Genomic DNA, 72,089 nt, shown 5'->3' on the forward strand with positions numbered 1-72,089 from the left:
AACTTTTTTGATGACTTTTAGCAAAATTCCCCAAATTCCGGGCTTAACTTCCCATGGAAAATTTCTGACCCTTTGCAACCCTAGTTGTGAGCAGCCAATAACCCAGAAAACAGAATATACAACCTAATGGTGTTGCGATAGCATGTGATTGTGCAGGTTGGTCACATGTAACACAGAGAGAGCACAGTGCTGAGTGCCCCTAAAAAATAAATAAATAGAAGCTTAAGTATTAAAACCTTTAATAATAGGTATAACAAAGAATATCACAACCCTCCAAATATAACACCAGGAAATACACTTTTCTAGATTCCTTGAAAGTCTAGAAATACACTTATCAAATAACACATTATCATTATTACTGTTAAGAGTAAATACTTATATTACAATTGCACATGCATTTCACCAGTTCAACCTCTATCCATGACTACCGCTCCTATTACATAAACATGTCTACATGCAAACAGCTCTACATGTTTATAATACATCTGTAAAGGAATAATATTTGTAATGAGAAAAACAGAACATCACATGAAACTATAAAGTAGCTTCTTAACTGGTCCGGTAACCTTGGCAACCAAATCAGCTACTTGATGAGGTTCTGAGACATGATGTATAGAGAAAGACTAGAGTCTACACCCCCTTCACCTTCCAAAGCCCCTCCCCCATCCGTGAATGACGCCATTGCCGCACGTTTTTGGAAAACCTACACCAGACAATTCCTTTGTTTCTGTGTTAATGATAAATTGTTAGTTGTTCCAATTAAATTCCGTGCATGAAGCCATTGCAGAGGGTTTGTTTGAAACCTACAATGAAAAATGCAGTTGTTTCCATGTTAACAATAATTAGAACACCCATTAATCTCTCTGGACTAGTATTGATTTTTCCCCATAACTTGCTGCTTCCCTAGCGAATTGCACTCCCAACTACCCTCTAAGAGGGTTACTCAAAAGTGAGAGGTAGGGCCGGGGGGGGGAGGGAGTATTGGGACATTTTTCCGTGCGCAGGGCAGCGTTCAACAATTTGAAGGACCACCTCCTAGTCTCTCCATGGCATAGCCTCGGGACATGCCAACATGTGCCAACATTTTTATGTTAAGGCTGTCATGATAGATTGCTGGTACGGCCACATGTCCAGCCACGGCGGCCACATGTCCAGCCATGGCGGCCGCATGTCCAGCCATGGCAGTCGCATGTCCAGTCATGGCAGTCGCATTAGTAGGATTCTCCTTCATATGATAGCTTGGTTGTGAACTGCGCTTGGAATTATTCGGGCAACGAGGCCGTGAATAAGGCTTCTGTCCTGAATGAACTAGCAAATGTTTCTTTAAGCAAGTTTTCCGGATAAAACTCCTTCCACATTCATTACAAGTGAAAGGACGCTCTCCAGTATGCCCACGCATGTGGACGACTAAATGGCTCGACTTAGTAAAACGTTTGTCACACTCTTTGCATTGGTAGGGTTTCTCCCCAGTGTGAAAGCGCTGGTGTACCTGCAGATTCCCTGCTGACTGAAAGGTCTTCCCACACACAGAGCACATGTAGGGTCTCTCCCCTGTGTGGATCCTTATGTGCACATTGAGATTACCTTTCTGAGTGAAACATTTTCCACAGTAGGAGCAGGGGAAGGGACGATAATTCAAATGAGTACGAACGTGATCCTTAAGGCGTCGGTTTGTTACAAAGGACTTTCCACATTGGTGACAATGGTGAGTTTTCGGAAGCTGCAATCCTTTCTTCTTCTTTGGAAGGTGCGACGATGGCCTCAGATCCGACCTCTTGTGGGCTTCCACGTGGTGCACGAGGCTGGGCAAGTTGCTGAACGTAATTCCACATGTGTGACAGTCAAGAGTTTGGGGGATTCCGTGAATTTTTTCGTGAGCATGCAGTTGATCCATTTCGGAAAAGGCCATTGCGCAATGACGGCACTGGAATGGTTGTTGCTGTGGCGTCTTAAAACTCTTCCCGCTCTGTGGACAGATGTACATGACTTCGTTGTGTGGACACTGGTGTCTCAATTTCTCCCGCAGAGAACCAAACTCTCTCCAGCACTTGGGACAGCTAAAGGCAGTGCCCACACATTGCATCCTCTTATGATTTGACAGACTTGTAAAGAATTTGAATCTATTCCCGCAGTTGGAGCACTTGTATGGATTGTCCCCACAGTGAATTTGCTGGTGTTGGACAAGTTGAGACTGATAATTAAAGCACTTCCCACACTGGGGACACTGGTGGAAAATGTTCATGTGTGATGAACTGGCAGTAGATGGGGCACACTCATTTGAAGCTGAAGAAAGAGGAGTCAACACCTGAAATGATACCCCTGCAACAGTGTCTGTGGAAAAATGAATACAAATATTGAACTCATGAGGAAGTTTCCCCTACCATTGCCCCACAATGGTCAACTGAGGCTTTCCAAAGGGTAAATGTACTCAACTAAAAGTTAGTGAGGTCTCACCTGTATCACCACCTTGCATGACACTGGTAGGAGAAAGACCAGAACCAGCCCTGTGAACAGCACAAAACAGAAATGCAAATGGTTGACTATTACTGGGTCAAGTAGTAAGTTTGTTTGATAGACTGTCCAAATGCAAATGATTATTTACCAACTGTACTGTTTGAAATAACAAAAATACATTTATTCTCATACCTTTTCTGTTTTGGGTCGTCCTCTACATCAATGTCATCTTCATTCCCTTCATCACAGGTTTCATCGCAGCCTATAATATCTCTTGTGCTCCCCATTTCCACTAAATGTGATGCCAACTCCATCCTTTGGCAGTCTCTGCTTTGTATCCCAGTCCTCATCCCCACACCAGTGTCCAGATTGGTACGGTTTAACTGGTCAGGGAAGGCATCAGATTCAATATCTGATTCCTGAGGAATGTCAGAGGAGGAAACTGCACAGACAAAAACAAATACATTAAAAACACACTTTTTTATCTAGGTGACTGTTCTGAACACAGAGGCAAAACTTCTCAAATCCATAAATTACATTTTAATCCGTCACTTTATTTGACTAATCCTTCCAACTTTAAATCCCTTTCAAATGACCAAGGAAGGTAAGGAACATGGTGAGAGGAACTTCCTGCACATAAATCATATTATTCTCCTCAGATGCAGTTATTATATCAATAAACCTTATCTGACCATGTTGTGCTAAAATGATGCATAAAAAAATTATAATTTTCTATGAACTTACTGTTTGTGTACAATGTTCTGCATTGTTTGTAATTCTGGAGCAGAAACTGGAGATCTTCTGAGTGAGAGAAAGATTGCAGGCATTCATCCAGGCCAGAGGAGCCAGCACTCAGCAACAATGCAGTCTAGGGAAAAGAGGGACACAAAATGCCAAAATAGATTCCAGGCCAACTACAGTTATTCATTTGAATGCCGTTGTCTCAAGACAATCTTACGAAAGTGATTTCTGCACCTGCTTAAAGTCTGGTAGTGTAAGCAGCTCTTCCAGCCGAGTGAGAAAGTCACAGACCAGTTCCTGAAGCACTTGGTCAAAATCAGGTCTGAATTCTTCAGGAAACACCACCTGAAAAGATGGTGAGTCAGTGAGATAATGCAAAAGGGAAAATAATTAGATCAATGAATTATTGTTTGAGAGACCCTGCATGATCCTAGCCTGGGTACCAAGCCTGTTTCTGCTGTCTTGGCACTCAGGCTAGCACAATCCAGTACCCAAAGAACAGAAATCAGTGTTGTGGCATGTAAGGCTGCATGTTGTGGCACTTTTGACCAATCACACCAGATTTTTTCACATCAGATCTGATTGGTCAAAATATCAATTACTGAAAAAAAAATCTGAATTGGGCTGTCTGTGTAAACACAGCACAGACAAATTAATGTTAGTGAATGACTAGTTATGATTTATAGTAGCGTAGGCCTATTCACTATTCAAATGCTATCTTTTTGACTAACAATCTTACCGAATCTCAACTCAACTATATTCTCCACAAACATCATAACTAACTTGAGTTAGGCCAGAGAAAATGTTCAAGTAAAGGCCCGCACAGACTGCATGATTTTAGCCGCCTTATGACACGATTTTGCCATCCAGACAAAATGTCCACGTTGTGGGTAAATTCTTAGGTCGTAAACGATTGTCGGACGTCTTGGCTTGATCAATGTGACAGGGTCTGCCGATTAAAGGAAAACTCCACTCTTTTGGTATTTGTTTCATTAGTCCATTGTTGATGTAGCCCCAAAATGTTTTGTATGTCAGCAATCGAGTTAAGATGTATAACTTTCAAAATACAGCTGCGTTTTGCATCATCATACGATGCTGCGTTTTGGTATTTGTGTATTTCGAAAGTTCTATATCTTAAAAACTCGATTGCTGACATGTGCCCTCCAAGCTCACCACTAAGCTAAGGACCCTGGGATTAAACACCTCCCTCTGCAACTGGATCCTGAACCTCCTGACGGGCCGCCCCCCCAGGTGGTGAGGGTAGGCAACAACACATCCGCCATGCTGACCCTCTACACGGGGGCCCCTCAGGGGTGCGTGCTTAGTCCCCACCTGTACTCCCTGTTCACCCACGACTGTGTGGCCGCTCACAACTCCAACACCATCATTAAGTTTGCCGATAACATAACGGTGGTAGGCCTGATCACTGACGATGATGAGACAGCCTACAGGGCGCTACAGAGAGCAGTGCGTACGGCAGAGCTCCCTGCCATCCAGGACCTCTATACCAGGCAGTGTCAGAGGAAGGCCCTAAAAATGGTCAAAGACACCAACCACCCAAGTCATAGACTGTTGTCTCTGCTTCCACACGGCAAGCGGTACTGATGCACCAAGTCTGTAACCAACAGGACCCTGAACAGCTTCTACCCCCAAGCCATAAGACTGTTAAATAGTTAATCAATAGCTACACAGAGTATCTGCATTGAACTCTTAAATCATCACAGCATGCTGCTTTTACTATCTATTATCTATCCTGTAGCAGTTAGGAAGGCACAGCTACACTGTGCCTACTCTACCACTTACACTGTTTCTCTCTCCTTCCACAGACTCCCTGGAAGGGGAGTTACAGACTCTGCCAGTGAGGCCATACCACCGCAAGAGACTACAGGTGGCCGCCATCTTCAACCACCCTCTTGCCTGAACTGCTTGTGGACTAGAACGCAAGAGACACTAAAAGCTAAAGCATCTGAAACTTTTACTCTTTTGTTGTGTGTTTACTCATTGCCGCTTGTGTAGTCGGGCACACCCCACTCTTCCCGACATATGATGGAGAATGCAGACATCTGAGTAAAAACACAACTTATTGCATTTTCTTTCAACTTTTTTTTGTGCAAGAGCGGAACCCTGTCTAATCCTGGAGTTGGAAACTTGGAAAACATGCTGGGATAACTCATAAATTTTCCTGGAGTCAGCCAACAGATCTCTGATACCATGGTAGAAGGCACGGCCGGCTCGTACAACAGATTACCCACCTCAAAGGTACCCTGGAAGATCAGAGGCCTGTTGGAACAGCTTAGGGGTCCAGTCCCTCTTCGCTCACCCGCCAGTAAGGCAAGAGAGACACTCACTAAGATAACTGACGCTGATGACCCAGAGGCTTTTCTCTTGATGTTTGAGAGTGGCAGAGAGAGAGAGTTATGGGACCGGATGACATGGCCGCTCTTGTAGCCCGTACCTCACAGGAGAGGCCCAACAAGGCTATCAGGATCTGGGGACAGTAGGGGTCATTAACTATGACCGTTTGAAGGAGGAGATCCTGAGCAGATTAAGGCTCAACCCCTTTGCAATGCGCCCAACGGTTCAGAACCTGGGAATAACAAGCTGGCCAGGTACCCCGGGCCCAATTATACCACCGAAGGCGGCTTGGGAAAAAATTGTCTGAAGCCATAAGGCCTGGACCAGTTCATGAGAGGCCTTCCCTATGATCTGCACAAAGCAGCCACCCAACAATGCTCTCAGACTTACCAGGACATGATTTAGCTGGTGGAAAAGTTGGGGGCTTCAAAAGATGCACTTAAGTCAAACTAACAGGAATACCTTCACCTATGAAGAAACAACCTGACAACCTTTTTCCTCAAGAAAATATGAGCCTCCCAAAACTGCCGCTTACTTCCCAGCCAGAGAGGAGCGACATAATGTTGTCTGGTGCGGAAAATGTGAGACCAAGGGTACCCTACTCGACTAACAGTGATTGCCACTTGTGGGACCTGAGGGAGGAGGGAAGTGAGGTACCTGCTCGCTAGTATCTAGTGCAGGTGGGCTCACATAACCTATTCTGACAGAGCAGTCACGCTGACACGGCCAGAATAGATTCCTGTAGGGGTCTTCGAAACCACAACACCCTACCCCTCACCTGCATCCATGGGGACACACCAAAGACATCCCACATCCGGTTCAACACTGATTGTGGGGCATGGACGGTCATTGCAGGGGTGATGACAGAATTGACAACCCCTCTGCTCCCGAGTCGAAACTGCCTGGGATTTGAGTCTTTGAGGCTGCTGGGGTAAGCAAAAATTAATTTCGCACTACCTCTGCTCTTCACCACACCCATAGACCCAAGCCTTTGCTGCCTGTTCTGAAGGGTCAACATGCTAAAAAACATTCTCGCCAGCAGAGATCAGTAAAGGTGCTGCTGGGTGATGCCGCACAACCAGACCAGCCTGAGGACAACGGAGATACCGCTGATGTGGAAGGTGAGCCTCCCCTACATATCAATGACTTCTCAGTTCTGTTGCAGGGCCGTTTTGGTGATGCCCAGAGACCAAAACCTTGCAAATGCCCTTTGGTGACTCCTTACATTGCCCTTCATCAAGGGCTACTCTATCGGTTAAAGAAGTAGGCGAAGAACTTATATCCTCCTAGTGCCCAAAGTGTATGTTCCAGTTGTTCTCCAACTGGCCAACTCTCACATCTTGGGCACTCATCTGGGTGAGGAAAAGACAAGGGAACAAATCCTACAGAAGTTTTACTGGCCCGGGAATCTACATGTCTGTCTCACGGTACTGTCAGAGGTTTCCCACCTGTCAGCAGACATCCCCAGTAGGGCGTACCCCGCTACCCATCATTGAGACCCCATTTGATAGACTAAGGATAGACCTAGTTGGACCTCTCCCAAAGTCTGGGAAAGGATACCGATATATCCTGGTGGTGGTAGACTATGCCACCCAGAGGCAATTACCCTATGAACCATCACTACCAAGGCCATAGCCAAGGAGTTGGTACATATGTTCGCAAGGGTGGGCCTTCCTAGAGTTCAATCCTGGTGACCGAGTGCGCCTTCTTCCCACCACAGAAAGCAAGTTCCTCGCCCGGTGGCAGCAGCCCTACTCAGTCATGGAGAAACTAGACCCAGTGACGTACGGGATAAACCAGCCAGATCGCCGTAAACGAGAGCAAGTATATCACATCAACCTTCTGAAGAAGTGGGAGGAGGATGATGTTACTTTGGCCTTTGTCTCCAGAGCTTCCTCGGGAAATACCCAGAGATGTCATAAACATGGGCCAAGACCTTACTCCCCAACAACTCCAAGAGGTAAGACACTTTGTTGATCAGTACACAGATACATTTTCCTCTTTGCCAGGGCGGACAGATGTGCTAGAGCAGGATATCCTTACGCTACCTGGGAAGACTGTACATGTCAAGCCGTATAGGGTCCTTGAAGCTCATCGCAAAGCCGTCTGCGCCGAGGTCAAAAATGTGTGCGAGTTGGATGCCATAGAGGAGTCAAAAAGTCAGAGGGCCAGCCCTATCGTCCTGGTATCCAAGCAACTGACCTCATCCAACCACCAAGACTCAGGTGAGAGCCTTCATGGGACTGGCCAGTTACTACCGGCGGTTTATTCTGTGGATCTTCAAACCTCGCTCTGTTCAGGACCAGTCCTGAGGTCACCAGACTACTCCAAGCCTTTCGTCGTCCAAACAGACGCCTCTGAAACTGGACAAGGAGCCGTCCAGTCCCAGGTCTGGGATGGTTAAGAACATTATGCTTTATTTATCAGTCAAAAGCTCCTACCCAGGGAACAGAAGTATGCTACCGTAGAAAAATAATATCTGGAAAATAATGTCTGGCTATAAAATAGGCTGCCTGCTCCCGATCCTACCATTTCATGGGAAGGCAGTTCACCCTGGAGACAGACCATGCACCCTTGCAGTGGATGGCCAAGGACACCAATGACCGGGTGACTCACTGGTTCCTCGAGCTCCAACCATACAACTTTGTGGTTTGACACAGACCAGGGTCTGCTCATGGGAACGCTGATGCCCTCTCCCGGCTCCATTTTCTCTTCTCTTCCACCAATTCCTTTCATGGCTCGGAGTTAAAGGGAGGGCTGTGTGGCACCATGAGAGGCATGGGCATAGGTTTGGCTGAAGGACTCTCAGTGCAGCAACATGGACAGAGCCACCCACCTTAGCACAGGAGAGAGGTGCGCTCACTTCAGCCCCATGGACAATGGCACTCAGTTCAGCACTGTGCAAGGCTGCACTACCTTCAGCACCAGGCCAGCCGATGACAGCCACAGCGCTGCTCACCCAACACACCTGTGCAGGATTACTAATCAGCACACCTGCAAGGAATTCCCTAATCAACTGACTGGCACAAGAGTGCAGGCTGGACCTAACTCAAGTGAGCAGTTAGGAAGACACAGCATGCCTACTCTCCCCTTCCACAGACCTCTTAGAAGGAGTGTTACGTACTCTGCCAGTGAAGCCACACCGCCGCAAGAGACTACAGGTGGCTGCCGTCTTCAAACACCATCTGGACTGAACGGTTTGTGGACTACAATGCCAGAGACACAAAAACCTAATGTAAAAGCATCTGAACCGTGAACTCGTGTTTACACTCATTGCCGCTTGTGTAGTCGGGCACAACCCACTCTTCCCGACAGTACCCCGTGTATATAGCCAAGTTATTGTTACTCATTGTAATTATTTCTAATTTATATTATTTCTCTTTTCTCTACATTGTTGGAAAGGGACACATTATCAGAACCTTGCATAATGCACATTCACTAATAATGACTAACTTAACGTAGCAGGCATTAGGCTACAGAAAATTAACACAGGTTAAATCAAGCTTTAATTATACAGCACATTTCAGCCATGGAATGCAATAATGTTCTTCACAAAAAAAATAAAAATAATAATTCAATATTTACTACACAACACGAGGATGAATAACAAACTGAACAACTAAAAAGCACCCTAAGTAAAAGCAAAGCTAAAAAGGTGTGTTTTAAGATCTTTTTTAAAAATTCACAGTTTCGGCCCTCCTCAGGTTCTCTGGCAGGCTATTCCAGAGGCTGGGGGCATAGTAACTAAAGGCTGCCTCTCCATGACTCCTGGTTCTAGGCTTTGGGATAGTTAAAAGGCCAGTGCACCAGAGGACCTGAGGGACCTACTATACTGGACACATAACCCACCTCTCCAGTCTGTTCAGAAGGACATCATGGTCAACAGTGTTGAATGCAGTACTTAGATGCACAAGATGCTCTCTCAGAATATCACAATGCACCTGTAACTTTTACTACTTACGCTCCTCCTTTTTGCAATTTCTCTTTAATTTATTAGTTTCCTCTTTCAAATGCAAATAGCAAGTTGAAACCGCTTGTCAAGGAGGAAGACGTGATCTCTCATCTTTGTTGTTGTGAGTGACAGGGAGAGTGGCTTGGTGTGTGTAAACAAGAGGAAGAGGTGAAGTGATCAGTTTCACGCAAGCTAAAATCTGTCCAAAATAAGCCCAATGCGTTTCAAATGGGCTTATAGTGGACCTAAGCTTGCTTTCGGGACAACAACCCCAATTGTTAGGGCGAAGACATGCATCTCATCATTACATACAGATCTCTGGTGTAAAATGGGAAGGCGCACACATCACAGAAGGAGTGAAGGAGACGAGACCAAAAAGACATGAAAACAAGTGGACATAAACACTCAAAAATGAAAAAATAAAAACACTTAATTCTTGCGATACAGTTACTTGGAATATCGTACAAAACATAATTTCAAATTATTTTGATATAGTCGCCCAGCCCTACAATGGACTAATAAAACAAATACCAAAAGATAGTTTTTGGGTGGAATTTTCCTTTAAATACCTCTACTTTTCCTAAGCTCCGAAAAAGTTATGGCAGTATTAATAAGAAATCGACCAGCAATGACGCCATTCATAACATATATATATATATATATTTTTTTAAATCACACTTTGTAGAATGAAAGCTTGGTGCAAGTAATTGGCTCTGTAGTTATAAATAACCATCACACCTTGAATGTCAAAATTGCAATGCTTTTATTGAGTAATGCCAATGATTATGCTACGGGGCTTATATTCGGCATTAGCGTTTCCATGTTGTGATGAGCCTCTTCAATTCGAGAGTTTAGCTTTTTATTACAAGGACCGCTCAATCAGAGGTAGGAGGAGCATTGTCTGTCAATCAACATAGCAACAGCTTGTTGTTTTTCTTTTGACACCAATGCTTGATACGCCCAGTTGACGTAGCCTAAGTCGACTGACATAGCCTCGCAAGCCAATCGCAGAATATGACGACAGAACTGAGTTAAACCGTACAACCCAGCCAGGTTGATGTCAAGATTTTAATTTGGTCACGTTGCACAGTGTGACATGTAATAATCGTAAAAGACTGAATCTGACGTAGTGTGGGAAGGCCTTGTAGGTTCAAGACAAGCTTGGCATTAACAGCTACTTACTTGGACGAAGTGTTCACGCTCAACCGGGTCTATAATCAAGCTTTGGGTGAGCTTGGAAAAGTTAGCTTCAGGTGATTCCATGCCTGCATCATTGGACTGTAAAACAAAGTAAAAAAATAAATAAATAAACAATCATTTTTAGACTTTCAGACAAATGGCGCACAACCATCCATACCAACAATCTTAAATCTCTTGTTTTTAAATGTTACTGAATTATCAGGGTGTTAATTATCTCATAAGTGTCCAGCAGAACAAAATCTCCAATCTTGGCATTGTATTCATACTTCGATTCACCAACCTGTGCATGTTGAGAAGACTTTATTCTATAAAGGAGGGTCCGGAGGCTGACAGGGTTTACCTGCAAGAAAAGTGATCAAGTCTGATACTTCGCATAAAACTATTTTCTACATTTTACCTATACACTAAGAAAGTCCCCCTGCTTCCTGGATAAAGTTGCATACTGTTTTTTAATGGGCTTCAAGATTATATCATCAAATTCATGAAAACACAGTCATTTGAGATATGTGAAATTCTACCTGATGCCTTATGGTTTTTGATTACAAAAACAATTGAAAACCTTCATAAAAAGGCATCAGGTAGAAGTAAATTAATCCACGAATACAACTAGAATATAATATCTTAAATGCCCATGTTTTCATGATTTGTTAAAGCCCATTCAAAAACAGTATGTGACAGGATGCAGGAAGTAGGTGGGACTGTCCCAGCACATTGAAGTGATTCTGTATGGCATAAAATGTGGCATTTCTTACTCTTGCTCTCAGACCCAAAATAAGGAGGGTCCTCTGTCTGTCAGTCATAAGTTCTGGGACAGTTTGTGTTACCACGGTCACAAACTCCTCTAATTTTCCATAGTGCTTGATGGCCCTCTGTTGCGCAACCTGCCACATAAATGCAGACATCAGCCGTAGAGGTGGAACCAAAAGGCGCAGAGAGGAGAGCGGAATGGGGGAATCTATAATGTGAAAAGTACAGTGAAGTGTGTTAGATGGCTAGCTAAATCAATTCCATTTTGTAAAAACATTAACATAGCAGAACTAACCAAATTAGCTAGTTTTGCACATCTTAACTACAGATAGTTATTCATTGAGTGATAAGAAATGTTACGGTTGATATAACATTGCCAGCAGATAGCTAACTTAACGTTAATAGCTTAACTTGCACTTACGTATTAGCTATAAGGCTAGCTTGCACAGAACGTGCGCAAATGGACACACAATAACATAATACAAAACTGTACGTTAGTCAGTCAATAATATAACAGATCGCCGTAGCGGCACTGCTAGATAGATCATGGGGTTTTGCTAAAAACGGCAAAGTAGGCCTAGCTAGCTACCCAGCTACTTCCTTGAGATCAGGGTCGTGTTCATTAGACACCGAAGGAGAAAAAAACGGACAGGGACAGCCTGAACTTATCCAATAGGAAACGCTCGTTTTCGTTTTGCCTCGCAAAACGGTTAGTAAAGTGCACACGAATGAGGACAACCCTGCCTGATCATGGCTAGTTGGCCACCTAGCTAGAAAACACAACCTAGACAGATTAACAAGAAAAAACACAATATTGTTTTATATAATAAGTTACCACGAATACATACCCATTATGGCCCATGTGCCAATCAGTATCTTAGCTACCTTTGCTAGTGAGCGCCGCATGAGACGGCAGAAAGTAAACCTAGCTAGCCAACGTTACTGCCAACGAACAAAGAGGATGTGAAACCTTTGCCACCAGTAGGCCTATTACTCCAGCGTCCAAAATTGTCTTCAAAATAAAAGTCCTAATTACGGGTTCACAGCAATGATGTACTGTACACAGTCTACAAACGTTAAGAGTACCTTCCTAATATTGAGTTGCACCCCCTGTCCTCAGAACAGCCTCAATTCGTCGGGGCATGGACTCTACAATTCTGGCCTAGGTTGACTCCAATTCTTCCCACAGTTGTGTCAAGTCGGCTGGATGTCCTTTGGGTGGTGGACCATTCTTTATACACACGGGAAACTGTTGAGCGTGAAAAACCCAGCAGAGTTGCAGTTCATAACACAAACCGGTGCGCCTGGCATCTACTACCATACCCCGTTCAAAGGCACGTAAATATTGTGTCTTGCCCATTCACCCACTGAACGGCACACATACACAATCCATGTCTCAATTATTTCAACACCTAAAAATCCTTATTTAACCTGTCTCCTCCCGTTCATCTACACTGATTGAAGTGGATTTAATGCTGCAATATGTCATATTTTTAGGCAACCAAATTTACATAGAAATGTGAGTTATAGATCTGTCATTCTCATTGAAAGTCTAAGAAGCGGTATGGACGGATGTATTGTGATGGAAGGTGGGGTGTGTGTTTTTGTGTTTGGAAAAGTGTGGAGTGAAGTGAGTGACACTAGCAACACTAGCTGCAGTAACCTATGGGGAGGGGGTCGCACTCGGATAATCAGAGAGGAGGGATATTATTGTGGCCCTGGTGGCACAAAATAAATCGAATCAAATGTTATTTGTCACATGCGCAGAATACGCCGTGAAGTGCTCACTTACAAGCCCTTAACCAGCAATGCAGTTCAAGAAATAGACTTAAGAAAATATTTACTAAATAAACTAAAGTTAAAAAAAAAAAAAAAATCATCAAAAAGTAACACAAGAAAATGACAACAAAAATGAGGCTATATACAGGGGGTACCGATGCCGAGTCAATGTGGGGGGGTGTCATGAGAATTTTCAATCCCAATGATAATAACTAACAATCAATAAGCTTTGACCAATCCCCGAGGTTTGTAAGACCCTGGGTTTAATAATAATTAGACAAAGACTCAGTTTATGCAAAAGGTTCGTACAGTTTATTCACGAGAGCGCTCTGAAATCCATAATACAAAGACATCCATTATATAACTCACTCCCTATTTACGCACACCCATACACACGAACAGTAGTTCAGGATTGGAATGCATGCCTGCCCTCCCGACATCTCATGTTTCATAACCAATGGAGCAGACAGTCTTCCCACTGTCTGATGTCCGGAAGCTGAACGACCAAAATCTTTTCCCCATTTATTCTTACTCCTTCAGGCTTATCGACCGCGCAAATGGCAGTCCGACAAGTCCCAATATCACTCAACATTTTTATTTTCTTTCCCATTATTGTCAATGTCAAATAGGATTTCTGTTCCTGTTGTAATGCCAAATCAATAGTAGCCAATTCGAAAACTTCACAATCAGTGTTTACAACAGAATCCTGAACCTCCTCCTCCTCCTCAATAGAGTCTATTCCCCCGCTCCCCATAATTAGTCATGCCTCATCTTCCACTTCCTCCTCTGAGTCTAGCTGTGGGCGCCTGACCTTTTTCTCTTTTCCCCATGCTGCTCATAGTGAACTGCATATCTCTTCACCTCTCCTAGCTCTGCTAGCCCCCACCCTACTAAGTTATGTTTGATGGTACGGCTTATCTCGGGACGCATTCCTCTGAGGAAAGCAATTTTTAATTGTTGATGATACGGGGCATTGAGTCCCTCCACTGCCAGGGGTTCTATTAACCCACTATTTAGAGTTAAACACGTCCTTTAATCTCTCTAGGTATTGATTTACAGTCTCACTGTCTCCCTGTTTGCACTCATGGATTTTAGAAAAATCAACATGTCTATGGTATTAAGATTATTACATAGTTCATTAAGTTTATCTCGATACTCTCAATGATCCTGGATCACCACAGATGTCATATATCCCTGTCCTGTTGGCTTAGAATATGTCCTAAATTCTTAACCTAAGTCTACCATTATTAAACTTATTCTTGCTAACTTTATAACCTTATTCAACAACAACCTATAATAATACTATTATATCAATATCACAGTCTTGTTGTGTTAAATTTCTTACACTGCATACAACAACAGCTGACTGCCTAAGGGAAAATAAAACGTAGCTAGGTAATTTATAAAAAGAATACTACGGGTCAAAAGATGAAATAAAATTTCAAATGACATAATCAGATCAAAATCACTACTCTGAAAAACTCCACAAAGAAAAATTATTGTACTCTTATGGACATAGGAAAATAGACTTAAGGAAGCCTACCCTTAGTCAAAGGCTTCATCCTTTCTTTCTTCTCATTGGTTCAAATTACAAATATGTCAAAGAACTATAAACTCCATCATAATTATCAATTGCACAAATTACCTTAAAATCAGTATCACAAATTACCTTAAATTCATTATCCAAATGGCCCTCCCATGAGGCTGATCAGACCACAAAGGAAAGCCATGATAGAGGTCAAAAATCATACCACCCCTTCAAAGAAGTGTTTCTTACTATATTAGACAAATTAAAGGAAAACCGTCAAACATTTTCTACATGTTGTATCCCAGGTTCCCAGAATATTCCCTTATCAAAAGAATTCACGTGTAATTAAAACTCCATTAAAATTCCATATGTGTGTGTACCCCTTTAAGATATCGTGGCTCTAGGAAAAATGGAAATCTCCTCAAACCCAATGGAAATAGAACACACCAATCCTAACATAGTATTTTTAAAAATACACTATTTGTTGCATGTGGGTATTTGCAACCCCTAGGTTAAAAACAAACAAAACATTTCCAGGCCCTTTCAACCTGGTAGGTCACGGCCTCTATCTCACTCGCTCCCTCCAAGATTATAGCTCCAGAAAACATTCCAAAGAGAGACAATGAAACACTCCTTTTCCCAGAAAAAAACCCACAACCACTTGGTCAGCATTCATTATACTACACCGATTCAGAAACCCAAACGTTGACTACAAACAAAACCTAATAATAATGATAATTCCATTGTACTCCCTCCAATCATTAGTTTTAAACTTCCTCAATGGTTATATGTCCTTAATTGAACATGCGCTACCCTTGGATACAATACTGAACTTCAAATCTATGAAATTCCCCTAATTAACATATTACTTGACTAATTTGGCTGTTACAATTACCTGTCCGCTTATTAATAGAATTCATTAGATTTAGGTACGGTCTCTTCTATGATTCAGTTATTTAAATACACCTCCATTCTCAATGTTATTTCCGCAGACCATTTAGGCAACAGACAACGTATTACATCGAAATCGCCTCGCTATTATTTAGAATGAATTAGTCTTTCAATTTAACCTAAACAATCTATTAAAACGTTCAGTTTATATCTTAAACAAACACTAACAACCGTATCTTTCCAGGCAAAACATACCAATAATTGAATTACAATCAGAAACCTAGATTTTAGTCAATTGGTGCATAGGCTGGGATACGAACCCGAGTGGTAGGCAAGAATTCTACCACTGAACCACTAACACTATTGAAATGATGGAGACTCCTCGCAAATAACCCCATTTATAATTGTCTATAGTCATAAAATCAGGCACATATTACCGAGACAATTCCCAGAAAATAGCCCTAATTTAAAGGTCCAAGCATTTCTCTGGCGATGATTCTCATCACTCTCGTTGTCTCTCTCTCTCTCTCTCTCTCTCTCTCTCTCTCTCTCTCTCTCTCTCTCTCTCTTTCTATCTTTATATATGTCCCCTTATTTTCCCTTTTCCTTTCCTCTCTTGACTTTTGTAACTCTCTATCTCCTACTCAGAATTTAGGAATAATTACTATTGTGATTTTTGATAAGTTATTAGGTCTTACACGCACATCATTTTTCCCCTGCTGATATCCTTCTTGAAACTTTCTCTCACCCTTTCTCTACACTTGCCTTCTTGCCTTCTTTTTCGGGCTTCAGACAGCCACACCCTGGCTGTATCTAACCCTCGACCTGCTGTTTCCCTTGACTATCTACACACGTCTTATGTATCTGCTTTATCATTAATTCTAATTTTTCTACATCTTAACGTCTCTCATTCATACTTCTTTCTCCATTTTGGGCATTAGATTTACCTTTCATCCCCGGTTAATTACTACCCATGTTATTCAATTGCCTTTCGTTGTTATTATGCTTCTTCTCACGATCTACAGTGGGGCAAAAAAGTATTTAGTCAGCCACCAATTGTGCAACTTCTCCCACTTAAAAAGATGAGAGAGGCCTGTAATTTTCATCATAGGTACACTTCAACTATGACAGACAAAATGAGAAAAAAAATCCAGAAAATCACATTGTAGGATTTTTTATGAATTTATTTGCAAATTATGGTGGAAAATAAGTATTTGGTCACCTACAAACAAGCAAGATTTCTGGCTCTCACAGACCTGTAACTTCTTCTTTAAGAGGCTCCTCTGTCCTCCACTCGTTACCTGTATTAATGGCACCTGTTTGAACTTGTTATCAGTATAAAAGACACCTGTCCACAACCTCAAACAGTCACACTCCAAACTCCACTATGGCCAATACCAAAGAGCTGTCAAAGGACACCAGAAACAAAATTGTAGACCTGCACCAGGCTGGGAAGACTGAATCTGCAATAGGTAAGCAGCTTGGTTTGAAGAAATCAACTGTGGGAGCAATTATTAGGAAATGGAAGACATACAAGACCACTGATAATCTCCCTCAATCTGGGGCTCCACGCAAGATCTCACCCCGTGGGGTCAAAATGATCACAAGAATGGTGAGCAAAAATCCCAGAACCACACGGGGGGACCTAGTGAATGACCTGCAGAGAGCTTGGACCAAAGTAACAAAGCCTACCATCAGTAACACACTACGCCGCCAGGGACTCAAATCCTGCAGTGCCAGACGTGTCCCCCTGCTTAAGCCAGTACATGTCCAGGCCCGTCTGAAGTTTGCTAGAGAGCATTTGGATGATCCAGAAGAAGATTGGGAGAATGTCATATGGTCAGGTGAAACCAAAATAGAACTTTTTGGTGAAAACTCACATTTGTGGCCTGCTAGAGGTCATTTTGCAGGGCTCTGGTAGTGCTCCTCCTGCTCAAAGGCGGAGGTAGCGGTCCTGCTGCTGGGTTGTTGCCCTCCTACGGCCTCCTCCACGTCTCCTGATGTACTGGCCTGTCTCCTGGTAGCGCCTCCATGCTCTGGACACTACGCTGACAGACACAGCAAACCTTCTTGCCACAGCTCGCATTGATGTGCCATCCTGGATGAGCTGCACTACCTGAGCCACTTGTGTGGGTTGTAGACTCCGTCTCATGCTACCACTAGAGTGAGAGCACCGCCAGCATTCAAAAGTGACCAAAACATCAGCCAGGAAGCATAGGAACTGAGAAGTGGTCTGTGGTCACCACCTGCAGAATCACTCCTTTATTGGGGGTGTCTGGCTAATTGCCTATAATTTCCACCTTTTGTCTATTCCATTTGCACAACAGCATGTGAAATTTATTGTCAATCAGTGTTGCTTCCTAAGTGGACAGTTTGATTTCACAGAAGTGTGATTGACTTGGAGTTACATTGTGTTGTTTAAGTGTTCCCTTTATTTTTTTGAGCAGTGTATATCGACGGAATTAATCAAACAAAAGGACCATTTGTGATGTTTATGGGACATATTGGAGTGCCAACAAAAGAAGTTTGTCAAAGCTAAAGCATGAATTATATTTTTATTTCTGCGTTTTGTGTCGTGCCTGCAGTGTTGAAATATGCTACTCTCTTTGTTTACTGTTGTGCTATCATCAGATAATAGCATCTTATGCTTTCGCCGAAAAGCCTTTTTGAAATCTGACATGTTGGCTGGATTCACAACGAGTGTAGCTTTAATTTTGTATCTTACATGTGTGATTTAATGAAAGTTAGATTTTTATATCGATTTATTTGAATATGGCGCTCTGTATTTTCCCTGGCTATTGGCCAGGTGGGACGATTGCGCCCCACCTACCCCAGAGAGGTTAATCATTCATTATACATGCTACATAAACTAATAATCACTAATTGTTACGTTTCAGGGTGGAATACTTTAATCATTACCTTTAAGCATATAATTCCCTTATCAGGGGGTACAGGTTAATCGAGGTAATTTGTAAAGTGACTGTGCATAGATAATGAACAGCTAGTAGCAGCAGTGTAAAAACAAAGTAGGGGGTGGGCAATGTAAATAGTCCAGGTGGCCATTTGATTCTTTGTTCAGAAATCTTATAGCTTGAGGGTAGAAGCTGTTAAGGAGCCTTTTGGTCCTAGACTTGGCGCTCCGGTACCGCTTGCCGTGCGGTCGGAGAGAGAACAGTCTATGACTTGGGTGACTGGAGTCTTTGAGAATTCTATGGGCCTTCCTCTGACACCGCCGAGTATATAGGTCCTGGATGTCAGGAAGCTTGGCCCCAGTGATGTACTGGGCCGTACGCACTACCCTCTGTAGCGCCTTACGGTCAGATGCAGAGCAGTTGCCATACCAGGCGGTGATGCAACCGTTCAGGATGCTCTCGATGGTGCAGCTGTAGAACTTTTTGGTTGTTTTCTCTTTGTCATTATGGGGTATTGTGTGTAGATTGATGAGGGAAAAAAGTAATTGAATACATTTTAGAATAAGGCTGTAATGTAACAAAATGTGGAAAAAGGGAAAGGGTATGAATATTTCCCAAATGCACTGTATATTACACTTACATCATTTCCATGTGGGCAAGAATATTGGAAATTTAATCAAAGCTTATTGGATGATAACTTGTTTTTAACAAGGAGAGAATAATTTTTAACTGACGTTTTCCTTCATGATATAGGTTCAGCAGATCCCCTTATTGTATAGGACACTTTTAAATGTGCCTTTAGAGGCCATGCATTTCAGTACTCATCTCTAAAACAAAAGCAATTTAGGTCGAAAGAGTCCATATTAACAAAGGAAAAGGAATGACTAACAGTACAGATAGATAGCAATAAAAACTGTACGGTAGAGGCTCAGAGTAAGTTAGAGGAAAAACAAAAGGAAATGGAGGAACTTATTCAAGAAAGACCAAGTGAAATATATTATAAAAATAAAGCGAACTGGATGGAATATGTGGAAAAATGCACCAAATAATTTTTTAATCTTCAACATAGAAATGCTACCCGGAAGAATTTACTGAAACTTGTTACAAATGATGGAGTCACCCATGATTCACCAAATAATATTTTGAAAGAGGAAGTAAAGTACTTTAAGCATATGTTTTTGTTTCAGTCTCCTCCATCTGCACTAAACAGCTAATTATATGGTTGTTTTATCTATTAATAATGTACAATTAACAGCTGTACAGAGAAACTCATTGGAAGGCCAAATTACAGAGGAGGAACTTCTTGATGCAATTTATGCCTTTAATTCAGGGGAAACTCCAAGGCTGCATGGCATACCAGTGGAGGTATACCAATTCTTTTTTTATATAATCAGAGGGCCATTATTAGCATGTTTTAACCACTCCTATATAAATGGTAGATTATCAGACACTCAACAAGAAGGTCTGATTTCATTATTACTGATAAAGGATCCAAGTGGTAAATATAAAGATCCATACCATTTAAATAATTGGAGGCCTCTTACACTTCAGTCTCGTGATGCAAAAATTCTAGCAAAATGCATTTCACATAGAATTCAGAAGGTATTGTCAAATATTATTCATCCTAAGAAGACAGGTTTTTTACATGGACGACACATTGGAGATAATATAAGACAAGTACTGGAAACAATAGAACACTATGAAAAATCTGAGAAACCAGGTCTGGTATTCATAGCTGACTTTGAAAAGGCTTTTGATAATGTACGACTGGAGTTTATATATACATGCCTGGAATAATTCCATTTTGTAGAATCTCTTGTAAAATGGGTTAAAGTTATGCATAGTAATCCTAGGTGTAAAATAGTTAATAATGGCTACTTCTCAGAAAGATTTTAACGGTCAAGAGGAGTAAAACAAGGTTGTCCACTATCGGCATATCTATTTATTATTGCCATCGAAATGTTAGCTGTTAAAATCAGATCCAACAATAACATCAAGGTGTTACAAAACAAGGTGTTACAAAATATCAAGGTGTTACAAAACAAGGTGCTTAAAAACAAAGGTGTGATTGCTGATGATTCATGTTTTCTTTTAAATCCACAATTTGGATCCCTCTGTCCTTCCGGCGAACTTGTCCTATCTGGCAACATATATTATGGTTAAACTCAAATATGCTGATTGATTAAAAAAACATTTAAAAAAAATGTATAATCTTTGTAAAATGTATCATAAATAGGACTGGTGGAGTTATGTCACACATGCAGCTAACAAAAATATATGGAAATGTCTGCTCTACCCAAAATTACAACCAACTAATTGCAGCATTACCACAAAAATGGAAGAGGCAAGTGGAAGGGGGGAAAAGTACGGAATTTGTCTGCTTGCCATGCATTAACGACCAAAATTGGCTAAAGAAAATTGTGATAAATAAAAAAGTATACCAGTTTCATTTAAGGACCAAAAAATGTACAGCTGTGCTATAAAGATTGCAAAATAATTGGGAAGAGATTTTTGATGTACCGATTCCAAGGCACATGGTTTATGAACTGATACGCAAAACAATGTCAGATTCAAAACTTATAATTTTTCTATTTGAAATATTATACAACATTTTTGCAACCAATAGAATGTTGTATATATTGGGGATACAACCATCCCAGCTCTGCAGATTTTGTTTTGGTACAGTCCATATGTAGCTTGTTTTTGGTCGCAGGTCTAGGAATGGTTGAAGAAGTGCAACATTTACCTGGAGCTAACTCTGCAGATAGCACTACTGGGTGATTTGAAAAGTAATGGTCAATCAATCAATAATATAATAATATTTTTAGCAAAATGTTGTCTTTTTAATTTACAATGTGTAGAAAATATGAGAATAGAATGTTTCAGAACTTTTGTGAAACATCACAGTTAAAAAATAGATGGCAAATAGAAATAAAAAATGTTGAATGGTGGGATTAAAAACAACAAGATAACTAGTGTAAAATATACTGTGTTTGTAAAATGTATATAGGTTCAGAACTTTTGTGCAGTTAAAAATACAGTTTACACAGTAAAAAATATATGGCAAAATAGAATAAAAATCTGACTAATGAGCTTCAGAGATAGATGGGAGGGGTTGATGGTAGCTGAAGGATGGGATTAAAAACAAACTATTGTAAAATACATTGTGTCCGTAAAATGTATACAGTATGTAAAAGCTGGAAGTAAAAGCCTAAATGTTGTTGTCCATTAATTTACTCCAATAAGGAGAGAGGTGGTAGGGTTAGGGGAAATAATAAAGGAAAATATATTTTAAAATATATATTTATATATTTACAAAAAATATATCAGGGATTAGAAATTATTGCTTCCTGTTCTTAAATTTAGTTTTTGCGACTTTTTCTTTTGGTTTTGTACACCAGCTTCAAACAGCTGAAAATACAATATTTTTGATTATGGAAAATATATTTCACAGTGGTTTACATGGTACAATTATTCTCTACACTATACTTGCTTGTTTTGTCACAAACTGAAATTAGGCAAACTATTATAACGTTTGCAACTTGGAAATGGCGAAGAGATTTCTGCATAGTGCATCTTTAACATCAATCACGGATCATAGCTTTCACCTGGATTCACAAGGTCAGTCTATGTCATTGAAAGAGCAGGTGTTCATAATGTTTTGGACACTCAGTGTATATTAACCCTGGATTGCTGTCGCTATGTATTGGCCAATGAGGCTTTGAAGCTTCTGCATTCCTCCATAGGAATTAATGGAATTCTACAATATTTCAATTAAACGTTTCAAGGACAAAATTACATTTTGTATTTCGTTGTTGTAGTGGGGACGATAACATTTGAATTAAAAAAAAATATATACACTACCGGTGGTTGAGAGAATGCCGAGAGTGTGCAAAGCTGTCATCAAAAAATCTTCTTCTCATGAACCATAAATCAGATTGACTCCAGATTTTGTATATATACACAATGAATTCGCCTTTATTGAATTTGAGAATGATTAGTTGCTGTATTCAACGGCGGCCACGCTACACCACTAGATGGCACCATACCACACCAGGTCTATAAACACTGACCTGATGGACATTGGGCCATGAAATGTGTTATGTAAACCTTATGCACATTATCTATACTCCAAAAGGTTGGATTTGAAATTTAAAAAAATACTGTGCAGACTGTCAGCTTTAATTTGGTACTTTCATTCATATTGGGGGAATCGTTTAGAAATTACAGCACTTTTTCTACATAGTCCCTTCATTTTAGTGGAGTATTGGGACAAAGGTATTGGGACAAATTCACTTACATGTGTATTAAAGTATTAAAATGTTAAGTATTTGTTCCCATATTCATAGCACGCAATGACTACATCAAGCTTGTGACTCTGTTGGATACATTTGCTTTTTGTTTTGGTTGTGTTTGAGATAATTTTGTGCCCAAGACAAATTAATGGTAAATAATGTATTGTGTCATTTTGGAATCACTTTTATTGTAAATAAGAATAGAATATGTTTCTATACACTTCTACATTAATGGGGATGGCACCATGTTTACAGATGATCCTGAGTGAATCGTGAATAATGATAAGTGATTAAGTTACAGATGCACAAATATCATACCCCCAAGACATACTAACCTCTCACCATTACAGTAACAAGTGAGGTTGGTGTCTTTTTTTTGGGGGGGGGGGGTGTATGATATTTGTGCGTATGTAAGTTATCCACAACTGTATGCAACTGTGTGTACCTGCGTGCACCTGTGTTGGTCATAATGATGCCTTTGATATTCATATTAAAACAAGTCTGAAGTAAATTTCTCCATGTCCTTGATTTCCAATCACTTTGTGCCAATATAGAGCACTGCAGTCACACTAATTTAAATGAAGGAATTACCCTTTTCATTTACTGTAAGTAAATTCAGATTTTTAACCACAATTCTATTGAACTGGAAGAGGGTGAATGTTTTCATAAACCCTTGTCTTATGAGCAGCCAATAACCCAGAAAACAGAACATACATTTATGTGACCACTCCCAGACGGACAACCTGTTCTGTCTCAATGTGAAACAATGAAGACTGGCAGGAGCTTATGGCAACTCACCATAAGCTATTTGAAATTAACATTGAGTCACCATTAGTTACTTTTCACAGTGGTGGAGACACAGCTGCTATGAGAAGAAACTATTCATCATTGTCTACTTTAGTTTCAACCAGTTACACTGGTCCAGATAAATGTGTCAACGACCATAAGCTCCTGCCAATCTCCATTGTAACGGCTGTGAGAAGAAACGAATGGTGAATGGACTCAAGGGCGTTGCCACAGCAAGTGTTTGTGCGGGTCACAAGTAATACAGGTTGAAACGGATAATATAAATCAATACCAGCTCTCAAATTCATACCTTGACCATCGATGAGATCAAAATTATAGTTTTAACCATGTTTTGAGACAATACAGTGCTGTTGTTTTTATGATTACATTGTTTACAAAAGATGGAGAACAACAAGCTTATATTTTGGATTCTGATGCGGTACAGACGTTGAATTAAGGCAGGGCTCTCCAACCCTATTTCCGGAGAGCTACCCTCCTGTAGGTTTTCGCTCCAATCCCAGTTGTAACTAACCTGATTCAGCTTATCAACCAGCTAATTATTAGAATCAGGTGTGCTAGATTAGGGTTGGAGTGAACACCTACAGGACGATAGCTCTCCAGGAACAGGGTTGGAGACCCCTGAACTAAGGTCATGAGGCATTTATACTGTAAGTTATATTCTGCGAGAAGCAATGGCTATATATCATGAATTAAAAAGTCAAAAAATGTATGTACCAATCACATATTCCCCCTTTAATAATATATATATCCACCATATATTACAAAGAATGACACAAATAACACAAATATCATGTATTATCAGTATTAATTGCACATTCATTTCACAAACTCACCCTCTATCCACACTTCTGCTCCTATGACAAACATTTCTACATGGAAACAGCCCTTCATGTCTATAATACATCTTTAGCAGTAAAGGATATAAACTAATTGAGAGAAAAATGGAACATAAGCTTGTTTACTGATCCAGCCACCTTCAATGTATACAAACAGCAGCATCCTCCTCCCTGGCCAGGATCCTGAATCTTGGTGCAACAATGGCCACAGCATTACTTTCTTTTCTTCACGTTGGGCCGAACCTCTGCATAGTTCTTGTTGACCTGAGAGAAGCGGATTATTTGCACCTCGTTGTTCTTGGCCTTGAAGTCCTGCCACAGGTATTCCGGAGACAGAATCTTAGTGGGCTTGTTGTAAAGGAGATATCTGTTCAGGTGGCTTTCCTCCTGCCATGCCGCCTCGATGGAGTTGGCGGCATCGGCCTCAAGCTGCTCACGGCAGTACTTTGCCAGCTTGTGCACGTCCCTAACATAGCCAGCGATGGTGGCGCCTCCATAGTAGTAGTCTCCTTCCCCCGCGGGGATGTAGGCTCGCGAGGCAGGGCGGCGTTCGTAAGGGTAGTGCTCGTGGGTCTGCTCATAGTAACCTGGGTGAATAGTGGCCACCAGCCTGCTCAATGTTTCTGCCCCCCACCGTCCGTGGAACTTCGTGTCCACATCCAAGCAGAAGATGTAGTCCGCCTCCTTACCTATCTGGTTCTCGATGGTGGTCTGGATCATCTCCATCCTCCTGGAGGAGATCTCCTGCCAGCGGTTGGAGCCAGGGACTGGGATGATGGTTACATTTCTACCGGGAGCGAGGACCACCGCTGGCACGTCTTCCCTCCGGTCAGTGAAGATGTAGTAGTGCACTTTGAAGTCCACCATAAAATGCTTCTCGGCAGTCTCTAGGAAGTCACGCAGGAAGCGCACATACCTAAAATACAAGGAGAACCAAGTAGGTTTCAGTTGCCCGTCTCATATGGCAAGAGGATAACTCAATTTTCTGTAATTATGACATAATGTGCAGTCGTGGCCAAAAGTTTTGAGAATGACACAAATATACATTTTCACATAGTCTGCTGCCTCAGTTTGTATGATGGCAATTTGCATATACTCCAGAATGTTATGAAGAGTGATTAGATGAATTGCAAAGTCCCTCTTTGCCATGCAAATGAACTGAATCCCCCAAAAACATTTCCACTGCATTTCAGCCCTGCCACAAAAGGACCAGCTGACATCATGTCAGTGATTCTCTCGTTAACACAGGTGTGAGTGTTGACGAGGATAAGGCTGGAGATCACTCTGTCATGCTGATTGAGTTCGAATAACAGACTGGAAGTTTCAAAACGAGGGTGGTGCTTGGAATCATTGTTCTTCCTCTGTCAATCATGGTTACCTGAAAAGAAACACGTGCCGTCATCATTGCTTTGCACAAAAAAGAATTCACAGGCAAGGATATTGCTGCCAGTAAGATTGCACCTAAATCCACCATTTATCGGATCATCAAGAACTTCAAGGAGAGCGGTTCAATTGTTGTGAAGAAGGCTTCAGGGCGCACAAGAAAGTTCAGCAAGCGCCAGGACCGTCTCCTAAAGTTGATTCAGCTGTGGGATCGGGGCACCACCAGTACAGAGCTTGCTCAGGAATGGCAGCAGGCAGGTGTGAGTGCATCTGCACGCACAGCGAGGCAAAGACTTTTGGAGGATGGCCTGGTGTCAAGAAGGGCAGCAAAGAAGCCACTTCTCTCCAGGAAAAACATCAGGGACAGACATATTCTGCAAAAGGTACAGGGATTGGACTGCTGAGGACTGGGGTAAAGTCATTTTCTCTGATTTCCGATTGTTTGGGGCATCCAGAAAAAAGCTTGTCCGGGAAAGACAAGGTGAGCGCTACCATCAGTCCTGTGTCATGCCAACAGTAAAGCATCCTGAGACCATTCATGTGTGGGGTTGCTTCTCAGCCAAGGGAGTGGGCTCACTCACAATTTTGCCTAAGAACACAGCCATGAATAAAGAATGGTACCAACACATCCTCCGAGAGCAACTTCTCCCAACCATCCAGGAACAGTTTGGTAACGAACAATGCCTTTTCCAGCATGATGGAGCACCTTGCCATAAGGCAAAAGTGATAACTAAGTGGCTCGGGGAACATAACATCGATATTTTGGGTCCATGGCCAGGAAACTCCCCAGACCTTAATCCCATTGAGAACTTGTGGTCAATCCTCAAGAGGCGGGTGGACAAACAAAACCCCACAAATTCTGACAAACTCCAAGCATTGATTATGCAAGAATGGGCTGCCATCAGTCAGGATGTGGCCCAGAAGTTAATTGACAGCATGCCAGGGCGGATTGCAGAGGTCTTGAAAAAGAAGGGTCAACACTGCAAATATTGACTCTTTGCATCAACTTCATGTAATTGTCAATAAAGCCTTTGACAGTTATGAAATGCTTGTAATTATACTTCAGTATTCCATAGTAACATCTGACAAAAATATCTAAAGAAACTGAAGCAGCAAACTTTGTGGAAATTAATATTTGTGTCATTCTCAAAACTTTTGGCCACGACTGTATAATCTAAATCAAGATATTTTCCAACTTTGAGGTAGGCCTGCTGAGACTGAGACTCACTAGTTTGGGAAAAGGGTGTAGTGGAGACTAAGGCACTCAAAGGTTGGCAGTCAAAGTGTGGAACTTACAGTGATGAACATTTAAGAACAAAATGTGTGGGTTGTACATTTTTTAAACATTTCTTCTCAGCTAACCAGAGAAAGTGCAAACTAAGTTTGAACCTATTTTTACCGGTCACTCTTGTACATGTTCATGTGACATGTATTTTTATGTACCCAGGAGGTAGAGAAAGGTAAAGAGAAGCAATGGTCTAGCAGGGGCCATGCTCTATGTGTAAGTTACTGTGAGTGTGAGTGAGTGACACAGGGAACAGGGAGGAGGGAGGGAGAGACGAGAGCAACCAACCAAGCCGACTGGCGCTATAGTAGACTAATAGCTGCCATAGCTAGGTTATTTATCATCCAATATGATTACGTTGTACCTGTTTTGACAGCATCAAGCTGAGATCTACACCTCAGATGACTTAAAAAAATACGGCCGCAGGAAGATGTTTTTCAATTTATCAGGGGGTGTTGCAGCACCCTCAGCACCCCTACTGCCCGTGGCTATGCCTAAGCAACATTAACATATAAAAACAGTTCTGTAGCAATGTGGTTTGTGCAATAGGCTATAGACCCAATACATTATCATCACTGCATATTGGCTATGCTTGAATTGCCCTGCCAATGCTGTTCTTCTCAGACCATTTTGAAATTATATTTAAAAATTATAGGTACATGATCACACTGGTAATATATAATTTGTTGTATTACTTGTGAGGCACAGCTGAGTGAGCATAATCATTTGCTTTTTATTTATTTATTTTACTGGATTGATAGTCTGCATCTGATGGGGCCATTCTGAGGGGAGGGAGGGAGGGAGAGAGCAGTGGTGAGGCTGTCTCTCTTCCGACTCATCGTCCCTCCGCTCTCCCTCGCTCCGCTGACAAAAAGGGGACATTCTTCCAGCTGATGGCGAAACTCAAGTTGCACTGCATTATTTCTGCCTCATGCACCAATTCATGTTGTTACTCATGGTAGCCTAGTGGTTAAGTAGTTGAAAGGTTGCTTGCTTGTTGATACAGCAAAGTTGATACTGTGAAATTTCGAAACCTGTAAAGTCATGACTAGAGAGAGTCATGACTTTACAGGTTTCGAAATTTCACAGTATCAACTTTGCTGTGTGCTTGAGGCTTCTTTATACAGCCTAAGGCTCGAGGAAACCATAAAGACACGGTGATATGAGGTATCTGATTGGCCAGCGGTAGACCTATACGTGCACTTGATTTTCTCTCTGGGCCTGCCGGATATGCGGAGTTCTACCTTCAGACACATGAAATGTTTTTTTTTTTACAGAAATGTTTGATGACCGACCACGAATGTTATTCTACATTTGAGGCTCAGTGCTACCAGACATCCTGGTAGGGACGGCTGACGTGTGTGAGACTACTTACTTGCCAACAGCAAAGACGGTTGTGGCAATGCTGAGGTGCATAGGCTTGTAAATGCTGTCAACAATCAAGGGATTAAAGGTGCCTTCCCAGACAATTGGTGCCAACCAAGGGGTAACAGTTACCACATTGGTGCGCCTAAAAAAACAAAAGATATGTTAAAAGCTTGTGAACGCCCAGAGATATTCAATGCATCATAAGCAACTCTTTCATAGTGACTACATTTCCTGTACTTCCAAATGCACCTTCTCCTACTGATACTATGTCTACTACTAACAATAATACATTCATAATAACTTACCCCATTAACACACTGGGCTGCTTATACAGGAGTCTGAAAAGACCATGCAAAAAATGACATTGTAAAATAGCGTACTGCTTTCAAAATGGCTGCAGTTGGTGAGTTTTGCAAAGAGATGGTATCGGGTGAGATGATTATATTAGAGTAGACCAAAGAAGAGTCTCACCCCTGTGGGGACAGCATGTCCCGGGTCCTACAACTACAGTTTTCCCGCCTGAAATTGACAGGGTCCTGCTGACACAACCTTCAGAGGGGGTTCAATGTTAAAACTGTGTTAATACTGAATGATGGCATCAGGAGAGGTTGTGGAGGGTTAGGGATTCACAAAAAAAGTATACAAAAATAAGTTGTTTGTTTATTATGTCAGTAACACAAATTGTCTTACCCCAAAACTTCTACAATTCTGACATCCATATTTTTCATCTCACTATTGAAGATAAAAAGTAACATTTTCGGTGACTTAACTAGTATGTCAAATCAAACAGAAAAGAAGAGTAAAATGTAATTATATACATATTTACAATGGTAATGTAATCAGAAAATGTGATCTCAAATTAGATCTTAATCTGTGGTCCTGACTCTCATTGTCATGGGCCCACTGGGCTTTTTTAGAAGGCTACATTTCAGCAATCACCTATAAAATAGATGATGGCATAGTGTCTTTCTGATGGGATTATACACGGGATGGGATTTCTATCAAGATTGGATTATATCATTGACAAAGTTACAAACAAATGAACACTAAAGAAGTTCCGATCTTACCCAAATGATGAGTAACAATATGTTAAAACCAGGGCTCTAAATAGGAGATAGAAAGAGGATTGATTAACACCATGTACATCAGCTATGATATCGACAATGCCCAAAAACATATATGTAAAAAGAAGTGGTATGCAGAGAAGCGTACATTTTGGTTAAATGCCATTATCAGCTCTGTGTTGACACACATACAGAAGAACAATGGTGCGTAATCAGAGTACATACACAACAAGTGGACGTAATTCAACAATGTGAGCAGAGCTAATAACAGAAGTATATTATAATTAAATATCATGATTATCAAAAGTGGACATCACAAAATTCATAGATTTACAAAATGAATGATAATATCATAATCGTGGAAACCATCAGTATGACAACACTCATACATTGTATTCTGATGTTGTTCTGATGTATTCAGAATGAGAACACTTGTATTCTGATGTTATTCTAAGATGAAGTTTCTCCAAAGATCAGATATCACTAATTTGACTTAATAAAAAAGTGTGATTCCAAGAACTGGCAGAGTGATGGAAGGACGGATTTTTGTAAAAAAACGCATTGTTCCTCCCAAAGTTTGCAATTCTATTAAATCAAACTTTGAGTGTTTGAAGTAATGCACGACTGTATCCCAAAGCCAGTAGAATCTGTGGCTTTTACTGTTTCACCAGCAAAAATGTAGAACTACACAGTGCCAGTGGACCATGTAAATATGGGTGTGACCAAAGCTCATGTATAAGGTAAGAAAAGCACCATATATCTATAGAACAACAAACACACTATGGAACAGGTTAAGCACCTTTTTTCTGTTGGAACAGGTTAAGCACATTTTTGTACATTTATTGAAAATGAAATACATAAATATCAATTTACACAAGTATTTACACCCCTGAGTCAAAACTTTGTAGAAGCACCTTTGGCAGCGATTACAGCTGAGAGTCTTTCTGGGTAAGTCTCTAAGATACATTTTTTTCTAAATTCTTCAAACTCTGTCAAGTTCGTTTCTGATCATTGCTAGACAACCATTTTCAGATCTTGCCATAGATTTTCAAATAGATTTAAGTCAAAACTGTAACTCAGCCACTCAGGAACAGTCATGGTTTCTTGGTAAGCAACTCCAGTGTTGTTTTGGGCTTGTGTTTTAGGCTATTGTCCTGCTGAAAGGTATATTCATCTCCCAGTGTCTGGTGGAAAGCAGACAAACAGGTTTTTCTCTAGGATTTTGACTGTGCTTAGCTCCATTCTGTTTCTTTATCCTGAAAAACTCCTCAGTCCTTAACGATTACAAGCATACACATAACATGATGCAGCCACCAGTATGCTTGAAAATAAGGAGAGGGGTACTGAGTAATGTGTTATATTGGACTTGCCCCAAATATAACACTTTGTATTTTTGCAGTATTACTTTAGTGCCTTGATGCAAACTGGATGCATGTTTTGGAATATTCGTATTCTGTACAGGCTTCCTTCTTTTGACTCTGTCCATTAGATGAGTTTGGGGCGTAATTACAATGTTGTTTTCTCTTATCATAGCCATTAAACTCTGTTTTGATGTCACCATTGGCCTCATGGTGAAATCCCTGAGCGGTTTCCTTCCTCTCCGGCAACTGAGTGGGATGCCTGTATCTTTGCAGTGACTGGGTGTATTGATACACCATCCAAAGTGTAATTAAAAATGTCACCATGCTCAAAGGGCTATTCACTGTCTGAATTTTTATTTAATTTTACCCATCAACCAATAGGTGCCCTTTGCGAGGCATTGGAAAACCTCCCTGGTCTTTGTGGTTGAATCTGTTGTTGAAATTCACTGCTCGACTGAGGGACCTTACAGATAATTTTATGCGTATGGTATAGAGATGAGGTAGTCTTTCAAAAATCATGTTAAACACTATTATTGCACACAGAATGAGTCCATGCAATTCATGTCATTTGTTAAGCACATTTTTACTCCTGCACTTATTTAGGCTTCCATTATAATTTTGGGGCAGCAGGTAGCCTAGTGGTTAGAGTGTTGGGCCAGTAACTGAAAGGTTGCTAGATCGAATCCCCAAGCTGACAAGGTAAACATCTGTCGTTCTGCCCCTGAACAAGGCACTGTTACTAGGCTGTCATTGTAAATAAGAATTTGTTCTTAACTGACTTGCCTAGTTATTATAATGTTTTTAAATAACAGGGTTGAATACTTATTGACTCAAGACATTTCAGCTTTTCCTTGTTAATTATACTGAACAAAAATAAAAATGCAGCAAGAAACAATTTCTAAGATTTTGCTGAGTTACAGTTCATGTAAGGAAATCAGTCAATTTAAATAAATAAATTAGGCACTAATCTAGGGATTTCACATGACTGGGAATACAGATATGCATCTGTTGGTCACAGATACCTTAAAATAATGTAGGGGCGTGGATCCGAAACCCAGTCAGTATCTGGTGTAACCATCATTTGCCTGATGCAGCGTGACATCTCCTTCGCATAGAGATGATCAGGCTGTTGATTGTGACCTGTGGAATGTTGTCCCACTCCCATCGAATGGCTGTGCGAAGTTGCTGGATATTGTCGGGAACTGGAACACACTTTCGTGTGTACTCACTAACAGGGATGTAAACAAATTTGTGCACAAAATTTGAGAGAAATAAAACATTTTGTGCGTATGGAACATTTCTGGGATCTTTTATTTCAGCTCATGAAACATGGGCCCAACAGTTTACATGTTGAGTTTATATTTTAGTTCAGTGTAATTAACACTTAAACAATATATATATATATCAATTTTGACATTATGGGGTATTGTATGTAGGCCAGTGATAGAAAATCTAAATGTTATACATTTTCAACTCAGGCTGTAACACAACAAAATGTGGAATAGGTCAAGGGGTGTGAATACTTTCTGAAAGCACTATAATTCCTGTTCTAGAGCAGAACAACTTGTTTAGGTTCCACCTCCGAAGAATGATGCAGGCTACTTATACATATTCAAGAATTGGGGGAAGAAAGAACGCATGTGTTATTTTATAAACACGTTTTTCTACATAGCTGCTGCTGCTTACACTCCCTTTATATTTCTCTCTTAAAACCTCATGTAAATTAGAGGACATTTTTGTGTACAGAGTGCTCTGTGAATCGTGCAACATCAATTACTGTGCACTCCTTGAAAGCTTGTCAGGCTTCACATGCTGCTCTCGCTCTCAACTGAGATGCAGTATGTGAAATAATTTGCATAAAGAGCAACACGTCACACTTTCTGGTCTATCCAGACAAAGGATCGATTTTCTCTGGCTGTGAACCTCACAGCTCCGTTTGCAATACCGCACATGAAACAGGGGAGATTAGCTATTGCAGCAAAGCAGTTTTTTCTCGCTGTGATGTTCTCAGCATGAAAAAATACAACATAATTTCATAGAATTTAAACAAGATAACTTTCACTAGGTCACGGAGGGGCAAATTTGCATCTCTGAGTCGCTCAGACGCGGGGCAGAAAATTATCAATAGGCAGTTATATGAAATTGTGCCAATTTTGTATTGTCACTAAGGGCTCTATTTTAACAAACATAACCCAAATGTAAATATTATCACTAGCGGTAACACTAAAGGTTCGGGGGGTGTCTGGGTTTTGATGAATAAACAAGTTGTGACAAAATTATCTCCAAGGCTCATGACAAAATGTGTAGAATAGCATTGTAAAACTGGACATTTTTCTCTCTGCCCCATGGGAAAATGTGTAGAATAGCATTATAAAACTGGACATTTTTCTCTCTGCCCCATGGGAAAATGTGTAGAATAGCATTATAAAACTGGACATTTTTCTCTCTGCCCCATGGGAAAATGTGTAGAATAGCATTATAAAACTGGACATTTTTCTCTCTGCCCCATGGGAAAATGTGTTGGAAAGCAGGAAGTTACCTGGGGCTGTGATGATACCTGCATCTTAGTCAGTTTTCCATGGTAAACACGGATCAGATCGAACGCTTTGGTCTTTAAAAACCTGCTGTCGGCTATCTAAAATAGTATGTGCTATGGCTTACAAAATAAATAAATGTGACTCTGGATGACACAATAATGATTTTCGTTTCCAACATTAGGGATATTAAAGATTAGGAAGTGATTCGAATGTTAGTCCATTATAACCTAGTTTGTTAAATAACCTGCCCCATATTTGCTAAATATGTTGAACATGTTTGCCGTCCACATTTTTCAAACTGCATTGCTTCAATACGGAAATGCATGGTTCCATAGGCTATGGAATTCGCACTGATATAGATAGGGGCAAGGCCTACTGTTAATTGCCGTCGACATGCCAATTTCCAAACGTAGTCAATAAACAAGATGAAAATCACTAGGCTGATTGACAGTGTATAATTCTAATCAAATTCTAATAAAAATGAAACATCTTGTTCTAAAAAGGATCGGGTTAGAAGCATAATATCATAATTCGCATCTCTCCTTCAATGAGCATAAGGCAATGTGTGCACACCGCTGGCAGCTGGCACACGTTGGCTTTAACGTGGATATATTCCTTTATGGCATTTGCATTTCGAAAATGCACTGCATGTTCGACCCAAACGTTATAATAAAATGTGCCCACCATCGTCGTTGATATGGCCAGTCTATAGTAATAACTTGACGTCCCGTAACTGACTTCATACAGTTACTGACACCTTATATTCAATGTGCATTGCACATAGACCTAATGAGTCCAAAATCTTCACAGAAGCCACATGGACAAAACTAATTAAAAAAGTGAATGTCTTTTGACTGCTCGTGTTATTTTAATAAAACATTGGTTATAGACTACTAACTAAGCTACTTTGCCCCCTCAGCTTGCAAAATCGATGCCATAACCAATTACGTTACCGCTAAAACCATCTTTATGGTGAGTCTTAAATATCATCAATAGCGCTGCTTGAAATTGGCCCGTTGGCGCACCTTGTTAAGCGCACACCTCAAATATTTCCACGCTTCCCAATCAGCAAACCAGTTGATCTAAAACTGGTAAATTACCAACCCTGGAGCCAGCGATGGAAAATAGCAGAGCGCTAGTTTAAACGAAATTGGCAAAGAGCATGCATTTGACACTAGCGCCTCCTTAATGCCAGACGAAAAATAAAGCACTAAGTATGATTATATGTATTTTACAGGTATAAGAAAGGTTTAATATTATAGTAAGTCATTTAAATCTGATTGTTACTATATTTAGAAAGCATTTCAATCATTTCAAGCCCAATTCCCCCACTTTTGTTGAATAGGAAAGAAATCATATGATTTTTCATATCTTCATATCTTTATCATACTGTGTACTTGAGCTTGTGTCCTCAAAAGGGACTACACCTCAGAAAATGATAAAAACATTTTTACTAGAAAGATGAGATTTAAATCTTTCTGGCAGTGTAAGCATTACGAGGTACTCGCAAAATTCATAGATTGATATAATGAATGATAATATCGTCATCGTGGAAACCATCAGTATGACGACACTCATACATTGTATTCTGATGTTGTTCTGATGTATTCAGAATGAGAACACTTGCATTCTGATGTTATTCTATGATGAAGTTTCTCCAAAGATCAGATATCACTAATTTGACTTAATAAAACACGTTAGACGCAACATACCCCAAAAGTAGGATTCCAACTAGTGGCAGAGTGATGGAAGGATGGATTTTTGTAAAAAAACGCATTGTTCCTCCCAAAGTTTGCAATTCTATTAAATCAAACTTTGAGTGTTTGAAGTAATGCACGACTGTATCCCAAAGCCAGTAGAATCTGTGCCTTTTACTGTTTCACCAGCAAAAATGTAGAACTACACAGTGCCAGTGGACCATGTACATATGGGTGTGACCAAAGCTCATGTATAAGGTAAGAAAAGCACCATATATCTATAGAACAACAAACACACTATGGAACAGGTTAAGCACCTTTTTTTATGTTGAAGGGCGTTGAATGGCAGGGATAACATAAGCTGTTCCACTTTTTTTTGTTAAAGTGACACTCCAGTCTCCTTTTCACCTGATTTGTCACCTGATTTACATAACAAAATGTATTTTGTTCTATATTGCTTCTATATTGTTCCTCAAGCAAGGGTCGAGGCCGATGACGTAGCTGGAGGAAGTCTTTAAACAACTTTGACTTAAAGGAATGAACTGGAGGGTAATACCACCCATATTTCAACAAACAGTGCCTTCAGAAAGTATTAATACCCCTTGACTTATTCCACATTTTGTTGTGTTACAGCCTGAATTCAAATTGTTTTAAATTAATAAAAATCTCACATCTACACACAATACTCCATAACGACAAAGTGAAAATATGTTTTTAGACATTTTTGTAAGTGTATTGAAAATAAAATGCAGAAATATCTCATTTACATAAGTATTCACACCCCTGAGTCAATACTTTGTAGAATCAGCTCTAGTGTAGATTTGGCCTTGTGTTTTAGGCTATTGTCCTGTTGAAAGGTGAATTCATGATAAAGATATGAAGATATGAAAAATCATATGATTTCTTTGTGTGTGGTGGAAAGCAGACTGTACCAGGTTTCCCCCTAGGATTTTGACTGTGCTTCGCTACATTCTGTTTCTTTTTTATCCTGAAAAACTCCCCAGTCCTTAACGATTACAAGCATACACATAACATGATATAGCCACCAGTATGCTTGAAAATAAGGAGATGGGTACTGAGTAATGTGTTATATTGGACCTGCCCCAAATATAACACTTTGTATTTTTGCAGTATTACTTTAGTGCCTTGTTGCAAACAGGATGCATGTTTTGGAATATTCGTATTCTGTACAGGCTTCCTTCTTTTGACTCTGTCCATTAGATGAGTTTTGTGGAGTAACTGCAATGTTGTTTTCTCTTATCATAGCCATTAAACTCTGTTTTGATGTCACCATTGGATTCGTTGGGCAAAATCCTAAGGTTTTCTTCCTCTCCGGCAACTGAGTGGGACGCCTGTATCTTTTTAGTGATTGATACACCATCCAAAGTGTAATTAATAACTTCACCATGCTCAAAGAGCTATACACTGTCTGCATTTTAGTTAATTTTTAACCATCTAATAATAGGTGCCCTTCTTTATGAGGCACCGGTAAACCTTGCTGGTCTTTGTGGTTGAATCTGTTGTTGAAATTCACTGCTCGACGGAGAGACCTTACAGATAATTGTATGTGTGGGGTATAGAAATTAGGTAATCTTTTAAAAACGTTATATACTTTTATTGCACACAGAGTGAGTCCATGCAACTTGTGACTTGTTAAGCAAATTTTTACTCCTGAACTTATTTAGGCTTGCCATAACAAAGGGGTTGAATACTTATTGACTCAAGACATTTCAGCTTTTTATTGTTAAGTATCCTGAACAAATATATAAATGCAACATGCAACAATTTCAAAATTTTTGCTGAGTTAAGGAAATCAGTCAATTGAAATGAATAAATTAGGCCCGAATCTAGGGATTTCATATGACTGGGAATACAGATATGCTGGTCACAGATACCTTAAAAAAAAGTAGGGGCGTAGATCAGAAAACCAGTCAGTATCTGGTGTGACCACCATTTGCCTCATGCACCGCGTGTCACGAATCCCGCTTCCTGAGTCTGTTTTTGCCTGTGTTCTGTCCTGGAGTGTTTTTTTCGGTGTCCTGGAACGCACCCTGTCTGGTTGCCGGGCGACGTAGCTGGTTGGGAGATCTCTGATTTACCGCACCTGTTTCCAATTCGCTATCTGCACACCTGGTCCTGATCATCACCCCTCCACTTCATAAGCACTGACCTGACATCCATTCCCTGCCGGATCGTTAGCCAGGAACAGTATGTTGTGCCAGTGTATCAGCCTCCAGTTTGATAGAGTTTGTTTTGTACGTCTTGCTTGCCTTGAGCTCACCTCCGTTTTTTCTGTCTACAGTCATTCACCCGGAACACTCATCTCATCCCTACCTGGTCGTCGGTGACTTCAGTTACTTCATTGGATCTGCCTATTCAATCCCATCAACTCACCTCCGCTGCCCGCTCCGTCACTTGGATTTTTCTATCACTACATTCAAACTTGTAAATAAATACTCACCTTCGTCTTACTCTCCTTGTCCTGGTCTGCTTCTGGGTTCAACTTTAGAAAACCGTGACACCGCGACACATCTCCTTCGCATAAAGTGTGCAAGGAGTTGATTGTGGCCTGTGGAATGTTGTCCCTCTCTTCAATGGCTGTGCGATGTTTATGGATATTGGAACACGGTATTGTACACGTCAATCCAGAGTATTCCAAACATGCTCAATGGATGACATATCTGGGGAGCATGCAGGCCATGGAAAAACAAGGACATTTGTGTACAGATCCTTGTGTTGTGTGACAAAACATTTTAGTGGCCATTTTATGTCCCCAGCACAAGGTGCACCTGTATAATGATCACGCTCTTTAATCAGCTTTTTGATATGCCACACCTATCACTTGGTTTAGTGTATCATGCAGCCTTCAGGTTCATTACAAATCAAAAACGTTTAACACATCATTGTGATCTCTACAGCGCTGTTGGCTGGCCGTCATTGACCTTGCGTAGGCTTAAACACTGGTATACACTGATTTATAAGGCCATATTGTGTGTTATTTTTTAGTCAGGTCGGTAAATAAATATAAATTACGGTCCCATTCTCATTTGCTTCTAACAGTACCAAAAATTAGAACAAGTCATGGTAGAAATAGTTTTAGCTACTTAGCACCATTGTCCTGGAATTCTCTCCTGAACATTTAAAAATTTGATGATCTAGTTTCGTTTGTGGAGTTTAAACACTTGATCGATGTATATATCATAGAGTAATTGTTTTTAGGCCAGCTGTTTTTAGTCAAGACTGTCGTGTTTTTAATGTAAAATGTTTTTGTTGTATTGTATGTGTGTTTATAGTTTTGATTAATGATGTGTTAGTGTATGTAAGTTGTTTTGTCTGAAACGTTGTTCCCCCTGCTGCTATTGGACCAGGTCTCGCTTGGAAAAGAGATGTTATCTCAATGAGAAAAACCTGTATAAATAAAGGTTAAAAACATTGTTATTATTCTTTTTTTTAAATGTGGATGGATTATCTTTTCAACGGAGAAATGCTCACCAACAGGGATGTAAACAAATTTGTGCATCAAATTTCAGAGAAATAAGCTTTTGTGCATATGGAAGATATCTGGGATCTTTTATTTCAGCTCATGAAACCAACACTTGTTGCATTTATATTTTTGTTCATTGTACATTACCTATAATACAATGAGCTCAAGGAGAAATACAAACACCTAACACAAATGTAAAAATCACTTCAGTCTGACAAAGATCCAATGAGTTATTTCTTACGAGTTTTCAAACGTAGTCTCATGTTGCTCATCCGAGTAAATCCTTTCCCACACTTAATAAAAACTTTAAGTGTATGATGGATAATAAATGTAGCATCATGTACATAATAATATACATATATCATACACATGCTGTATTATTAGTTAATTTAGAAATGATTGAGTCATCACAGACAATTACTGAGTGATCATTTATTACAATCAGACCTGGGTTCAAATATGTATTTCGATATCTGGTATTTAAAATACATTTTTCAGTGTATTTGCGTATTTTCAAAAACAAAACAAGTACTTATATTTGAGTATTTGAATGGCTATTTGTAAAAAAAAAAAACTAATAGTAAGAGTATTTTCAAACACTTATTTTAAATACTATTTTCAAATACCTGGGTTAAATGCATGGGAGTGGATTTGAGTCAGTGTATTTTAGTATTTTCAAATACATTAAAATATTCAACTACTTGTCTTCTGAAATAAAAGATAACTGAATATTGGACAATGTAGGTGAAAGTTGAGATATTTGAAATTGTATTTGAACCCAGGTCTGACTACAATGGAAAACAAAGTGTACCCAATTGCACTTCAGCCCAGCATGAACCAGAAGGGAATCAGGTACCTGACTGAGGGACTGAAAATAAAAATAAACATTCCTCAGACAAGGACACTTGAACGGGTGACTATGCAGGAGAAAAGGGAGGACTCCGTTCCAACATGCATCAAGAGCTTGCCCCAAAACACATGAACGATTATTAAAAGGACAACTTGATAGTTGCGTTAAAACATTTTCTTCTTCTTCATTATTTCAGGTACAGAACAGCTACACAACATGCTTACATCATGTTAACCCTACTGTGCTCACAGAGTACAGTACGGTTGGCAGTGCACTAAGTAAAACCTCAGTGTCATTGTGAAGTCTGTGCCCAAAGTTCCTTAACAACCGATCACCTTACCAAGGGGAAAATAACAGAATGGCTACTTAGTCAATAAATGGTGACAACTTTCTCAGGGCGATGTACAATATAATTATATAATATAATGCCAAGAATGTGCAAAGCTGTCATCAAGGCAAAGGGTGGCTACTTTGAAGAATCTCAAATATAACATATTTCCAGTTGTTTAACACTTTTTTGGTAACTACATGATTCCATATCTGTTACTTCATTGTTTTGATGACTTCACTATTATTCTACAATGTAGAACATTTTTAAAATAAAGAAAAACCCTGGAATGAGCAGGTGTGTCCAAACTTTTGACTGGTACTATATATATATATATTACCGTTCAAAAGTTTGGGGCCACTTAGAAATATCCTAGTTTTTGAAAGAAAAGCTATTTTTTGTCCATTAAAATAACATCAAATTGATCAGAAATACAGTGTTGACATTGTTAATGTTGTAAATGACTATTGTAGCTGGAAACGGCAGATTTTTAATGGAATATCTACATAGGCAACAGAGGCCCATTATCAGCAACTATCACTCCTGTGTTCCAATGGCACGTTGTGTTAGCTAATCCAAGTTTATCATTTTAAAAAGCTAGTTGATCATTAGAAAACCATTTTGCAATTATGTTAGCACAGCTGAAAACTGTTGGGTTGATTAAAGAAGCAATAAAACTGTCCTTCTTTAGACTAGTTGAGTATCTGGCGTATCAGCATTTGTGGATTCGATTACAGGCTCAAAATGGCCAGAAACAAAGAACTTTCTTCTGAAACTCGTCAGTCTATTCTTGTTCTGAGAAATGAAGGCTATTCCATGCGAGAAATTGCCAAGAAACTGAATATCTCGTACAACGCTGTGTACTACCCCCTTCACAGAACAGCGCAAACTGTCTCCTCAAATTAAAGCTGACAGTCTGCACTTTAACCTCATAGTCATTGTATCACTTCAAATCGAAAGTGCTGGAGCCCCTATTTCACATGTGTATGCACACCTTTAGGAAGAGCGTGTGAGTATCCCTGGAAGTTGACACAAGCATATTGATACAACTATCCAGTAGCACTAAACTATCTAGAATGTTCAAATGTCTAACAATGAAAGTTAAAATAAAGACTCCTTCATACAAATATCTGCCTTCACATAAATAATTTTTTCAGGGTAAGTGCTATCTGGAATACTTGGGATATCCCTACCCTAAACCTTAACCCCTACATAACCCTTACCTTAACCATTTTAAATTTAAACTTCAATTGGGACATCTCAAGGATCCTGGATTGTATGGACCATTTCTCCAGGCCAGGGTTTTCAACAATGGACACATCAATTTACAAAAAATACAAGATTGTGGTTGAGTCCATATTTAAATGAAAAACAACCAAGAACTTAAAAAAGGCTTTGAGAGAGTCAAACAGAGTTTGAAAATGAACATCTATGAAGAAATGTTGTGTTCGAAAACAAGACAACTACCTGAACTATGGCCTATGAGTTTTATTTATGGATTCTCAAATTAAACCGCTTCCCACATAGACACGGATGAGGTTTCTCTCTAGAATGAATAAGCATGTCATCTTAGAGCGCTTTTGAAATGAAGCGTTTTTCACAATGAGAGCAGGGGAATGGGAGCTCGCCTGTGTGAGTCCTTCGCTGCAACATGAGTATCCAATACATTCTAAACATCTTCCCACAAAGTTGACATCTGTGGGGAGATTTACCCATGTGTGTTCATGAGTGTACCAACAAGGCCCCTGAGGAATAAAATGTATTTCCACAAATGCTACATACAGTAAGTATGATTTCTCCCCTGTATGCATGCTGAGGTGGTGTGTTAGTAATTGCTGTTGGATAAATCTCCTCCCACATATAGAACAGGTGAATGGTCTCTCCCCAGTATGAGTAAGTATATGGGAAGTTAAAGGTCCCAGATGTCATAAACCCCCTGCCAAAATGTGAGCAAAGATATGGTCTTTCTCCTGTGTGGACACATTGGTGCAGTATTAGAGTACTCTTTGATTTTTGAATTTCTTCTCACACTGGTCACAATGAAACAGCTTTTCCTCTGTGTGAACACGTTTATGTTCTTTCATGTTCCCTTTGGTGGAACATTGTTTGCAGATGTACTTCTTCGTTGTCTTGGCTGAGGAGTTCTTTACTGTTTCATTGGATGGCAGTGAGTTCTCAGCTCCTCCAGAGTTCAGAGCAACTCAATATTAGGAACGGGTCCTTCATGTTTTATACACACAGTGTAAGTGAATTTGTCCCAATACTTTTGGTCCCCTAAATGGGGGTACTATAATGTCTAAAAGGTTCACCTGATATGGATGTAAATACCCTCAAATTAAAGCTGACAGTCTGCACTTTAACCTCATAGTCACTGTATCACTTCAAAAGTGCTGGAGTACAGAGCTAAAACAACGCAAAATGTGTCACTGTCCCAATACTTTTGGAACTCACCGTAAATTCCATGGAGGAATTAAATGCCACTGGGAGAAAGGCAAAGCTGATAGATGTCCACAAATCACTGGACCCTACACACCACTAGCCAGCTTTGTTAGTACAATAATGGCGCGTTTATTGAATCTGTGTTTACCACCAAATCACCTACAGTGCATTCAGAAAGTATTCAGACCCCTCTACTTTTTACACATTTTGTTACATTACAGTCTTATTCTAAAATGGATACACATTTTAACTCAGCAATCTACACACAATACCCCATAATGACAGAGCAAAAACAGATAAGGAAAAATTATTTAATCCATTTTAGAATAAGGCCATAACGTAACAAAATGTGGAAAAAGTCAAGGGGTCTGAATACTTTCCGAAGGCACTGTATATAGTGAAGTTAACGAGTGGAAAAAGGCTAAATAGAATTGAGCAATTGTTCAATTACTTTGAATTAATCTACATATATTTTGGGTCTATAGGAAACAACACAAGAGAGTTGGTGCCAGGTGTGTAAACTATAAATATGAGGCAAAAGTACACAATGTCACTTTTTATTTGAGGGTATTGTTTAAGATGTCCTGCTATATTAGAAATGTGGTTTATAATAGTGTTTTTGCCCATTGTTAGTTTTCCAACTGGGTAGCATTGAACTCAGGGAATTATTTCAGGGTAAAATCTAATCTGTTCGCATATAACCAGACATAACTTTAACATTTTACAGAATGGTTACAATATTTAGAACACAAATTTTGCCAATCATCTGTGAAGTAAGTTACACCGCCTGGTATTATGACAAATTAGAAGATCTACAAACATGTCATAATCACCTGAAAATGTAGCAGAGAACTATATAGAGTAGAATCTCCAAATAACATTTCAACAGCTTAGTGTTGGTTTATCAATACATTTGTCGACCTTTTCTCTCTTTTTCATGCATTCGTTGATGTATTCTCATGTTTCCCCTTTCAGAGAATCTTTTGCCACACTTTACACATGGGTAAGGTTTCTCCCCAGTATGAATTCGCATGTGTTTCACTAGTCTGGTGGAAGTGGAGAAGCCTTTGGGGCACTGTGTACAGGGGTATGGGCGTTCGCCTGTATGACTTCGCTGATGCACTTTCAGTTTACTTGCTAGACTAAAAGTATTCCCACATTGTTCACAATGATACGGTCGTTCCCCTGTGTGGATCCTTGAGTGTACCATCAGTTCCCCTGAGCAAGCAAAGGTCTTTCCACAAATGCTACACAAGTATGGTTTCTCTCCACTGTGCATCCTGATGTGTCTTGTTAGTACTTGCCGTTGAATAAATCTCTTCCCACATATTGTACACCCATAAGGTCGCTCCCCAGTATGAATGCGTATATGAGATTTTAAGATATCCGATGTCCTAAACCCCCTGCCACAATGTGAGCAATCATAAGGCCTTTCTCCTGAGTGAACTCGTTGGTGCTGTTTTAGACTACCCTTCGCTTTGAATCTTTTATCACACTGGTTGCAATGGAACGGCTGCATGTCTGTGTGAACACCCTTATGTCGTTTCAGGTCCGATGGGCTTCTGAAACCCTTTCCACATTTAAAGCAGATGTACTTCTTGGTTGTCTTGATTGAAGGTCTCTGTATTGTTTGACTGGATGGCAGTGAGTTCTCAGCTCCTCCAGAGTCCAGGCTCCTGCTGTCCTCCTCTGTTAGATGTTCCTTCCTGATGTGCTGCTGAAGGTTCACCTCTCTCCTGTGGGAGAATGGGCACTGGGGGCAGGAGAAGACCTGGGAGGGCATGTCACTATCCGGTTCTGCAGGTAAAAAGCACATGGAAGTACACTGAACAAAAATATAAACGCAACATGTAAAGTGTTGGTACCATCTTTCATGAGCTGAAATAAAAGATCCCAGACATTTTCCGTACACACAAAACATTTATTTCTCTCAAATGTTGTGCACAAATTTGTTTACATCCCTGTTAGTGAGCAATTATCCTTTGCCAAGATAATCCATCCACCTGACAGGGGTGGCATATCAAGAAGCTGATTAAATAGCATGATCATTACACAGGTGTACCTTGTGCTGGGGACAATAAATGGCCACTCTAAAATGTGCAGTTTTGTCACACAACACAATGCCTCAGATGTCTCAAGTTGAGGGAGCGTGCAATTCGCATGCTGACTGCAGGAATGTCCACCAGAGCTGTGGCCAGAGAATTGAATGTTCACTTCGCTACCATTAGCCACCTCCAATGTCATTTTAGAGAATTTGGCAGTACGTCCAACCGGCCTCACAACCGCAGACCACATGTATGGCATCGTGTGGGCGAGTTGTTTGCTGATGTCAACGTTGTGAACAGAGGTCCCACGGTGGCGGTGGGGTTATGGTATGGGCAGGCATATGCTATGGACAATGAACACAATTCCATTTTATCAATGGCAATTTTAATATCTGTGACCAACAGATGCATATCTGTATTCACAGTCATGTGAAATCCATAGATAAGGGCCTAATGAATTTCCTGAGGCCAATTGTGAGGCCCATTTATTTTAAAGGTATCTGTGACAAACAGATCCATATCTGTATTCCTAGTCATGTGAAATCCATAGATTTAGGATTTATTTAAATTGACTGATTTCCTGTAACTCAGTACAATCAATGAAATTATTGCATGTTGCCTTTATATTTTTGTTCAGTATATAAATCAGTGCTGCTATTGTAAGCATTTTTCCCCCAAAAAAATCTCATTACAATTTCATTAAATAAAAAATAAATGTAACCTTTGTTTAACTAAATAACAACAAATTCTTATTTACGATGACAGCCTAGGAACAGTGGGCAGAACAGGGGCAGGACGACAGACCTTGTCATCTCGGGATTTGATCTAGCAACCTTTCTGTTACTGGCCCAATGCTCTAACCACTAGGCTACCTGCTGCCCCAAATGAAAGAGTGGTCAAATTTAAAATGAAATAGTGGTCGAGTAGAGTGGTCGAGTAGAGTTAATACAAGCTCTATGAAAAGCCCTGTTAAGTAATTAATGCATGCAATACGTTCCTAAATGTTTTAAGTCAAACACAGATCTTATCTCGAGTCATATTGTCGCAAGAGAAGTTGGATTGCAGTGTGAGATATTTTAGGAAATGTTTACACGTTTACTTCACAGGCCTCTCCGTCGTGTTTGTACTAAAATTGTAAGACAGACAACTTCTTTCAAGGTAAAAAAACAAAAATCATTAAGATTGTTACATTTTTGTAAAATTATCCCATTAACGAATTTGGAGTCTCTATGAAGACATTCCAAAGTCAAAATGGGTTTGACAGACATCCCTCTAACCACTACCTTGATAACTACTAGAAGAACAAACCCTAATTCACACATTGAACCATTCACCAATGTATTCAGAATGCTTTAGTATATTTCCTGCAATCAAAATCCCAAAGAAATCACTATTGTTTTCAAAAGTCCTATGTGCTGTTTAGCTTTCTTTTTGTTAAGTTGTATGTTTACTATGCTTTTCCTTGAAGACACACTCCAAGTAGGATTGTGCCAAGCACACAATATGAATGCGTAAATGTGATTTTAAGATCTGTGATGTTCTAACCCCCTGACACAAGGTGAGCAAAAGTAAGGCCCTTCTCCTGTTTGAACTCGTTAGTGGGGGCAGGAGAACACCAGGAAGGGCATGTTAATTTCACAGCGAGGTAAAATGAGTAGGGCTACTGTCACAGGCGGGATCTGAACCCGGGTCTCCCACAGGAGAAACCAACACCTTGACAGTGAGACCAAGAGGATACTCTCTGTAAGGCCGAGGGTGAGGCAGGGCTACCTCATCACGAGACCATGAGCCCGACTCATGTCTGCTACATGTACAGTAGTGCTTCAGCTGAACAAGCAATATAAAGATATACTGAATATTGGTCATCCATGTTGGATTGTGGCCTTCTGTCCTATAGACAGAATGTCACAACAGTGTTTTCCTTATTTTTTTAAAGTCAGGGGCCCCCTAGTGGTCAGGGGCCCTACGCGTAGTGCGTGGTCTGCATATAGGGCAAGCCGGCCCTGGACCACGGTCAACTGTTACAATATACTGTCAAACTGTCATAACCCTGACTAGCTAGCAAATTATTATTGTAAATGTACTCCAAAACTATTGTGGTGACTGATTACACAGCATCTTCTCAGATGGTTCTCTATTTCAGCTGGTGACTGACAATTATAATAGGTATTTTCAGCATGCAGTGGACAGACCACAGTCAACTCATCCATAATAAATACACCCCCAAAGAACAACTAAACAAATAACAGCTCAAGCAGATGGGTTTTTCTAGGAGGTCCACTCATTGTTAAATCCCAACTTCCCAACAATGTGGTAGTAACATTTTGAAACATGTAGGCTTCCAGGAATTGTGGTAGCAACAGTAACCACTACCCCACCAGTTACAGAAGCAGACCTGGTTTCAACTTCAAATAGCCTACTATTTGAAAAATTTCCATAATGGACCCAATAGAGTAGTCACAAAACTGCAAACCCCGCCCATCTGGCACTCCAGGTAGGCTAAAGCAAACGCTAAACAGATTTCAAAGATTTCAAGTAGTATTTGAACACAGGTCTGAAGGGAATATATTATGAAATACTGAATTGTGTAACTTGTTAAAATCTACAATCTTAATTGCCCATTGGTTACCAAGAATTAGAGCTAAAAATGAATCCATGTCATATGAATTAATATCTTACTTAATTCAACCATTAAATCCTTGGCTTTAGGGTACCAATATTTCCCCCCCAAACAAACAGACTTAACTTTTGGGGAATAGTCAAGTACTTAACTATGATTGCAATGTAGAAATTCTAATAAGAGCAAACAGTGAAAATGATGTTTCATGCCACGAGAGGTACCGGATCCGGGAAAACATGTTCCTGTTCCGGCAGGATCCGGCTCAAATAAAGCTCTGCTGGTGGAGTAGCTATAGCCACAATGGAAACAGCAGCTAAAAATATCCTGACTAGTCTAATGGAAAAAGCACTGTCGCTTAACTTAATATTGTTCCAACTAGTAATAACAGCCAGTTATCAATAACACAGTTTGGCAATCGCCATGAACAGTGCACAGAGGTATGTAATGTACTCTGCTCCGAATGTCCTTACCGTCGACGGCCACTGGACGAGCGTGTAGTGATGATCGGGGTTTCTGCTGTCCAGAACTGGATTCACCAGCCTCTTCAATTCGTTCAACGTCCTCATCAGTTCCATTGTAACTGATTTCTGGTCGCCACTCTTCTCCACCCTCCTGTTCTTTCTTCCTAGTGTCATGACCTCGAGCCTCCACTGAAGTTTGTTTCGAGTTTACCAAGGAAGTGAGGGACAGAGCGGACAGGATGGTGTCAGAGTCGTAGAACAAATTATCTGGAAAAGAGGGAGAATCCAAACCAATTTTATTTACTAATACCTTGGAGATGAATACAGTTTGTGCAACATTGAAGGTGAAGATATCTTTAACTTCTTATGGCTGCAGGGGCAGTATTGAGTAGCTTGGATGAAAGGTGCACAGAGGTGCCCAGAGTAAACGGCCTGCTCCTCAGTCATAGTTGCTAATATATGCATATTATTATTACTATTGGATAGAAAACACTCTGAAGTTTCTAAAACTGTTTGAATTATGTCTGTGAGTATAACAGAACTCATATGGCAGGCAAAAACCTGAGAAAAAATCCAAACAGGAAGTTCTGAGGCTGGTCGATTTTCAACCAAGATCCCATTGAAATCACAGCGAGATATGGATGAGTTTGCACTAGATGTCAACAGTCTGTAGAACCTTGTCTGATGCCTCTACTGTGAAGGGGGGCCGAATGAGAGGGGAATTAGTCAGGTCTGCCATGACCTGACCATTCTTTGACCATGCGAGTTCACATGAGAGGGAGCTCTGTTCCATCGCTCATCTGAAGTAAATGTAATTCTCCGGTTGGAACGTTATTCAAGATTTATGTTAAAAACATTCTAAAGATTGATTCAATACATCGTTTGACATGTTTATACGGACTGTTACGGAACTTTTGGACATTTAGTCAGGTTTTAGTGAACGCGCTTCCCTGACGTTGGATTTGTTTACCAAACACGCAACAAAAATAGCTATTTGGACAAAAATGATGGACATACCGACAAAAAACGAACATTTCTTGTGGAAGTGGGAGTCCTGGGAGTGCATTCTGATGAAGATCAGCAAAGGTAAGTGAAGATTTATAATGCTTTTTAGAAGTTTTGTTGACTGCACAATTTGGCGGGTAACAGTATGGCTTGCTTTTGTGGCTGAACGCTGTTTTCAGATGATTGAATATTGTGTTTTGCTGTAAAGCTTTTTGAAATCTGACACAGCGGTTGCATTAAGAACAAGTGTATCTTTAATTCTATGTAAAACATGTATCTTTCATCAAAGTTTATGATGAGTATTTCTGTTATTTGACGTGGCTCTCTGCAATTTCTCCGAATATTTTGGAGGCATTTCTGAACATGGCGCTAATGTAAACTGAGATTTTTGGATATAAATATGAACTTAATCGAACAAGACATATATGTATTGTGTAACATGAAGTCCTATGAGTGTCATCTGATGAAGACATTCAAAGGTTAGTGATTAATTATATCTCTATTTGTGCTTTTTGTGACTCCTCTCTTTGGCTGGAAAAATGGCAGAATTTTTCTGTGAGTTGGTGGTGACCTAACAATCGTTTGTGGTGCTTTTGCTGAAAAGTCTATTTGAAATCGGACACTTTGGTGGGATTAACAACAAGATTACCTTTAAAATGGTATAAGATACATGTATGTTTGAGGAATTTTAATTATGAGATTTCTGTTGTTTGAATTTGGCGCCGTGCACTTTCACTGGCTGTTGTCATATCATCCCGTTAACGGGATTGCAGCCATAAGAAGTTAACAAAACAAAGCACATTTCATTGGTGGAAAATGCAATCAAATCTAATGAAGGTCAAAGAATTTACCCCAGCAGAAATAGATAACCTGAAGGCTACCTACCTCTGTTTAGGTGTCCAAGGTGTCTTTGATGCTGTAGCAGTGTCTTCAAGTGCTCAGGGTCAGAGACAGACTGAACATACTCCTCCAGGTCAGAGAAGGCAAGGCTGAGACAAGATGCTGTCTGAGGGTGAGAAAGGAAAACTTACGGAGAGTGCAGTGCAATCCCAAATCAACCCCTAGCTCCTACCCACTGGAAACTTGATGTTCAGTCCATTTATTAAAGGGGGTTCATTCATTCATTCACAACTGTAAACGCAACATTTTTTTTACATTTGAATTGATAGGATGAAGATGCAGTCATATCAGTACCTGTGTAAAGCTGGGCACCGGCAGCAGCTCCTCCAATCTGGAGAAGAACTCCCACACCAGAATCTGCAGTGCTGTGTCATACTTAGTACCGTACTGCACTGGGAACACCTCCTTTAATTAAAATGTAGAGAGCCATTACACAGTTAGGTGAATGGTCTTGCCTACAACACATGTTACCGTCAAAATACATTAGTTTAATAAAATACTTGTTTTATCCATTTGCACTAATATTGTTGATATTTGTCACAGTACCCAACTTGACACACAACACACGCTTGGGAGCATTACATTTAATTTCAGATGCATGCCTGCCTGCTTGCTCTTCAGGCATTTCCAACACTTTTGCTTGATTATGACACAGAACTACCCAACTGTGAAAAGTTAAGATGTTCGATATTATCTCACCTGAAAAAAGTGTTCCCTCTTCGCTGGGTCTTCCAGCAAGGTTTGGACCAGCTCCACAAAGTTTGACTTTGATGCCTCCACTTTCTTGTTTTTTCTCTGAACATGTAATTACACCCCAAAAAAGTAAGTTAAGAACTAAAATTTCAAAAAATAAATGTTGTGATAGAGATTTAACAATCCACATACTCTGTGGTGTATTGCACACAACTTACCGCTTTGTGCTTTACTGTGCATGACTGGATTCTATCCAAGTGGCGGTGGATGGTTTGATGGTCCACCATGTCCTCTTTACCACAGCACAACTCAAGAACCAGCTGAAATAGCAGGCACACTTTAATATGGAGGAATGGCAACATTACACATTCAGAGTCAGAGTGTTTAATATACAGGGTTGCAGGTGTGATTGCAGGGTTCAGAGAAAATCTTAGGCTCCGAGCTCCAACATGCAGGACTAAGTGAAATAAAATAATGAAAATGATCATAAAAAACTATAGAAATAGAACTATATACATAATAACAACCGTAGCAGTGATGAATAAATAAAATGTCCATTGGGGTGGAGGCAGAGTAAAGACTAGAGGGGAAAGGGGGAATGACCATAGGGGTGCAGCTGGCAGACTAAATTACCATTGAGGGGGTGTGGGGACCAAGCAAAATAAAAAACTATAACAATTATAATAAAAAAGTAAAATTATACATATTAACACCTAACAGTGATGAATGTACACTGAACAAAAATATAAACACAACATGTAGTGTTGGTCCCATGTTTCATGAGCTGAGATAAAAGAACCCAGAAATGTTACTTACACACAAAAAACGTATTTCTCTCATATTTTGTGCACAAATTTGTTTACGTCCCATTAGTGAGCATTTCTCCTTTACCATGACAATCCATCCACCTGACTGGTGTGGCATATCAAGAAGCTGATTAAACAGCATGATCATTACATGCTGTTTAATCTTGTGATGGGGACAATAAAAGGCCACTCTAAAATGTGCAGTTTTGTCACACAACAAAACACCACAGATGTCTCAACTTTTGAGGGAACGCGCAATTGGCATGCTTACTCCAGAAATTGCCAACAAAGCTGTTGCCAGAGAATTGAATGTTCATTTCTCTACCATAAGCCACCTCCAACGTTGATTTAGAGAATTTGGCAGTACGTCAAACTGGCCTCACAACCATAGATCATGTGTAACCACGCCAGTCCAGGACCTCCACATCTGGCTTCTTCACCTGTGGGATCGTCTGAGACCAACCCCCCGTAGAGCTGATGAAACTGAGGAGTATTTCTGTCTGTAATAAAGCCTTTTTGTGTGGAAAAACTCATTCTGATTGGCCTGGCTCCCCAGTGGGTGGGCCTGGCACCCAAGTGGGTGGGCCTTTGCCCTCCCAGGGTCACCCATGCCTGCGGCCCTGCCCATTCATGTGAAATCCATAGATTATGGTGTCATGAATTTATTTAAATTGACTGAAATATATGAAATCGTTGCATGTTGCGCATATATTTTTGTTCAGTATAATTGGGGTGAGAGCAGAGTAAAAGTAATTTGAGGGGTTGGGGGGGGGGGTGAAATATCCATAGGGGGAACAGCAGGTAAGTTAAGTGACCATTGAGTGGGTGGGGAGAAATGTTCATAGGGGAAGTAGTGGGGGGGGAGCAGATAGCTGACAATTTAAAGACAGAGGGGACACAAACTAAGAAGTCTTAAGACAATGACAACAGAAGTTGATCATGAAAATGTGACAAGAACAATCTTCTGTCCACATTCCTGGCCTTCAAGATCCAGGCGCTTATGAGGAATTAAGGTCTGAATCTCACCCCACATTTGCCACTTTTACATCCTCCCCTCCCAACCCTCAACATTTCCACCTCTCTCACCCTTGCTCTCAGTCCCAGGATGAGTTGGGTCCTCTGCCTGGAGCTCAGCAGCTCTGGAACCATCTCTGTCACCAAAGTCACAAACTCCTCCAGCTTCCCATACTGCATCACATTACGCTGCTCAGCCACTTGCCACATGGATGCTGACATCAAGCGTATTGGAGGAACCAGGAGACACAAGGAGGATAGAGGGAGATTGAGACCTGTCATGAAAACAAAAGGGAGGAATTTGTTAACATAACTTAAGCCATCAAATTAATACAGACCCTTGCAACTAGACAGACATTTTATGAGACTCCTGGTTTCCACAAATCCAGGACGAAGACCGTATAGCCAAGCTAAGGTTGGTCGAAAATTCTCTGTGCTACACCACAACAGTACCTATCCTGTAACTCCCAGTAATGGATACCAAAACATCTTTGGTTAAATTACATTATCTGGTGTAACAATCTGTAGCTAAGTTGAACTAAGCTCATGAGGCATGTATAAGTTATATTCTTCAAGAATAAATGGGTATACTTAGACAATTAATTTAAAATGACTGAAAATGGATGAAGGGGCGATTCCGCTGTAAACTTTGGACATCAGACCGCAGCACTGGAGAGCGCAGTACAATACAGCACAGTAGAATAGAGTTTAGTACAGTTTAGTATAGTATATTTAAGTACAGTACAATATACTGTACTCTACTTTTCTTTACTATATTGTACTGTAATGTAGTCTTCTCACTGTACAGTACACTGTATTGTACTGTGCTCTACTCACTGTACTCTACTTACTGTACAGTACTCAGTATTGTACTCTGCACTGTACTATCCATTTGTTCCAATCCAGTCCGTCAGTGTACGTTAACATCAAGGTCAGGGTGGACTGACCAAATATCAACTACTTTTCAACATCCATGGACGTTTAGTGTTGGTCGGTGCTCAGTGGGATAGGATGCTTATTACAGTAAATGGAAAGAGAGGGTGCTCATGGGTAGGTGTCAGTAAGAGCTGGGAGAGGTGACATTAACTGGAGAGTGAGAAAATGAGAGGTGTTGTCCAGAGTCATGACTGTTCTAAGACAACAACAAAAAATAAAATAAAAAACTGTTAACTGAACATAACAGTACACCAGTGGGAGGTCAGTAGCAGGTGACCCAACTGTGCTTTGTGACCATTATGATTTCCCATTGTAGCCAATTCAGTTGCAGTAATTCTGTTACTGATTTTGGGGTAATTTCATACCAATTTGGTAATAGAATTACAAGTTTTAATCACTTAATAATTCCTTAACACATTGTATATCTGTAAAATCCCTATAACTAATTGGTAAGTCTACCATTACTTGTTACTTCAGTGAACTTTCATTAGGGGTCTTTACGTCAACATTCTTGTGGTTTGATGTATTTCTAATGGTTTCCTGCTAGGCTACATGTTTTCTAAGACCCCTTCAGTTTATCCAGAAATCTAAGTATTTACTTTATATTTAAGATAGAAAATTGTTGAAAAATGTATCCATCATGCCTTCATTTCCAAAAAATATAGACTCTTAGCTTTCATTTGACACTGAAATTGATATGCTCCTTATTAACGTAACATGTTGGTGCGCATGGGTCCATTTCGATGGAAATGCCCTGTAGCAATCGCAGACCTTTTATGTCGCAACACTTTCAGGTGTTGACTCCACTATGGCTTTTACCCAGTAAGGGAACTCCCCCCTCAATTGTACAAAATAACATGGCAACTTATTGGCACCGAGCGGACCATATACACAATGGGATTGTGTGGGATTTCACATTACATCCGGCGCTGTTTCGTCCAAAGTTGATGGCAAATGCCATATTGCAAATGAGCTGTGTAACACTCCAAAATTCCTATAGTGGGCGAGTTTGTTCTATCTAAATTTTTCATAGGCCTTTTGTAACGCAAGTCAAGACCCAAGAGTAAAATTTTGAGATTTTGAAAGTTTTGGCAAAAACTTATCACCCACTTAAAAAAGTGCTTTCTGGACCGTTTTTTGAAATTCTTTCGAGTTTTATGTCAATTACCCATGTGTAAGAACTGTATGAAAATACTTTTGTCAAATTTTAATAACATAATTTTTTTGAAATTTTTATTTGGACTTAAGGAATTTGTTTTGTGCATTTGGAATGTGATTTCATAGGAAGTCAAAAGTCAAAAGTCAAAAATGTCAAAAAATTGGAAAAAACGTATCACCCCCTTTAAAAAAGTGCTTTCTGGACCGTTTTTCGAAATTCTTTCGAGTTTTATGTCAATTACACATGTGTAAGAACTGTATGAAAATACTTTAGTCACATTTATTATCATAATTTTTTATAAATGTTTACTTGTACTTAAGGAATATGTTTTGTGCATTTGGAATGTGATTTCATAGGAAGTCAAAAGTCAAAAATGTCAAAAATTTGGAAAAAACGTATCACCCCCTTCATAGTCGAAAATAACATTTTTTTTTAAAGGCCAAAATGAAGCATTTAAAACTGTATTGAAAATCGTGCGTGGTAACCCAAAACATGAAACAGAATATTTTTTGACTTTTTTGGAAAAACTCCATAAATCACTCAGGCCATTGACTCGAGAAGAAAAAACATAAAATATTTTCCAGAAAAAAAAAACAATATTTTTTGACTTTTTTTGGAAACCTCCTTAAATCACTCAGGCCGGACCCCCATTGACTCGAGAAGAAAAAACAAAACAAAAATTCCAGAAGAAAAAACAGAATATTTTCTGACTTTTTTTGAAAACCTCCATAAATCACTCAGGCCAGCACACATTGATTTTTGGCCGTAGAATAGTGCTCCCAGAGCGGGTATGGAAGTCTGGATGCCCCCTAAAAGCAATTTCAACCATGGCACCTGGTAACCCAAAAAAAATACCAGGTGCACGAAAAGTTTAGACTTAGAATATTTTTTGAGTTTTTTGGAAAAACTCCATAAATCACTCAGGCCATTGACTCGAGAAGAAAAAACATAAAATATTTTCCAGAAAAAAAACAAATTTTTTGACTTTTTTTGAAAACCTCCATAAATCACTCAGGCCAGCACCCATTGATTTTTGCCCGTAGTATAGTGCTCCCAGAGCGGGTATGGAAGTCTGGATCCCCCCTAAAAGCATTTAAGGCTCTGTGTGTCTTTAAGCACCATACTTTTTCATTCCATCCTTGCTGTGTGTGTCTGTGTGTGTGTGTGTGAGCTTTTCTTTGACATCTGTTTAGAGAAATGACTGATTTACACTTCATGAGGGTTGCCTAATCACACACTTAAAGTTTTGGAAAGATCTGACTTTTTTAACCCTTTGAAACAGCACCTATGACCCCCTTTTAAGGCACTTCCGGTTGGCACAGGAAGCTATAAGTAAACACCTATCCTGATCGGGGTATGCTTTTACAGAATCCTGAGTTTTAAGTCTATACGTTAAGAACTGACTGATTTACACAGGGTTGAATGCACTATATATCACAAACTGCTGGTTGGGTATGGCAAAACACTTTTAGGGTGATTTTATCACTTCCGGTTGCTCCAGGAAGCTTAGAATCAACACAGGTAGACCTCATAGTGGCTTGATGGATTGTCATTGAAGACAGGTTCATAAGACATTCATAACCCACATAGGGTTTATTTAAAGAATGCACGTTACATTTGCATATGATTCAACAGTGAAAAACATCACATCATATTGCAAACATAACACACTGTTGAATCATATTGCAAACACACACTGTTATATTTGCAATATGATGTGTTGAATCATATTGCAAACATAACACACAGTGTTACATTTGCAATATGATGTGTTGAATCATATTGCAAACATAACACACAGTGTTACATTTGCAATATGATGTGTTGAATCATATTGCAAACATAACACACAGTGTTACATTTGCAATATGATGTGTTGAATCATATTGCAAACATAACACACAGTGTTACATTTGCAATATGATGTGTTGAATCATATTGCAAATGTAACGTGCATTCTTTAAATACTTTAGAAATACAAAATTGAACGTCCTGATGACCTCAGGATGGCCGGGCAGTGTTAGTGGTTCCTCTCCATCGCTCGTTGCGTGGAAATTTCATCATGTCGATTTTGGTGATGGTACCCCCCCGTTGAAACATATTGCAAATGCACAAAAGTCAACTAGCAAGTCAGTGTCCATCAGTCAATTGGATATTGTCAGACACCAAACTGATACCATCTGACACTAAACTCACTTTTTCCAACTCCTTTAGAAGCCAACTATAACATATTTCAGAGCAGGCCCAAAATTCACAGCGCCTTCCATTTAAACCATAATAAAACAAATAATACGTAGTTATGTTCTAGCTGCGGGTCCAGTTCTCACATTATGTTTAGCCCTATGTGAGGCGACCTCGAATCCCAAGTTTCGGCTCGATAGGTCATTCGGTGCCCGAGCAATACCTTAATTGGTGCTGAAAATCCACTTTTTTCATTGCCTTGCTACGGGGTCCTTGAATGAGAAATCAAACAGGCTCGTTGGGGTCTGACTCTATGGGCCGAGCCGGTTTCAATGCACCTAGTCTTGAGACTCTGGGACTTTTCTAAATGTTGTCAGTTTCGTTGAGCTGAAAATGAATTGAAAACATAGCAAATACACGAGGCTGTTTATTGGTCTGAGAACCTTCTAGAGCCACATAACTCACCATGCACAATCAACCTGAGGTCTAGAACAGGTTTCCAAAGTTTCAGAACTCTAGGTCTGACGGTTCTTTAAAAGTTGGAACAAAAGTAACTACCACAGGCACTGTCTGCCTCTTAGCCCCTCAGTGTGTCCCTCCATCATTTCTGTTTGGGTGTGTAAATTTTTCTTTGAAATCTGATGGGACTAATGACTGATTTACAGTTCAGGAGGGTTGCCTAATCACAAATATGAAGTTTTGGAAAGATTTGACATTTTTAACTCTTCAAAACAGCCCATTTGACACCAATTATGGCACTTCCGGTTGGCACAGGAAGCTGTAAGTAAACACATATACTCACTGGAGTATGCTGTTAGAGAATCCTGAGTTTTAAGTCTATATGTTAAAAATTGACTGATTTACATAGGGCTGAATGCACTATTTCTCTCAAACTGCAGGTTGGATATTGCAAACACTTTTAGGGTGATTTTAACCACTTCCGGTTGCTCCAGGAAGCTTAGAATCGACACAGGTAGACCTCATGGTGGCCTGATGGACTGTCATCAAAGACAGGTTCATAAGACATTCATAACCCACATAGGCTTCAGGTTGAATTTAGGGGAGCAGTCAATGTATTCCTATGGGGCAAAATGTCATTGTAAACTGTTTGATGTAAACACCTTCTTTTAACTGTGAAGGGTTAATGCGACAAGGTCAAGGTTAGGCTTGCACAGATCGGGAGGACCTTAAGAACATTCCTGAGGTGAAATTGTGTTTCTAACCTTAACGGTTCTCTCTCTGTCTCCCAAAAGCAAATAAAATTGACATTGAGGTCAAAAGGTCATTCGTGTCCGTCTTCTTGTAACGGTCGCTGCGCTCAGACCGAGTGAGCTACGGTCAAGCGGGGCATCTCGTTGAACTCGGCACGGCCTGGAGATAATAGTAATGCCATTGCAGGCTTTGTGTGTCGTTAAGCACCGTACTTTTTCACTCCATCATTGCTTTGTGTGTGTGTTTGTGTGTGAGAGAGAGCTTTCCTTTGACATCTGCTTAGAGAAATGACTGATTTACAGTTCATGAGGCTTGTCTAATCACACAAATTAAGTTTTGAAAAGTTCTGACCTTTTTAACCCTTCGAAACAGCACCATGACACCATTTTAAGGCACTTCCGGTTGGCACAGGAAGCTATAGGTAAACACATATCTTGACTGGGGTATGCTGTTACAGAATCCTGAGTTTTAAGTCTATACGTTAAGAATTGACTGATCTACATAGGGTTGAATGCAGTGATTTTCAAAATTGCAAGTCATGTATATCTGGACACTTTTTAGGGTGATTTTAACCACTTCCGGTTGCTCCAGGTAGCTTATAATCAACACAGGTAGACCTCATAGTAGCCTGATGGATTGTTATCAAAGACAGGTTCATAAGACATTCATAACCCACATAGGCTTCAGGTTGAATTTAGAGGAGCAGTCAATGTATTCCTATGGGGCGAAATGTCATTGTAAACTGTTTGATGTAAACGCCTTCTTTTAACTGTGAAGGGTTAATGCCACAAGGTCAAGGTTAGGCTTGCACAGATCGGGAGGACCTTAGGATTGTTCCTGAGGTGAAATTGTGCTCCTAACCTTAACGGTTCTCTCTCTGTCTCCCAAAAGCAAATGAAATTGACATTGAGGTCAAAAGGTCATTTGTGTCCGTTCTCTTGTAACGGTCGCTGCGCTCAGACCGAGCGAGCTACGGTCAAGCGGGGCATCCCGTTGAACTCGGCACGGCCTGGAGAATATGGCGATGTCATTTTAGTGGTGATTTCAGAATGCTATTTTGGTGCATTCATGGAAGGCGCTGTGAATTTTGGGCCTGCTCTGAAATATGTGATAGTTGGCTTCTAAAGGAGTTGTAAAAAGTGAGTTTGGAGTCAGATGGTATCAGTTTGGTGTCTGAAAATATCCAATTGACTGATGGACACTTGCTAGTTGACTTTTGTTGACACTTGCTAGTTGACTTGCTAGTCGACTTTTGTACATTTGCAATATGTTTCAACGCGGGGGTACCATCACCAAAATCGACATGATGAAATTTCACGCAACGAGCGTTGGAGAGGAAGCACTATCACTGCCCGGCCATCCTGAGGTCATCAGGACGTTGACTTTTGTATTTCTAAAGTATTTAAAGAATGCACGTTACATTTGCAATATGATTCAACATCACATCATATTGCAAATGTAACGTGCATTTGCAATATGATGTGATGTTGAATCATATTGCAAATGTAACGTACATTCTCTTAAATACTTTAGAAATGCAAAAGTCAACGGTCTGATGACCTCAGGATGGCCGGGCAGTGATAGTGGTTCCTCTCCATCGCTCGTTTCGTGAAATTTCATCATGACGCTTTTTCCTCATGGTACCTCCCCGTTGAAACATATTGCAAATGTACAAAAGTCAACGAGCAAGTCAGTGTCCATCAGTCAAATAGATATTTTCAGACACCAAACTGATACCATCTGACTCCAAACTCACTTTTTCCAACTCCTTTAGATGCCAACTATAACATATTTCAGAGCAGGCCCAAAATTCACAGCGCCTTCTATTTAAACCATAATAAAACAAATAATACGTAGTTATGTTCTAGCTGCGGGTCCAGTTCACACATTATGTTTAGCCCTATGTGAAGCGACCTCGAATCCCAAGTTTCGGCTCGATAGGTCATTCGGTGCCCGAGCAAAACCCTAATTGGTGCTGAAATTCCACTTTTTTCATTGCCTTGCTACGGGGTCCTTGAATGAGCAATCAAACAGGCTTGTTGGGGTCTGTCTCTATGGGCCGAGCCGGTTTCAACGCACCTAGTCTTGAGACTCTGGGACTTTTCTAAATGTCGTCCGTTTCGTTGAGGTCAAAATGAATTGAAAACATGGCAAATACACAATGCTTTTTATCGATCCGAGAACCTTCTAGAGCCATATAATTCACCGTGCACAATCGACCTGAGGTCTAGAACAGGTTTGTAAATTTTCAGAACTCTAGGTCTGACGGTTCTTTAAAAGTTGGAACAAAAGTAACTACTGCAGGCACTGTCTGCCTCTTAGCCCCTCAGTGTGTCCCTCCATCATTTCTGTGTCGGTGTATTTTTTATTTTTTTAATCTGATGGGATGAAGGACTGATTTACAGTTCATGAGGGTTGTCTATTCACATATATGAAGTTTTGGAAAGATTTGACATTTTTAACCCTTCGAAACAGCCCATTTGACACCAGTTATGGCACTTCCGGTTGTCACAGGAAGCTATAAATAAACACATATCATCACTGGAGTAGGCTGTTACAGAATCCTGAGTTTTAAGTCTGTATGTTAAAAATTGACTGATTTACATAGGGCTGAATGCACTATTTCTCTCAAACTGCAGGTTGGCTATGGCAAACACTTTTAGGGTGATTTAACCACTTCCGGTTGCTCCAGGAAGCTTAGAATCGACACAGGTAGACCTCATGGTGGCCTGATGGACTGACATCAAAGACAGGTTCATAAGACATTCATAACCCACATAGGCTTTAGGTTGAATTTAGAGGTGCAGTCAATGTATTCCAATGGGGAGACATTTCATTGTAAACTATTTGATGTAAACACCTTCTTTTAACTGTTAAGGGTTAATGCCACAAGGTCAAGGTTAGGCTTGCACAGATCGGGAGGACCTTGGGATTGTTCCTGAGGTGAAATTGTGCTTCTAACCTTAACGGTTCTCTCTCTGTCTCCCAAAAGCAAATAAAATTGACATTGAGGTCAAAGGGTCATTCGTGTCCGTCTTCTTGTAACGGTCGCTGCGCTCAGACCGAGCGAGCTACGGTCAAGCGGGGCATCTCGTTGAACTCGGCACGGCCTGGAGATAATAGTAATGCCATTGCAGGCTTTGTGTGTCTTTAAGCACCGTACTTTTTCACTCCATCATAGCTTTTTGTGTGTGTGTGTGTTTGTGTGAGAGAGCTTTTCTTTGACATCTGTTTGGAGAAATGACTGATTACAGTTCATGAGGGTTGTCTAATCACACAAGTGAAGTTTTGAAAAGATCTGACCTTATTACCCTTCAAACCTGACCCTATGGCACCATTTTAAGGTACTTCCAGTTGACATAGGAAGCTGAAAGTGAACACATACCCTCCTTGGGGTAGGCTCTTATATAATATTGAGTTTTAAGTCTTTATGTTAAGAACTGACTTATTTAAAGAGGGTTAAATGAGTGTGTGTTATTTCATAAAATCATATAAAATCACAGGATTCTCGCAGAGCATCGAGACCCACTTTAAAAATGTACGTCTGAACACACTGCAACTGGATCTGTGATTTTTTGGAGAAAAAAAATTCCTCTTTGTGAACATCACCAAACGGTCAATGTACATTTTCTCTTAAATTACGATAGATAAATGGCTGGTTCTTTTTTTCCTGACACCGTATGCTTATGTACTTTGACATGAAGCGGTCAAATTAGCACCCTACTTGCGTTTTAACCCTTTAATCCCAGAAAAATGGCCATAACTCAAAAAGCGCCGAGGTCTCGACGCCATCTCGTTCGGGGCCAACTGCCCATTACTCCAAACCTACGCTCGCCGAGTTTCGTCTTCGAAATATTTTCAGTTTAGGAGAAAAGGCCGCGCTCGTTTGCCACGTGCTCGTGCGCTTGCAATACGATTTATTTTCCCTCTTGTGGGAATCTTTGAGAATGCAGAAAAAAGTCAAAAATTTGTCATTTTTATAAAACGGAAACCGAAAGTCCGAGACGTTTTTTTGGGTGACTTCCTGAAAGAGCTCTCCGCCGCCCACGGCCCGACGCCGTCCGCGATTTTCTGCGACGTCGCAAGACGTCAGGTAAGGGACCGTACATTTGCAATGGGACTTTCTTCACTAACCATACGGCTCCCGTCTCAGACTTCCCTTAAGGTATGTTAGTGCATGCCTAGCGTCAGCTAGTGCATGCCTAATGTTAGCTATGTGAATTGAACCAAATATTATTTTACATACTGCCCCGCATATTCCTGATCTAAGCTTCAACAGAAATACATTTTGGGTGAAGCATTTCAGGAAAACATGACAAACCTTGAGTTTTTGAATCCATTTCACCAGCAAAACAAGCTGCTGCTGCTACGACCGTATGTTAAGGTTAGGTAGCTAGCTAACGTTCGTTAAACATTTTATTGTGTGACGACAGTTGAGTCTTCAAAATAAAAGTCTCCCGTGTTGTTTATAACTAAGACAGACCACATCCTGTCGTTTCCAATGGGGAAAAAATAGCATTAGTGGGCAGAACAGGCAAGGAGGAGGCCAGAGCCAAGCACGAGCTAGCGAGATCCAATTGGCGCGTTCTAGTTAATTTGCATATTTCCGTTAGGCGAGGTGCGTGTGTGCAATAACTCAATTCGCCTTGTCACTTCTTCTAAACAACGCGTTTTTTTATTTTGGCAAAGGGTAAAGTCTACAAAACTTAGTCCACTCTGTTCGTGAAATATTATAGTTTTGGGAACAGAAAAGTGTATTGAGATCAAATGTTTCATCGATGAGAAAATGTGCAGAATTTCGGCCAAAATCGATCTCGTTCCATGTTCTCCCACTACGGGCCACTGGGCTTGTTCTCACTACCATATTTGGTAGTGAGTGGAAACGCCAAGCGGATGCTTCACATTTTTACATCTGGTGAAATATCTGTCTCATTGTGGCTTGATCGAGTACAGCTATGGATGGAAGTGACATAAAATCATCATACCATGTTCCCTAAGCAAACATTACTGCTCAAGAAAACCAAGGCCACTTGCACTTTCCCTTCAATTAAAATGTTTGAAATGAATGTGAAAAAAGTTTGAGGACCAAATTCGACCAAACTCGTCGTTTCAACAAAAGATACAACTTTTAATATATATATTTTTATATATATATATATATATATATATATATATATATATATATATATATATATATATATATTTTTTTGTTGTTGTTGTGATTATCAGATTTTTTATTTTATGTATTTATTTATTTTTATTAACAACAAATCAATACAGGAAGTACATGAGGGAACACAAGTATATATGGATAATATACAATGGACAATTGAGCTAGGGGGTACAATATCACATTACACAAGGACCTTAAGGGACATACATACACTTATAATTCTAACAGCTTTTTTGTTAGTAGAGTATTTAATTGTCTTAAAATACAGTTCAATTTCTTTTTGTAGGGTAAGAAAATGTGTTTTTTGTTTGTAAATTTACATTTGTGAATATGAAATTTGGCCAAAAGAATAATGAAATTAATTACATAAAAATGTTTCAGCTTATTCCTATCATAGGTAAAGAATCCAAGCAGTACATCTCTCCACAATAGTGTAAGACCTTCATAAATGTGTTCAATTATAAAACTACTGTCTTGCCACAGTTTTCTTACATGAATACAATGCAAAAAAGATGCAACACTGTTTCTGGGGGGTCATTACAAAAGGAGCAATTTGAGTTGATGTTTTCCTTAAACATTTTCATATAGTGGTTGGCAGAATAATATTTATGAATAATTTTAAATGAAACTTCCTTAATTTTGTTAACAAGTAGGTATGTGTGTGGCAACATCCAAACTTTTTCCCAACAGATATTATCAATAAATCCATTCCAATAAGGCATGACATAAGGTATAGATACAACATCCTGCTGAAACAAGGTTCGTATCGCTCTGTTGTTGAATGGACCAAAAGAGAAACAAATCTTACCTACTGATGAGTCAACAGGTTCAATAGAAGGTAGGCTCTGAGGGTCAGGTCTTGACACGTTCCTGAATAATAAAGCAACACCTGAGGGAATGGCATCTAAAACAATTGCAAAATCTTTAGGTGTTACAGGGACCTTGTAAAGTCATGAGAATTCCTTATAACTGAGTAAAAGACCCTCTGCATTTACCAGTTGGTTCACCAATAGGATATTATTTCGGAACCAATATTCTAAAAACAAAGAAGTATTTTTATACAATATATCCCGATTATTCCATATATAATATCTGTGTGGAGAAAAATTATGTTTATAAATTAAGGACCATGACAAGAAAACCTGCCGATGAAAAGCAGAAAGCTTCACTGGAACTTTGTCAATATTATAATTGCAAAACAACATGAAGTTATGGCCACCAAAAGTAGAGAAGACATGATGAGGAATAAAATTCCAGATAGAAGTGGGTCTTCTTAGGATTTTTTTTTATCCAATTGATCTTAAAAGTATTATTTAAGGTAGTAAAGTCCAGAAAATTCAGCCCACCATTCTCATAAGTGTTCATTACAACAGTTTTCCTAATGTAATGGGTACGGTTTCTCCACAGAAAGTTGAAAAGCATCTAGTCTATCTCCTTGCTTATTTTACTGTCAAGATATAAAGATAGAGCGCCATATGTTAGTCTAGAGATACCTTCAGCCTTGGTTATTAGGACTCTTCATTTTAAAGATAAGTCCCTCTGTAGCCATTGATTTAGCTTCTTCTGGTTTTTTTTAATAAGAGGGTTAAAATTTAGTAAGCCTCTAGACTTCTGATCCTTTGTAATGGTTATGCCTAAATATGTAAGTTTTTCTTTTACTGGAATACCATAATATGAAGGTGTCACACAATCTTTGACAGCCATGAGTTCACATTTATTCATGTTAAGATATAGACCAGACGCTTTGGAAAAGGATTGTATCACATTGATCGATATGGGAATTTGGTTAGCGTCTTTCAGAAAAATTGTAGTATCGTCAGCCAGCTGGCTTATAATAATTTCTTTACCAGCTATGGAAATACCTTGTACAGGACTATTATTTAAAGAATTTGCAAGAGGTTAGGTGATTAATAAAAACAGGTACGGAGAGCTAGGACAACCTTGCCTAATTCCTCTCTTTAACTCAAATCTAGGTGAGGTGCCATATTTCAATTTGAAAAAGCTGTTACCATTTGTATAGAGAGTCTTAATAGCCTTACAGAAAAAAACTCCAAAGACAAGTCTCTCAAGGGAGTGGAAGAGGAACTGATGCTCTACTGTGTCAAATGCTTTATAAAAATCTAAAAATAATATGAAGCTATCCTCGGTTATTAGGTCTGAGTAGTCAAGTATGTGTAATACTAGTCTGACATTGTTAGAAATATATCTGTTCCTCATGAAGCCAGACTGTGTTTCATCAATGATTGCATCCAGGACGCCTTTAATTCTTTTTGCAAGTAGTAAGGCTAATATCTTATAGTCATTATTAAGAAGACAAATTGGACGCCAGTTATCGATGAGCAGCACTTATTTTTTAGGTTTAGGTATCAGTGTTATTAACCCCTGACTCATTGCAGGAGGGAGAACATTGTTTTTAATACTCATTAAAAAGACTTCAAATAGGAAGGGAGCTACTTGTTCAGAAAATAATTTGTAAAATTCTGATGTAATTCCATCAACACCTGGTCATTTATTGTTCTTTAGATGTTTGATAGACTCTATAATCTCTTCTACTTTGATGGGTTCATCACACTGTTTAGATTCTATATCACTGATAGAGTGAACATTATTCAATGAGACAAAAAACAAATCTGTGAATTCCTGACAGTACGTAGAGCTATACAATTTTTTGTAAAAATTGCTACAGTATTTAGCGATACATTTTTGGTCATCTGTAATAACACCATCAATGTTTAACTTATGTATAGTGTTATTTTTAGAATGAAATTTCTCAAGTCTAAAGAAATAGGATGAATTCTGTTCTCCCACCTCAATCCATTTTTTCCTAGATCTAATAAAGGCTCCTTCTGTGACTAATTATGACTAATTATATTTGTCATCATAGCCTGAAAGTGTAAATCAAAGTTATTTGATGTTTTGAAACACAATACCTGTCCATAGGCAAAGCAAGATCTACAGAAGTTAAACAAAAAGTGTTCTGACCTCAACATTACTTCAAAGTTACAATCACTTCAGGCCCCAAACCAAGTCAGTTTCTGTGGGTTCACACAGTGATACAGAGCTGTACAAAAACCTCCCTCAGTCAGACTGCACAGTGACTGCACTGCTACAGCTGGGACCTACTGCAGGTGCTGAAGGGGATACAGTGCCATGGAACACTGGTCAGTAGAGGAGGTCAACTGTGACAATATTGTCATGATGACCAAAATAAGTAAAACCCTTAACTCCTATCAAATACTGTAGGTATAACTTTTCCCCCAAAGTATTGTATTATTTGCATATACTCAGTTGTGGAAAAAGTACCTAAATGTCATACTTGAGTAAAAGTAAAGATACCTTAATAGAAGCATGTGTTTAGTGAGTCCGCCAGATCAGAGGCAGGAGGGATGACCAGGGATGTTCTCTTGATAAGTATGTCAATTAGACCATTATATATATATATATATATATATATATATATATATATATATATATATATATATATATATATATATATATATATACAGTTGAAGTCAGAAGTTTACATACACTTAGTTTTTCAACCACTCCACAAATTTCTTGTTTACAAACTATAGTTTTGGCAAGTCGGTTAGGACATCTACTTTGTGCATGACACAATTATTTATTCCAACAATTGTTAACAGACAGATTATTTAACGTATAATTCACTGTATCACAATTTCAGTGGGTCAGAAGTTTACAAACACTAAATTGATTGTGCCTTTGGAAATTTCCAGAAAATGATATCATGGCTTTAGAAGCTTCTGATAGAACTGTTTGGCCATAATGACCATCGTTCTGTTTGGAGGAACAAGTCAGGAAGTTAAAGCTTGCAAGCTGAAGAACACCATCCCAACCGTGAAGCACGGGGGTGGCAGCATCATGTTGTGGGGGTGCTTTGCTGCAGGAGGGACTGGTGCCCTTCACAAAATAGATGGCATCATGACGATGGAAAATTATTTGGATATATTGAAGCAACATCTCAAGACATCAGTCACGAGTTAAAACTTGGTCGCAAATGGGTCTTCCTAATGGACAATGACCCCAAGCATACTTCCAAAGTTGTGGCAAAATGGCTTAAGGACAACAATGTCAAGTTATTGGAGTGGCCATCACAAAGCCCTGACCTCAATCCCATCGAAAAATTGTGGGCAGAACTGAAAAAGTGTGTGCGAGCAAGGAGGCCTAGAAATCTGACTCAGTTACACCAGCTCTGTCAGGAGGAATGGGCCACAATTCACCCAACCTATTGTGGGAAGCTTTTGGAAGGCTATCCGAAACGTTTGACCCATGTTAAACAATTTAAAGGCAATGCTACCAAATACTAACTGAGTGTATGTAAACTTCTGACCCACTGGGAATGTGATGAAAAAAACTGAAATAAATCATTCTCTCTACTATTATTCTGACATTTCACAATGTGAAAGTGGTTTCAAAGTGGTGATCCTAACTGACCTAAGACAGGGAATTTTTTACTAGGATTGAATGTCAGGAATTGTGAAAAACTGAGTTAAAATGTATTTGGCTAAGGTGTATGTAAACTTCTGACTTCAACTGTATATATAATATACTGCAGTAGACATGCCATCATGTAATTAATGACAGATAATGCTAGATGATCACATCAATATTTGGTTGTGAGGTTCATATGGGGATTTGATTTACGGGGCTGATGCTGATGCAACATCACCTCACTTGAATATGGACTGGTATTGTGTGTGTTTCATTGCATCAAATAAAGTTTATAGGTGCACTTTCAGACTGTGACAAATATAACGAGTCACAACCATGACATGACAATGATGGTGATGATGATGATGATGACGATGGAGAACATTTTCTTAATGATGCTTTCTAACCATATTCAAAGATGACCTCCTCTACTGATCAGTGTTCCATGTCACTGTCTTCCCCATCATCACCTGCAGTAGGTCCCAGCTGTAACAGTACGGTCACTGTGCAGTCTGACTGAGGGAGGTTTTAGTACGGCTCTGTATCACTGTGTGAACACTTCTTTACTATTGATGTAGTGGTAACTCTGACAGTAGTAATCTCCTGCATCTTCAGCCTGGACTCCACTGATGGTCAGAGTGAAGTCACTCCCAGATCCACTGCCACTGAATCTAGATGGAATCCCAGACTGACGTTGTTTTGAAGATTGCATCAGAAGTTTAGGAGCTCCTCCAGGTTCCTGTTGGTACCACGCTATACATGTGTAAAACCCAGCACAACCGTCTGCTACATTTGAACTGGTTTTACAGTTTATAACAACTGGCTGTCCTGGGAAAATAACTTTCAATGCAGGAGTCTGAGTCACAATAACCTGTCCTCTGGATTCTGGAACAGAGACATTTTTTTTATTGAATTATGTTTGTTTTGTCTACATTTTCATGAATCTCAATCTGTCGAGGCAGAGGCAATTTAGATGTAATATTTCGATAAGAAAAATGATTTGAAGATCATGATATTCAATAGTCTTACCCTGAATTAAGAACATCAATATCCACACAAAGCTCATGATCAAAGTCATCGTTGAAGTTTTGTTGTCATGAAGGACAGCTCTCAGTCATGAAGTGTTAAACTCACAGGGCTATAAACACTCCCAGACCACTGAAGCGTGTGTTGCCAATGCAAAGTGTCTTATATGTAAATAGTCATCCTGGACAGTCAGACTTTATTAGTAAATGTTGTGTGATGTGATGTAGAAACATGATAACTATGTAATCACTGACATGGTTTATGATATAAGTGCTGAATGGGGACTGATATATTTATTATAGACATCTACAAATGGAGCATATTGTTATTGCTGAGTTATTAGAGCAGATAGTATCGGCTTTATGTCTCCCTCCAGTGGTCAGGATTAGTAACTGCAGTCTGTGTGTGGACTGTGATGCTGCTGACTGACTGATCGAAAGGGGAGATCTCCAGAGCTCTGACGTCTCCAGTCTCCTGCTTCACCTGCTGCTCTCTGGAACTACCACAGTGGTGTGAGGGAGGATGTATGGGTAATGTATGGGGCTTTAAAGTATTTTTTTGAATCATGTTGATTAAATTCTAGCTATTTATAACACAGGTCATCTTTAGGGGTTTGAATCATTGCACATCATCTCTAATTCAGATTGGTCGATGGTTTTCCTTGAGTTACTCAACAGAGTCAACATGTAGTTAATGGTCAGGAGAAACATTTAGTGATCAGTTATGATCTAAGGTCTTCTAGACACAGCTCTAGTTTGACTATATTGTTGTTCAGCTCTACTACACACTGTGTCATTGTACTGGATCATCTCCTCCCCTCAGCACCTGCAGTAGGTCCCAGCTGTAGCAGTACAGTCACTGTGCAGTCTGACTGAGGGAGGTTTTAGTACGGCTCTGTGTCACTGTGTGAACACTTCTTTACTATTGATGTAGTGGTAACTCTGACAGTAGTAATCTCCTGCATCTTCAGCCTGGACTCCACTGATGGTCAGAGTGAAGTCACTATGAGATCCACTGCCACTGAATCTAGATGGAATCCCAGACTGACGTTGGTTTGAAGAGTGCATCAGGAGTTTAGGTGCTCCTCCAGGTTTCTGTTGGTACCAGGCCATACATGTGTAATCACCAACACAAGCATTAGATACAGTCACACTGGTTTTACAGTTTATAATAACTGTATTTTCTGGAAGAACAGATTTCACTGTAGGAGTCTGAGTCACAGTGACCTGTCCTCTGGATTCTGAAACAGAGACATTTAGGAAAATGTCATTTCAAACATGCTTTTGTGTACATTTACATTTATCTAATTCTATCAAGGCAGAGGCAATATTAAGGCTACATATCTCGATAAGAAAGTCATTTTAAGAGCATTAAATTTCAAAATCTTACTCTGAATGAAGAACATCAATATCCACAAAAAGCTCATGGTAAAAGTCATCGTTGAAGTTCTGTTGTCATGAAAGACAGCTCTCAGTCATGAAGTGTTAAACTCACAGGGATATAAACACTCCCAGACCACTGAAGCATGTGCTGTCTATGCAAAGTGTCTTATATGTAAATCGTCTTCCTGGACAGTCAGACTTTATTAATAAATGTTGTGTGATGTGATGTAGAAACCTGATAACTATGTAATCACGGACATGGTTTCTTAAATATGTGCTGAATGGGGACTGATATATTGATTATAGACATCTACAAATGGAGCATAATGTTATTACTGTGTTATTGGAACAGATAGTATCGGCTTTATGTCTCCCTCCAGTGGTCAGGATCAGTAACTGCAGTCTGTGTGTGGACTGTGATGCTGCTGACTGACTGATCGAAAGGGGAGATCTCCAGAGCTCTGACGTCTCCAGTCTCCTGCTTCACCTGCTGTGCTCTGGAACTACCACAGTGGTGTGAGGGAGGATGTATGGGTAATGTATGGGGCTTTATTGTATGTTTTTGAATCATGTTGATTAAATTCTAGCTATTTATAACACAGGTTATCTTTAGGGGTTTGAATCATTGCACATCATCTCTATTCAGATTGGTTGAAAGTTTTCCTTGAGTTACTCAACAGAGTCAACATGTAGTTAATAGTCAGGAGAAACATTTAGTGATCAGTTATGATCTAAGGTCTTCTAGACACAGCTCTAGTTTGACTCTATTGTTGTTCAGCTCTACTACACACTGTGTCATTGTACTGGATCATCTCCTCCCCTCAGCACCTGCAGTAGGTCCCAGCTGTAGCAGTACAGTCACTGTGCAGTCTGACTGAGGGAGGTTTTTGTACAGCTCTTTATCACTGTGTGAACACACCACCACTGTGTAAACTCTGACAGTAGTAATCTCCTGCATCTTCAGCCTGGACTCCACTGATGGTCAGAGTGAAGTCACTATGAGATCCACTGCCACTGAATCTAGATGGAATCCCAGACTGACGTTGGTTTGAAGAGTGCATCAGGAGTTTAGGTGCTCCTCCAGGTTTCTGTTGGTACCAGGCCATACATGTGTAATCACCAACACAAGCATTAGATACAGTCACACTGGTTTTACAGTTTATAATAACTGTATTTTCTGGGAGAACAGCTTTCACTGTAGGAGTCTGAGTCACAGTGACCTGTCCTCTGGATTCTGAAACAAAGACATTTAGGATAATTTCATTTCAAACATGTTTTTGTATACATTTACATTCATCTAATTCTATCAAGGCAGAGACAATATTAAGACTACATTTTTCGATAAGAAAGTCATTTTAAGAGCATTAAATAGTAGAATCTTACTCTGTATGAAGAACATCACTATCCACAAAAAGCTCATGGTAAAAGTCATTGTTGAAGTTCTGTTGTCATGAAGGACAGCTCTCAGTCATGAAGTGTTAAACTCACAGGGATATAAACACTACCAGAGCACTGAAGCATGTGCTGTCTATGCAAAGTGTCTTATATGTAAATCGTCTTCCTGGACAGTCAGACTTTATTAATAAATGTTGTGTGATGTGATGTAGAAACCTGATAACTATGTAATCACGTACATGGTTTCTTATATAAGTGCTGAATGGGGACTGATATATTGATTAACAAAGTTAACCATTTTCACTGTAGCATCCAAAACGTCTTTCAAGCTGCCAGGCATTCCCTTGGCATCAAGAGCCTCTCGGTGGATGCTGCAGTGTACCCAAGTGGCGTCGGGAGCAACTGCTTGCGTTACACCTCCACTCCAGTATGTCTCCCTGTCATGGCTTTTTAGCCATCAGTACAGATACCAACTTGAGCAGCAGCTATGTTTGGTTACATATGGACCGTTAGTGGAATTCCCGCGAGAGAGTAACGGTTAATGTGATTGGATGTTAATTATTTGACTAGGCTACCTGCATTTGGCATTGTGTTGATATTTCGCTGAACACTAGATGGTTAAATTTGATTTTTGGCAGTGAAACGAGGCTATTCAGGCGAGAAAAAAACCTCATCCAAATGTATAGCTCCGTTGGAAAATATAAATGGACTGTTTGAAAATGTGAAGAAAAAGAAATGTAATTTTTTTTAATAAACAATTATTATTATTATTGTTTTTAAAAATGTGAACCACTTTTTTATTTGGCGTACCCCGATGGCAATGCGCGTGTACCCCAGTTTGGGAATACCTGGTGTAGATAGTGTATGTAGACAGTGTAGATAGTGCAGTGTAGATAGTGTATGTAAACAGTGTTGATAGTGTAGTGTAGATAGTGTATTTATATGGTGTAGATAGTGTAGTATAGATAGTGTAATGTAGGTAGTATAGTGTAGATAGTGCATGTATGTGGTGTAGTATAGATAGCAGGGTGGGGGTCAATTAATTTAAATTCCAGTCACCTCAAACCCAAACTCCAATTCAAATTCAAAATGTTCCTCATTGAAAAGCATTGAAGAGACCCGGAATTTGAGTTTTTCTATACTTCCAGAAATGAACTGGAATTGACCCCAACCCTAGTAGATAGTGTATGTAATATCTATTGTTGTGTCATGACTGAGTCCAGCATCATGTATGAAAATAGTTATAATGTTAGAAGATCACATCCATTTAAATCAGACATTTGGTTGAGGTCCATATGAGGACTTGTTTTGGGGGGCTGAAGTGATTGTAACTTTG

General features: G+C 39.9%; 2 protein-coding genes and 1 long non-coding RNA gene across 3 annotated transcripts; all 3 read right to left on the reverse strand.

Moving 5' to 3' along the window:
- Window positions 1-222: 222 nt before the first annotated feature.
- Window positions 223-12,407, reverse strand: LOC120050006 (zinc finger protein ZFMSA12A-like). Its single transcript, XM_038996579.1, has 9 exons — window positions 12,298-12,407; window positions 11,455-11,657; window positions 10,983-11,042; window positions 10,685-10,780; window positions 3,430-3,540; window positions 3,199-3,322; window positions 2,647-2,896; window positions 2,455-2,504; window positions 223-2,331 (listed from the first exon to the last, which is right to left on the reverse strand). The coding sequence occupies exons 1-9, from the start codon at window positions 12,353-12,355 to the stop codon at window positions 1,013-1,015; spliced, it is 2,271 nt and encodes a 756-aa protein (XP_038852507.1). The 5' UTR covers window positions 12,356-12,407; the 3' UTR covers window positions 223-1,012.
- Window positions 12,408-24,710: 12,303 nt separating this feature from the next.
- On the reverse strand, window positions 24,711-47,593 carry LOC120049126 (globoside alpha-1,3-N-acetylgalactosaminyltransferase 1-like). Its single transcript, XM_038995367.1, has 5 exons — window positions 47,429-47,593; window positions 43,889-44,046; window positions 28,839-28,871; window positions 28,541-28,675; window positions 24,711-25,413 (listed from the first exon to the last, which is right to left on the reverse strand). The coding sequence occupies exons 1-5, from the start codon at window positions 47,591-47,593 to the stop codon at window positions 24,711-24,713; spliced, it is 1,194 nt and encodes a 397-aa protein (XP_038851295.1).
- A 1,798-nt stretch (window positions 47,594-49,391) lies between these two features.
- Window positions 49,392-50,100, reverse strand: LOC120049528. Its single transcript, XR_005477113.1, has 3 exons — window positions 50,024-50,100; window positions 49,619-49,729; window positions 49,392-49,430 (listed from the first exon to the last, which is right to left on the reverse strand). It is a non-coding gene; the product is annotated as an uncharacterized LOC120049528 (long non-coding RNA).
- Window positions 50,101-72,089: the final 21,989 nt, after the last annotated feature.

The sequence above is a fragment of the Salvelinus namaycush genome, chromosome 6 (assembly GCF_016432855.1).
Source record: "Salvelinus namaycush isolate Seneca chromosome 6, SaNama_1.0, whole genome shotgun sequence".
Taxonomy (NCBI): Eukaryota; Metazoa; Chordata; class Actinopteri; order Salmoniformes; family Salmonidae; genus Salvelinus; species Salvelinus namaycush.

Excerpts from the sequence above, each read along its gene's own strand:
- LOC120049126 (XM_038995367.1), bottom strand. The coding sequence starts at position 47,593 with ATGACACTAGGAAGAAAGAACAGGAGGGTGGAGAAGAGTGGCGACCAG. Across the intron at positions 28,676-28,838 it reads CAGCCCAGTGTGTTAATGGG|GCGCACCAATGTGGTAACTG; the intron begins GTAAGTTATTAT and ends TTGTTTTTTTAG. Across the intron at positions 25,414-28,540 it reads ACCGTCTTTGCTGTTGGCAA|GTATGTGCGCTTCCTGCGTG; the intron begins GTAAGTAGTCTC and ends CTTGTATTTTAG.
- LOC120050006 (XM_038996579.1), bottom strand. The coding sequence starts at position 12,355 with ATGCGGCGCTCACTAGCAAAGGTAGCTAAGATACTGATTGGCACATGG. Across the intron at positions 11,043-11,454 it reads TTTTGGGTCTGAGAGCAAGA|GTAAACCCTGTCAGCCTCCG; the intron begins GTAAGAAATGCC and ends CTTTTCTTGCAG. Across the intron at positions 2,897-3,198 it reads CAGAACATTGTACACAAACA|TTTCCTCCTCTGACATTCCT; the intron begins GTAAGTTCATAG and ends TTGTCTGTGCAG.